The sequence below is a fragment of the Trachypithecus francoisi genome, unplaced genomic scaffold (genome assembly GCF_009764315.1).
Source record: "Trachypithecus francoisi isolate TF-2019V2 unplaced genomic scaffold, Tfra_2.0 Lachesis_group11, whole genome shotgun sequence".
NCBI classification, from domain to species: Eukaryota; Metazoa; Chordata; class Mammalia; order Primates; family Cercopithecidae; genus Trachypithecus; species Trachypithecus francoisi.
Window position 1 is genome coordinate 85883963 of NW_022681456.1, and position 72089 is coordinate 85956051.

At 40.4% G+C, this 72089-nt stretch overlaps 3 protein-coding genes and 2 pseudogenes across 3 annotated transcripts; all 5 read right to left on the minus strand.

Moving 5' to 3' along the window:
• Positions 1–25451: 25451 nt before the first annotated feature.
• LOC117090877 lies at positions 25452–25902 on the minus strand (annotated as a pseudogene).
• Positions 25903–26076: 174 nt separating this feature from the next.
• LOC117090878 (olfactory receptor 8S1) lies at positions 26077–29181 on the minus strand. Its single transcript, XM_033223486.1, has 2 exons — positions 28022–29181; positions 26077–26268 (listed from the first exon to the last, which is right to left on the minus strand). Exons 1-2 carry the CDS (start codon positions 28904–28906, stop codon positions 26077–26079), a joined length of 1077 nt encoding a protein of 358 aa, XP_033079377.1. The 5' UTR covers positions 28907–29181.
• Positions 29182–54710: 25529 nt separating this feature from the next.
• On the minus strand, positions 54711–66794 carry CUNH12orf54 (chromosome unknown C12orf54 homolog). The gene is made up of 7 exons (XM_033223487.1): positions 66708–66794; positions 64098–64148; positions 63581–63619; positions 61383–61415; positions 59473–59497; positions 57314–57362; positions 54711–55465 (listed from the first exon to the last, which is right to left on the minus strand). Exons 1-7 carry the CDS (start codon positions 66792–66794, stop codon positions 55324–55326), a joined length of 426 nt encoding a protein of 141 aa, XP_033079378.1. The 3' UTR covers positions 54711–55323.
• LOC117090761 lies at positions 61855–62371 on the minus strand (annotated as a pseudogene).
• Positions 66795–68973: 2179 nt separating the features above from the next.
• ANP32D (acidic nuclear phosphoprotein 32 family member D) lies at positions 68974–69936 on the minus strand. Its single transcript, XM_033222254.1, is given in 3 exon segments — positions 68974–69249; positions 69252–69453; positions 69455–69936. Coding segments are annotated over 3 exon segments (801 nt in total). The 5' UTR covers positions 69928–69936; the 3' UTR covers positions 68974–69123.
• Positions 69937–72089: the final 2153 nt, after the last annotated feature.

Genomic DNA, 72089 nt, shown 5'->3' on the forward strand with positions numbered 1-72089 from the left:
CTTGCACATGCTGTGGCTGTGGCTGCTGCTGCAGACAGGACTCCCATGGGACCTGGGGCTTTACCACTCCTACTTCCCGATTGCTCCAGCTGCCGCTTAGCTCAGGAAAGCCTTGGACCTGGGATAAGAGAGTATGGTGGGACATGTTCATGTTAGATATAGATAATATTAGATATATTAACTGTCAGTCATGCTGCATCTTCAGTTGATTTTGCATATCATTAGCCTAATCCATTAAATACTAATTATATTATTTAATAGAAAAACCTATTATTTTCACTTCCAAGTTTTATGAGACTTCATTCAAGTCCTTGAGTACTTACAATTTATTCTCCCTCCAGATAAAATTTCCTCAAACCCAGATATCTGCTAATGTCCCCCTTTCTCGAAATCCCCAGTAAGTGCTTTGGTTATGGGCTTAGGGCAAAATAACCCTAGCTCATTTAGACTTCATTGCAGTCTGAATGACCAACCTACCATTTCTCCCCTTGGCTCATGACAAACTCTCCCTGCCAACCCTCTAGGCCTCCTTGCTGACCCCACACTTGCTATTCAGCTCCCACTAAACTGCAGACTTCCTGAAGGTGAGAGGATTTTTTGTACTAATGATGACAGTTAGACAGGACTCCATTGATAAGACTACACGGACCCAAAATGACATTGCTTACAAATCTGTGATTTGCAGGAAAAATGATGCAAATATAGAAACAGCATTAAAGTAAGGCTATGCATCACAGCCAAAAGCTGCCTCCCAGCAAGGCGACCTGCAGAGAGCCCTGGAGGGAGCTCCAATATTCTTCCCCCTACAGGGTCATACTAGCATGCACTCACTCTCTTGATTAGAAACCACCAATGTGTATGTGAAACACATCAGAACCAGGAGCTCAGACATATCTGGGTATGTATGACATGTCCTTCCCTTGATCCAGTCTAGTGAACTAGCAGCTGCCCCATGAACTGTCCTTGCAAAGGCAGCAGACAACTGAAGACCCAGGGTAAGCCCAAATATTCCCTTAGGAGCTGGCAAACATTCTTCTCTACTCAGCAGTGTTCAAGGACAGGAACACTGCACCTTGATCTAAAACTCTCAAGAGCCATTTCAACAAGAGCTCAAAGGGAAGCTGCTTTTAACACTACAAAATGTCTCAGTTATTTTACTTAACCCCTTACTTTCATGTTTCTTTTTGCCCTCCTTCCATTATCAGTCAGCTTGTCCCACTTGAAATGTCTTTTTTTTTTTTTTTTTGAGACGGAGTCTTGCTCTGTTACCAGGCTGACATGCAGTGGCACAATCTCAGCTCACTGCAACCTCTGCCTCCATGTTCAGGTGATTCTCCTGCCTCAGCCTCCCGAGTAGCTGGGACTACAGGCGCGCACCACCATGTCTGGCTATTTTTTTTTTTTTTTGTATTTTTAGTAGAGACAGGGTTTCACCATGTTGGCCAGGTTGGTCTCCATCTCTTGACCTCGTGATCTGCTCCCCTCAGCCTCCCAAAATGCTGGTATCACAGGCATGAGCCACCGCGCCTGGCCAATAACAACTCTTTATTAGCAAAGAACACAGAATAAACATCTTTACAACCAAAAAGTAATTTTTGCCATAAAAAGGTGGCATATATATATAATGGCTGAGGAATAACCAAAACTTGCCACGTAAGGGCAGTAAGAAAATTCCAACAATTAACGAGAACATAATTTTCAATGGCCCATTAATTACAGAAAAATTAAACAAATACATCAAAATTAAAATTGTATTTCTAATCTTCAACTTACCTAAATATCTTTTTTATTTTTTTAAGACGGAGTCTCTGGAGTCTTGCTCTGTCACCCAGGCTGGAGTGCAGTGGAGCAATCTTGGCTCACTGCAAGCTCCGCCTACCCGGTTCAAGCCATTCTCCTGCCTCAGTCTCCCGATTAGCTGGGACTACAGGCGCCCACCACCACGCCCGGCAAATTTTTTATATTTTTAGTAGAGACAGGGTTTCACTGTGTTAGCCAGGATGGTCTCGATCTACTGACCTCGTGATCCGCCCCTCTCGGCCTCCCAAAGTGCTGGGATTACAGGAGTGAGCCACCGCGCCCGGCCCTAAATATCTTTTTAGTAGTAATTAGTCTCATAGGTATGGCCCGGTGTCACGCTGTGGTTGCCTAGGTTCCTTTGGTTGGAGCGCCGTCTCCTGGACAGAGAGGGTGAAGCTCAGCCAAAGGAGATCTTTGAGCTTCCTTTTATATTTGCTAAAGTTGAATGCAGCAACCGTGGAACTGAATTTTAGTGGACCTGCCACCGGATTGAAATTTCCTGCCAGCTCATTTTACTAGCTCCTGAGGTTTCAGTTTTATAATTTTCAGATCTCACTGGGAAGTTTTATTATCAGCAAGTTATTTCAAAGCATGGGCTACTTCAAACTAAGGGCAAGTAGGCAACCACATGGCGTCAATGATTCATTTTCATCCTCTTTATCAGAACCACCCCTTTCCTATCTAAATAATGCCTTAGTTATAGTTTTAGCTACAAATGAGTTGGGGAGACAGATTTCTAATCCCACATATGATGCCGGCTGGCTGAACTAATGGCAGCAGTTAGGCAGAGTGTAATGGCTAAATCCAAAACACTTAATTTAATTTTTCTTTAATTGCAAATTCCAGAAACACTTCTGGTCCCTCACAGGACCCCAAATAATGATGCTTACTGACCTATGGTTACTTAGGGAAAAGGATACAACACAGCAGTAACTTCAAGTAAGGATAAATGTCACAGCCAAAGGCTGTCTCACACAACGTGTCCAGAGAGATCTGGCATGGGTTCGAGTTGTCCTCTCTCCGTTAGGCCATGCCAGGACCTGCTTCACCCTCAGAGTAGGAATCAGCGATGGGTAATGAGCTCAGCTAATTGTAAGAGCAAGGCCTTCTCCATCTTATCCCCACAATATCTGGTGAATTCTATTATACAAGACAGCGTTAGTCAGCTGCCTTAGCACCTTGATGGTTTTTGTGTGTGACCAGGCTATAGTTCTCAAGGGACTTGCAGTCTTTGCAGGACTGCATTGTAACACTTTTAAAATTCAAAATCTATAGCTTGATGATTGTGGAAGTCAAGCAACAAAATGATAAAATTTGAACTCTGAAAATCTGTAAAGACACTAGGTAGTTCATCATTTTTGTCTCCTGTCCAAAGACACAGATGGCTCAGGGAGTAAAGGTAATGTCAAAACAAACTTGCATTTTCTTTTTTCTTTTTTTGTTTTTGAGATGCAGTTTTGCTCTTGTCACCCAAGCTGGAGTGCAATGGTGTGATCTCAGCTTACTGCAACCTCCACTTCCCGGGTTCAAGTGATTCTCGTGCTTCAACCTCCCAAGTAGCTGGGATTACAGGTGCCTGCCACCACACCTGGCTAGTTTTTTGTATTTTTAGTAAAGACGGGGTTTCACCACATTGGCCAAGTTGGTCTCGAACTTCTGACCTAAGCTGATCCACCCTTCTCGGCCTCCCAAAGTGCTAGGATTACAGGTGTGAGCCACTCTGCCTGGTCTAACTTGCATTTTCTTATCAGTGGTGTATTGTAATTTTTTAGCCCACAGACTCAGGTATGTAAAATGTAATTTTATTTTAAACAACTGCTACAGGTTGAATATCTCTCATCCAAAATGCTTGGGAGCAGAAATGTTTTGGAATTTCAGATTTTCAGTTTTTCAGATTTTGGAATATTTTCATCATTCTTGCCAGTTGAGCATCCCTAATCTTAAATTCCGAAATTCAGATGCTCCAAAGAGCATTTCCTTGGAGCTTCATGCTGGTGCTCAAAAAGTGTTGAATTTTGGAGAATTTTGGATTAGGAATCCTCAACCTGTATTAATTTATTTTTCAAGCTTCTGTTTATGTCTGAAGCAAAAATTTAATTCAGTCATGTTAAGTACGAACTCTGAAAAATTCTGTGATTTCTCAGTCATTTAAGGTTTCATAACTATACATTAAGATTTCCCCCTTCCTTTCTCTTACTGGGGGTTGATGTTATGCTGACCCTAGAGTAACTGTGGTGTTGGTGACCACAGGCGTCTACTCACTGGTGGCCTGCCTTGGTTCTATGCTGATTTCCTGCTCCACATGTGACTCATCCCCTCTGGTCCTCAGGTGTGGCCCTCTCTCTCCTGGTAATCTAGCATGGCGTAGATGATCCTCATCCAGTTGCTGGCAAGACTGTCCATGGCATATCTGCTAAGTCAATTTCCTTTTGTTCTGGTCATAAGACCCTTTGTGGGTATAGTATACTATTAGAGACATACGGTGGCTACAAGGTTAGCAATAACCATAAGGCCCTCTCAAACTCACACAGAGCCTACACTAAGTGTCACTTAGCAGTATGTTGCAAGGTGGCTTGGGGATTTCCAACTCTGGCCACAGTATTACCAGGACAAGTTGCATCAGTGATATATAGTATAGGTCCTGTGAGATGTTTGAGTGGGCCTTATGGTTATCATTAATCTTACAGCTGCAATATGTCTCTTACAGTATACTACAGTGGGCTGCTAACTCTCCCACTGTAAGCTGACATTCTTTTTTTTCTGAGACGGAATCTCCCACTGTTGCCTAGGCTGGAGTGCAGCGGTGCAATCTTGGCTCACTGCAACCTCTGCCTCCCGGGTTCAAGCGATTCTTCCGCCTCAGCCTCCTGAGTTGCTGGGACTATAGATGGGCATCACCATGCCCGGCTAATTTTTGTATTCTCAGTAGAGGCGGGGTTTCACCATACTTGCCAGGCTGATTTTGAACTCCTGACCTTGTGATCTGCCCTCCTTGGCCTCCCAAAGTGCTGGGATTACAGGTGTGAACCACTGTGCCTGGCCTGTAAGCTGACATTCTTGCCCTACTAGTAGAGTCACTGCCTTCCCCTGTCATTCTAAGGCTAAGGGGAACTCAGGAAAGGGTCTCTTACCTCATATACCTGTAAAATTCATTCTTCCATTTCTTGTTCATAGTGGTTGCACCATATTTCGTAGGGAAGTTCTCAAGGGACTTGCCATTTTTCTGGGTCCCAACTAACCTTATGATGATAAGAAAGACAGAGGACATGTTTTGGAGTATGAAAACATGATGCTTATCATTTAGCTCATTTAGCTATGCTCATTTTTCTGCCCAAGTCCACTTCTCATTTCTCTTTTCATGTACTCTTTAGGGACCAATCTGAGTGGGAACAGAGGTCAAGCCAAGGCTTAAGAATGGTGGCAGCAAGAGAACTCCCACTATTGCTAGTCATGCTAATTTAGCCTTTCCACCATTTTCCTTTCCAAAGTATCCTTTGATGGATACTTTCTGTGTAAAGGGAAAGGATACTTAATTTAAACTATGGATTATTCCACCACTTGAGCTCTAGGGCTAACCTAATAAATCAGAGTTAAGTAGAGAAGCCTGACCCTTCTGAAATGTCTACTGAATTCTATTCCCAAACCACTTGTATCACATGTAGTATGGTATCACTGGATCAGAAGGCAGTCAGTGATTGCCTGCCTTATTTCCTCTCCCTTCTGACACTTATCCCCACCCCAAACACTTATAATTCTTTTCAAATGAGACTCAGTGTTTTTGTGGGGTCATTCCCGTGGGTCTGAGATGTAAATGCAGATACCTAGGCACAATGACAGTCTGAGGGGTCACCTGAAGGCATGAAGCCTCCTTGTCGTTCAATATCCTCATTCTTAAATAGAAAGAATAAATGTCTTTTCAATATTTCATGAAATACACCAATACGTCCTTTCCCCCAGCTTTTATGAGGTATAATTGACCAATAAAAATTGTATATATTTAAGACATGCAAACTGATGTTTTTATATATGTGTACATTATGAAATAATCACCATAATGGAGCTAATTAACATATCCATCACTTCACATAGTTGCCATTTTCTTTATCTTATTTGTGGTGAGGATACCTAAGATTTGGCCTCTTAACAAATTTCAAGTATACAACACAATATTGTTAACTATAGTAGTACAGTATGTTAAATCTCCATACTGCTTTTCATAGAGGTTATACTAATTTACATTCCCACCAACAGTGTATAAGCATTCCCTTTTCTCTGCATCCTCACCAACATCAGTTATTTTTTGTCCTTTGAATTCTAGCCATTCTAACCGGTGTAAGATGATATCTTATTGCAGTTTTAATTTGCATTTCTCTGATGATTAGTGATGTTCAGCATCTTTTCCTTTACTTGTTGTCCATTTGTATGTCTTCTTTTGCAAAATATCTACTTACATCCTCCTTTCACTTTTTTTTTTGAGATGGAGTCTTGCTCTGTTACCCAGACTGGAGTGCAGTAGTGCAATCGTAGCTCACTGCACCCTCAACCTCCTGGGCTCAATTGATCCTCCCACCTCAGCCTCCCCAGTAGCTGGAACCACAGGCTCACACTACCATGCCCAGCTAACTTTTTGATTTTAATAGAGATGGGATCTTGCTGTGTTGCCCAGGCTGGTCTTGAACTCCTGACTCAAGAGATCCTCCTGCTTCGATCTCCAGATGTGTTGGGATTGCAGGCATGAGCCACCGTACCTGGCCATTTGCCCACTTTTAAATAGGATTATTTGTTTTTGTTGTTGTTGAGTTGTTTGCATTCCTTGTACATTCTGAATATTAATGCCCTGTTGAATGCATACTTTGCAAATACTTTCTCTCATTCTGGAAGTTGTCTGTTTGTGTGTTGGTTATTTCTTTTGCTTTGAAGAGCCTTTTTAGTTTAATTAAATTTCATTTATCTTTTTTTTTTATTGTTGCTTGTGCTTTTGAGGTCTTAGTCATGAATTCTTTGCCTAGACCAATGTCCAGAAGAATTTTTCCTAGGTTTTCTTCTAGTATTTTTATAGTTTCAGTCTTTTTTTTTTGGGGATAGGATTTTGCTCTGTCACCCAGGGTGAGTGCAGTGGCACCATTGCAGCTCACTACAGCTTTGAAGACCTGGGCTTAAGTGATCCTTCTGCCTCAGCCCCCTGAGTAGCTGGGATTACAGGCATACACCATCATGCTTGGCTAATTTTTATACTTTTCATAGAGATGACATTTTCCTATGTTGCCCAGTCTGGTCTCGAACTCCTGAGCTCAAGTGATCTTCCTGCCTCGGCCTCCCAAAGTGCTGGGATTACAGGAAACAGCCACTGTGCCTGGCCTAGTTTTAGTCTTTTAATTTAAGCCTTTAATCTATTTTGAGTTGATTTTTCTATATGGTGAGAGATATAGGTCCAGTTTCATTCTTCTGCATGTGGCTAATTTTTCCAGTACTTTTTATTGAAAATGGTGTCCATTCCCCAATGTAAGTAATAGTTGGCTTTGTCAAAAATCAGTTGGCTATAAATTTGTGGCTTTATTTCTGGGTTCTCTATTCTGTTCCATTGGTCTGTGTGTCTGTTTTTATACCAATACCATGCTGTTTGGTTACTCTAGTGTTGTAATATATTTTGAAGTCAGGTAATGTGATGTGGGCTGCTTTGTTCTTTTTGCTCAGGATTCTTTGGCTGTTTGGGTTCTATTTTGGTTCCATATGAATTTCAGAATTGCTGTTTCTAATTCTGTAAAGAATGATGTTGGTATTTAAATAGGGATTGCATTGCATCTGTAGATTGCTTTGGGCAGTATGGTCATTTTGATGATATTAATTATTCTGATCTGTGATCATGGGATGTTTTTCCATTTGCTTGTGTCATCTACAATTTCTTTCATTAGTGTTTTGTTGTTTCCCTTGTAGAGATCTTTCACTTCCTCAGTTAAATTAGTCACTATAGGTATTTTATTTTATTTTTGTAGCTATTGTAAATGGAATTGCTTTCTTGATTTCTCTCCTAGTTAAATTACTATCACCGTATAGAAATGCTATTAATTTTTGTACATTGATTTTGTATCCTGCAACTTTACCATATTCATTTATCAAATCTAAGTGTTTTTTAGTGGAGTGTTTAGGTTTTTCTAGGTATAAGATTACATCATCAACTAAGAGAACCAATTTGACAATTTAACTTCCTCTTTTCCAATATGGATGCCTTTTACTTCTTTCTCTTGCCTGATTTCTATGGCCAGGAGTCTTACAGTTCTATGTCGAATAGGAGTGGTGAAAATGGGCATCATTGTCTTTTTCCAGTTCTTAGAGGAAAGTCTTTCAGTTTTTCCCCATTCACTTTGATGTTGGCTGTGGGTTTGTAACATATGGCCTTTGTTATTTTCAGGTATGTTTCTTCTATGTCTAGTTTATTGAGAGTTTTTATCATGAAATGATATTTAATTTTATAAAATTGTTTTTCTCCATCTATTGAAATGATCATATGGCTTTTGTCCTTCATTCTGTTGATATAATATTATCACATTTATTGATTTGGATATTTTGAACCATCCTTGCATTCCTAGTATAAATCCCACTTGATCATGGTGCATTATTTTTTTTGTTTGTTTTTTACTTTTATTTTAGGTTCAGGGGTACATGTGCAGGTTTGTTATATGGATAAATTGCATGTCCTGAGGGGTTTGGTGTATGATTATTTTGTTACCAAATAGTTTTTCAATATTATCCCTCCTCCTTCCCTCTGCTCTCAAGTAGACCCTGGTGTCTGTTGTTCACTTCTTTGAGTCCATGTGTTCTCATCATTCAGCTCCCACTTACAAGTGAGAACAAGCTGTATTTGGTTTTCTGTTCCTGCGTTAGTTCGCTTAGGATAATGGTCACCAGCTCTATCCATGCTGCTGCAAAAGATATGATCTCGTTTCTTTATGTGGCTGCATAGTATTCCAGGGTGTATATGTACCAGATTTTAAAGATACAGTCTACTGTTGATGGGCACCCAGGTTGATTCCATATCTTTGCTATTGTGAATAGTGCTGTGAGGAACATATGCGTGTATGTGTCTTTATGGTAGAATGATTTATATTCCTTTTGGGTATATATCCAATAATGGGATTGCTGGGTTGAATGATAATTCTGCTTTAAGTTCTTTGAGAAATTGCCACACCTTTTTCCACAATGGCTGAAGTAATTTACATTCCCATCAGCGGTGTATAAGCCTTCTCTTTTCTCTACAACCTCACAAGCATCTGTTATTTTTTGACTTTTTATTAATAGCCATTATGACTGGTGTGAGATGGTATCTCATTATAGTTTTGATTTGCATTTCTCTGATGATTAGTGGTGTTGAGCATTTTTTCTTTTTCTTTTTTTTTGTTTTTGTTTTTGTTTTTTTTTATTGAGACGGAGTCTTGCTCTGTCGCCCAGGCTGGAGTGCAGTGGCGTGATCTCGGCTCACTGCAAGCTCTGCCTCCCAGGTTTACGCCATTCTCCTGCCTCAGCCTCCCGAGTAGCTGGGACTACAGACGCCCGCCACATTTTTTGTATCTTTAGTAGAGACGGGGTTTCACCGTGTTGGCCAGGATGGTCTCGATCTCCTGACCTCGTGATCCGCCCGTCTTGGCCTCCCAAAGTGCTGGGATTACAGGCTTAAGCCACCACGCCCGGCCTGAGCATTTTTTCATGTGCTTGTTGACTGTGTGTTATTTTCTTTTGAAAACTGTCTATTCATGTGCTTTGACTTCTTTTTAATGGGGTTGTTTTTTGCTTGTTAATTTGTTTAACCCTTTTCCTGTTTGCCCGGAGAATACTCAGCAGCAGTGCTTGTGGCTGCAGTGTTTACCCCAAGATAACTTTGCCACGAAATATCTTGCTTTTATTATTATTTTTGCATTGCTTTAGTATATCAACTTTGGAAACAAAGGCATTGTTCTTTTAAAGCATTCTGTTTTTACTAGTGGTATTTCCATTTATGAAACATAGTAGTTCTCAATTGCTGCAAATGTCAAATCCTAGAAAACATAGCATTCCTGTGTGTGATGTTAATACTGTTCTCAAACAGTTGTTGACCAAAGATTCATTTGATGAAACAGATTTTTCCAAAATAGGCGATTCTGATAATTCAGACAATTCTGTTAGTTCTGTTTATAAATAACTCTAAGAACAGTTTTTATATTTTATTTCCACATTAAAAGTCAGTCAGATTTGCTTCAGTCTCAAAAAACATGTTTATGTAAAATTAAATGAGTGTCAGCAGCGAGTTGCATGTTTTGTTTCTAAGTGGGAAAAGGGTTAAATTCCTTATAGATTCTGGATATTAGACCTTTGTTGTATGCATAGTTTGCAAAAATATTCTCCCATTCAAAGGTTGTCTCTTTACTCTGTTGATGGTTTCTTTTGCTGTGCAGCAGTTCTTTCACTTAATTAGGTCCCATTTATCAATTTTTGGTTTTGTTGCAATTGCTTTTGGCATCTTTGTAATGTAATCTTTGCCAAGACCTATGTCCAGAATGGTATTTCCTAGGTTATCTTCCAGAGGGTTTATAATTTTGGATTCTACATTTAACTCTTTAATCCATCTTTAATTGATTTTTGTATATGGTGTAAGCAAGCAGTTCAGTTTCAGTCTTCCACATATAGCTAGCCAGTTATCCCAGCACCATTTATTGAGTAGGGAGTTCTTTCCTCATTGCTTCTTTTTGTCAACTTTGTTGAAGATTACATGGTTGTGGGTGTGTGGCATTATTTCTGGGCTCTCTATTATGGTCCGTTGAACTATGCATCTGTTTTTGTATCTGCACCATGCTGTTTTGGTTACTGTAGCTCTGTAATATAGTTTGCAGTTGGGTAACGTGATGCTTCCAGCTTTGCTCTTTTGCTTAGGATTGCCTTGCCTATTCAAACTCTTTTTTGGCTTCACACGAATTTTAAAATAGTTTTTTCAATTTCTGTGAAGAATGTCATTGGTAGTTTGATAGGAATGGCACTGAATCTGTAAATTGTTTTGGGCAGTATAGCTATTTTAACATTGATCCTTCTTACCCATGAGCATTGAATGTTTATCCATTTGTCTATATCATCTCTGATTTCTCTAAGCAGTGTTTTGTAATTCTTATAAATATCTTTTTTCTCCCTGGTTAGCTGTATTCCGAGGAATTTTTTTTGTGTGTGTGGCTATTGTGAATGAGATTGCATTCTCGATTAGGCTCTCAGCTTGGATACTGTTGATGTACAGGAATGCTACTGGTTTTTGTACATTGATTTCGTGTTCTGAAATTTGTTAAATTTGTTTATCATATTAAGGAGCTTTTGGGCAGAGACTATGGGGTTTTCTAGGTGTAGAATCATATCATCTGCAAACAGGGAAAATTTGATTTCTTCTCTTTGTATTTGGATGCCTTTTGTTGTTGTCCGATTGCTCTGGCTCAGACTTCCAGAACTATGTTGAATAGAAGTGATGAGAGAAGACATCCTTGTCTTGTTCTGGTTTTGCTTCCAACTTGTGCCTATTTAGTATGATGTTCATTATGGGTTCATAAATGACTCTTATTATTTTGAAGTATGTTCCTTCAAAGCCTAGTTTGTTGAGGGTTTTTAACATGAAAGGGTGTTGAATTTTATTAAAAGCCTTTTCTGAATCCATTGAGATGATCATGTGGTTTTTGTTTCTAGTTTTGTTTATGTGATGAATCACATTTATTGATTTGCATACATTGACCCAATCTTGCATCACAGTGATAAAACTTATCTGATCATGGTGGATTAACTTTTTGATGTGCTGCTGGATTTGGTTTGATAGTATTTTGTTGAGGGTTTTTGCATCTATGTTCATCAAGAATAGTGGCCTGAAGTTTTGTCGTTGTTGTGTCTTCACCAGGTTTTGACATCAGAATAATGTTGGCCTCATAGAATGAGGAGTCCCTGTTCCTCATTTTTTTTGCATTAGCTTCAGTAGGAAACATACCAGCTCTTCTTTATACATCTGATGGAATTCAGCTTTGAATCTGCCTGGTCCTGGGATTTTTCTGGTTCATAGGCTTTTTATTACTGATTCAATTTTGCAATTTACTATTCATCTGTTCAGGGATTTAATTTCTTCCTGGTTCAGTCTTGGGAGGGTATATGCATCCAGGAACATATCTGTTTTTTCTAGGTTTTTTGCTTGTATGCATAGAAGTGTTCATAGTAGTCTGAGCATTTTAAAATATTTTTGGGGTGTTGGTGGTAACATGCCCTTTGTCATTTCTGATTGTGTTTAATTGGATCTTGTCTTTTTTCTTTATTATTCTATCTAGTAGTCTATCTATTTTATTTATTCTTTCAAAAAACAATCTCCTGGATTTATGAATCTTTTGTATGCTTTTTTCATCTCAATTTCCTTCAGTTCAGCTCTGATCTGTTTTTTTGTTTGTTTGTTTGCTCTTGTTCCTCTAGTTCCTCTAGGTGTGATGTTAGGTTTTAATTTGAGATCTTTCTACTTTTTGATGTGGGTGTTTAGCAGCATGAACTTCCCTTTTAACATTGCTTTAACTGTGCCCCAGAGATTCTGGTATGTGCTATCTTTGTTCTCATGAGTTTCAAAAAATTTCTTGATTTCTGTCTTACTATTATTATTTACCTAAATGTCATTCAGGAGCAGTTTGTTTAATTTCCACATAATTGTATGGTTTTGGAGCAATCTTCTTAGTACTGATTTCTATTTTGTAGGGTTTCTGCTGAAAGGTCAGCTGTTTCCTGATGGGGTTCCCTTTGTAGGTGACCTGCCCCTTCTTTTAGCTGCCTTTAACATTTTTTGTTTCATTTCAACCTTAGACAATCTGATGACTTTGTGTGTTGGGGGTGGTTTTCTTGCACATTATCTCACAGGAGTTCTCTGCATTTCCTGAATTTGAGTGTGGGCCTCTCTAGTGAGGCTGGGGACATTTTCACAGACAATATCCTCAAATATGTTTTCCAAGTTGCTTGCTTTCTCCCCTCTCTTTCATCAATGAGGTATAGATTTGGTCTCTCTTTACATAATCCCCTATTTCTCAGAGGTTTAGTTCATTTTTAAAATTCTCTTTTCTTTATTTTTGTTTGACTGATTGAACTTAGAGAATTATCTTCAGGCTCTGAGATTCTTTCTTTAGCTTGGTCTATTTTGCTGTTAATACTTGCAATTGTATTATGAAATTCTTTTTTTTTTTTTTTTTTGAGACAGCGTCTTGCTCTGTCACTCAGGCTGGAGTGCAGTGGCACAATCTCGGCTCACTGCAAGCTCTGCCTCCCGGGTTCATGCCGTTCTCCTGCCTCAGCCTCCACAGTAGCTGGGACTATAGGCCCCGGCGACCACGCCTGGCTAATTTCTTTTTGTATTTTTAGTAGAGATGGGGCTTCACCATGTTAGCCAGGATGGTCTTGATCTCCTGATCTCATGATCTGCCTGCCTCGGCCTCCCAACGTGCTGGGATTACAGGCGTGAGCCACTGCGCCCGGCATGAAATTCTTGAAGAGAGTTTTTCAGCTCTATCAGATTGGTTTGGTTCTTTATTAAAATGGCCATTTTGTCTTTCAGCCCCTGTATCACTTTATTGTATTTTTTAGATTCCTTGGATTGGGTTTTGACTTCCTTCTGAATCTTGATAATCTTCATTCCTGTTTATATTCTGAATTCTACGTCTGTCATTTCAGCCATTTCAGCCTGGTTAAGAACTATTGCTGGGAAACTAGTGCAATCATTTGGAGGTAAGAAGGCACTCTGGCTTTTTGAGTTACCAGAGTTCTTGTGCTGCTTCTTTCTCACATATGTGGGCTGATGTTCCTTCAATCTTTGAAGTTGCTGTCCTGTTGATGGGTTTTTTGGCTTTTATCTCCTTTGATGTCCTTGGGGGTTTGATTGTGTCATAAGGTGGATTCAGTTGGTTGGCTTCATTTCTGGAAGGTTTTAAGGGGCCAAGGCTCAGCTCAGCATTCCTGGGCTGCATGCTATAATTCTAGGGGGCTGGTACTGCATCCCCAGATTTGTTCTCTGGCCCCTTCAGGGACCTGCTGTGTTGGAAGGGCCGAGGTGTTCTTGGTCTGCTGGCCACAACACTCTGACGTGTGGTGCTGGCTAAAGTATTTTGTCAGGGCAGTGGCAGCAGGAATAGTGCTTGCTAACGCAAGCCGGCAGTTGTGGTAGCATGGCAGGGTGCACACACAATGTCTCTTGTTTACATTTAAAGCAAATGTTGATAGGTAAGGACTTATTATTGTCATTTTGTTAATTGTTTCAGTCTGTTTTATAGTTCATTTGTTTCTCTCTTCCTCTCTTGCTGTCGCCTTTTGTGTTTTAATTTTTTTCTAGTGATATACTTTGATTATTTTCTCTTTATCTCTTTTGTATCTATTATAAGTTTCTCCTTTGTGGTTACCATGAAGCTTGCACAAGACTTCTTACAGTTATAACAGTCTATTTTCAGCTGATAACCACTTCAATTGCATATGAAAACTTTATGTTTTTATTTTATCTTCCATACTTTCATTGATGTCAGAATTTATTTATTTTTATTAACAAATTTTTGTGGTTATTATTATTCTTAATACTGTTATGTTTTAATCTCTATGCTAGGGTTAAAAGTGGTTTATACACAATTATTATTACATAATGATATCTGTATATTACCTTTACCAGTGAGTCTTATTTATTCATTTATTTAATTTTTTTATTTATTTAACTTTAAGTTCTGGGATACATATGCAGAACGTGCAGGTTTGTTACATAGGTATACATGTGCCATGGTGGTTTGCTGCACCTATCAGCCCATCATCTAGGTTTTAAGCTCTGCATGCATTAGATATTTGTCTTAATGCTCTCCCTCTCCTTGTGCCTCACCCCTAAAAAGGGCCTGGTGTGTGATGTTTCCCTCCCTGTGTCCATGTTTTCTCATTGTTCAACTCCCACTTAAGAATGAGAACGTGCAGTGTTTTGTTTTCTGTTCCTGTGTTGGGATGCTGAGAATGATGGTTTCCAGCTTCGTCCATGGAGTCTTATCTTTTTATAGTCTTATGTTTCATACTGCTGTTCAGTATCCTTTCGTTTCAACTTGAAGGACTTCTGTTAACACTTCCTTTAAGGCAGGTCTAGAGGTGATGAATTTCCTGTTTATGTTTGGGAAAGTTATTTTTTCCTTTCTGTTTTCTTCCTCCTTTCTTTTCTTTTCTTTTCTTTTCCTTTCTCTTTCTCCTTCTCCTTCTCTTTCTCTCCCTCTTTCTTTCTCCCTTTGTTTCTTTCTCTTTCTTTCTTTTCTCCTTCCTTCCTTCCTTCCTTCCTTCCTTCCTTCCTTCCCTCCCTCCCTCCCTCCCTCCCTCCTTCCTTCCTTCCTTCCTTCTTCCTTCCTTCCTTCCTCCCTCCCTCCCTCCCTCCCTCCCTTCCTTCCTTCTTTTTTTCTTTCTTTCTTTTTTTATGTATTCTCACTTTGTCATCCAGGCTGGAGTGCAGCGGCATGATCTCGGCTCACTGCAACCTCTGCCTCCTAGGTTCAAGCAATTCTCCTGTCTAAGCCTCCTGAGTAGTTGGGACTACAGGTGTGTGCCACCATGCCTGGCTAATTTTTGTATTTTTAGTAGAGTCAGGGTTTCACTATATTGGTCAGGCTGGTCTTGAACTCCCAACCTCAGGTGATCCACCTGCCTTGGCCTCCCAAAGTGCTGGAGTTACAGGCATGAGCCATAGTGCCTAGCCTGTGCCTTTCATTTTTAAAGGATAGCTTTGCTAGACATAGTATGGGCATACCATAATGTATGGCATCCCAATGGTACTATAGGCTTTTTTTTTTTTTTTTTTTTTTTTTTTTGAGACAGGGCCTTACTCTGTCACCCAGGTTGGACTGTAGTGGTGTGATCTCAGCTTATTGCAGCCTCCACTTCCCAGGTTCAAGTGATCCTCCCACCTCAGCCTCCCAAGTATCTGATGCTATGGGCATGTGCCACCAGGCCCAGCTAATTAATTTTTTTCTAGAGACAGGGTTTCGCCATGTTCCCCAGGCTAGTCTCAAACTCCTGAGTTCGAGTAATGCTCCTGCCTTGGCCTCCCAAAGTGCTGGGATTACAGGCATGAGCCACCATATCTGGCCAATAGTATTATAGGCTTTTAAAAGAAGTTTTATTTTTTTCCAATAGGCTTTCTTTACTTATTTATATTCTTTCTTTCCTTCATCTGACTGGGTAATTTTAAATGACTTGTATTTGACTTGGCTGATTCTTTCTTCTGCTTGATGGAGGTTGCTGTTGAAGCTCTTTATTAAATTTTTAGCACAGTCATTATATTCTTTAGCTTCAAAATTTACTTTCTTTTTTTGTTTTTTAATAGTTTCTATCTCTTGGTTGAACTCATTTTGTTTATGCATTGTTTTCCTGATCTTATTTAGTTGCCTGTGTTGTCTTACAGCTCATTAAGCTTCTTTAAGATGACTATTTTTAATTATTTGTCAGGCAGTTCCTAGATTTCTATGTCTTTAGGGCCAGTTACTGGGCCTTCATTTTGTTCCTTTAATGGTGTCATAGTTTTCTGGTTTTTTGTTTTTGTGATCTTTGTAGCCTTGTGTTGGTGTTTGTGCATATAAAGAAGTCATTTTTTCAGTTTTTTACAGACTGACTTTGGGAAAGAAAGCCCTTCACCAGTCAGCCCAGCCAGAGATTCTGGGTAGGCTGGCTGGTGGGAACTATGGTTGGACCAGCTGGTGGGGTCTGCTGGTTGGCTGGTTGGCAGGGTCCTTTGGAAATCCTGGGTCCATGGACAGATGGGCCTGGTGCTATGATCTTGCCATACTAGGTAGTTTTTTTTCTATATTTTTCTTCTTGCAATGAATAATTTACATGGTAGAGTATGTATATTTTTGACAGTGTGTTGCTTTGAACTTAATTTCATAAGAAATTTACTGTATGCATTACTAAATAGTAATTGGTAAGCAGATTATGAGTTCATCCTCCTTTCTTAACCATCTTCTTCTACCTCAGGATTCTTGTATTTTACCAGACTGGCTTTCCTCTTCCATGAAGGTATTTCTTCCTCAATTCATCATCATTTCCAAACCTATGATGAATCAGGCTTATTCTCTGCTATTGTACTAGTAGTTTAGCACCAGATGGTTTTATTCCATGTTACTCAGTAAGCTTTGGATATATTAGTTGAAAAAGCTACAGTGTCATCAAGAAATTACCTAGGCCAATTGTCATATATCTTTTCCCTCCTTCCTCCTTCCCTTATCTAACTATCCAACCATTCTTTTAGTAATTATTTCAACAGATGTTTATTGAGTTCTTGATGTGCAAGTGTATTAGTTCGTTCTCATGCTGCTATGAAGAAATACCCAAGACTGGGTAATTTATAAAGGAAAGAGGTTTAATTGACTCACAGTTCTGCATGGCTAGGGAGGCCTCAGAAGGCACCTCTTCACAGGGTGGCAGGAGAGAGAATGAGAACCAAGTGAAGGGGGAAGCCCCTTATAAAACCACCAGATCTCATGAGAACTTACTATCATGAAAATAGCATGGGAGAAACTGCTTCCAGGATTCAACTACCTCCACTGGGTCCCTCCCAAACACGTGGGGATTATGGGAACTAAAATTCAAGATGAGATTTGGGTGGGGACACAGCCAGACCATATCATTCTGCCCCTGCCCCTCCCAAATCTCATGTCCTCACATTTCAAAACACAATCATGCCTTTCCGACAGTTCCCCAAAGTCTCAACTCATCCCAGCATTAACCAAAAAGCCCAACTCCAAAGTCTCACCTGAGACAAAGGAAGTCCCTTCTGCCTATGAGCCTGTAAAATCAAAGGCAAGTTAGTTACTTTCTAGATACAGTGGGAGTACAGGCATTGGGTAAATTCACCTTCCAATGGGAGAAATTGGCCAAAACAAAGGGGCTATAGGCCCCATGCAAGTCTGAAATCCAATGGGGCAGTCATTAAACTTTAAAGTTCCAAAACGATCTCTTTTGACTCCACGTCTCACATCCAGGGCATGCTGATGCAAGAGGTAGGCTCCCATGGCCTTGGGCAGTTCCACCCCTGTGGCTTTGCAGGGTACAGTCCCCCTCCTGGCTGTTTTCGTGGGCCAGCGTTGAGGGTCTGTGGCTTTTCCAGGCACATGGTGCAAGCTGTCATTGGATCTACCATTCTGGGGTCTGGAGGATGGTGACTGTCTTCTCATAGCTCCACTAGGCAGTGTCCCAGTGGGCACTCTGTGTGGGGCCTCCATTCTGCCCTGCCCTAGCAGAGGTTCTCCATGAGGGCTTTGCCCCTGCAGCAACCTTCTGCCTGGCCATCCAGGCATTTCCATACATCATCTGAAATCTAGGCAGAGGTTCCCCAACCTTAATTCTTGACTTCTGTGTACCTACAGGCCCCACACCCTGTGGAAGCTACCAAGGCTTGGGTCTTGCACCTTCCGAAGCAACCACTTGAGCTGTATATTGTCCCCTTTTAGCCACGGTTGGAGTGGCTGCGACATAGGGCGCCAAGTACCGAGGCTGCACACAGCAGGGGGGCCCTGGAGCCTGCCCTGGAAATCATTTTTCCTTCTTAGGCTTCTGGGCCTGTGACGTGAGGGGCTGCCATGAAGGTCTCTGACATGCCCTGGAGACATTTTCCGCATTGTCTTGCTGATTAACATTTGGCTCCTTGTTACTTATGCAAATTTCTGCAGCCAGCTTGAATTTCTCCCTAGAAAACGGGGTTTTCTTTTCTACTGCATCACCAGGCTGCAAATTTTCCAAATTTTTGGAAAATTCATTTTGCTTCCTCTTCAAAGCTTTGCCACTTAGAAATTTCTTCTGCCAGATACCCTAAATCACCTCTCTCAAGTTCCAAGTTTTGCAGATCTCTGGGGCAGGAGCAAAATGCCACCAGTCTCTTTGCATAGTAAGAGTGACATTTACTCCAGTTCCCAACAAGTTCCCCATCTCCATCTGAGACCACCTCAGCCTGGACTTCATTGTCCGTATCACTCTCAGCATTTTGGTCAAAGCCATTCAACAAGTCTATAGGAAGTTCCAAAATTTCCCACATTTTCTTGCCCTCTTCTGAGCCCTCCAAACTGTTCCAGCTTCTGCCTGTTACCCAGTTCTAAAGTTGCTTCCATATTTTTGGGTATCTTTACAGCAGTGCCTCACTCTCTGCAGTACCAATTTACTGTGTTAGTCCACTATCACCCTGCTATGAAGAAATACCTGAGACTGAGTAAATTATAAAGGAAAGAGGTTTAATTGACTCACAGTTCCACATGCTAGGGAGGCCTCAGGAAGCTTAATTGACTCATAGTTCCACATGGCTGGGGAGGCCTCAGGAAACTTAAAATCATGGTGAAAGGAATTTCTTCACTGGGCAGGAGGAGAGAGAAGGAGAGCCAAGTGAAGGGAGGAAGCCCCTTACAAAACCATCAGATCTTGTGAATACTTACTATCATGAGATTAGCATGGGGGAAACGCCCTCCATGATTCAACTCAATTACCTTGGCCAAGTCCCTCCCACAACGTGGGGATTATGGGAAGTAAAATACGAGATGGGATTTGGGAGGGGACATGGCCAAACCATATCAGCAAGATACCATGTAATATTGTTTGGATATTTGTTCCTTCCAAATCTCATGTTGATATGTAATTCCCAGTGTTGGAGGTGGGGCCTGGTTGGTGGTCGTCAGGGCGGATCCCTCATGAATGGCTTGGGGCCCTTCCTATAGTAATGAGTGAGTCCTTCCTCTTCGTTCATGCAAGAGCTGGTCATTTAAAAGAGCCTGGCACCACCTCCGCTCTCTCTTGCTCCCTCTCTTGTCATGTGACATACCTGTTCCCCTTTGCCTTCTGCCATGAGTAAAAGCTTCCTTACCAGAAAGAGAACAGATACTGGTGCCATGCTTGTACAGTCTACAGAACCATGAACTAAATAAACGTCTATTTTTTAAATTAAATTACCGAATCTCAGGTATTCCTTTATAGCAATGCAAAATTGACAAATACACCATGCAAGAAACACATAGGTCAGAAAGGCTTGATGTACATTTGTTGAACTGATGAGTAATTTAAAAATGTAAAACAAATATCTATATTTAGCATGTATCAGTTACTGTTCTAAGTAGTTTCCAAGTATTAACACATTTAGTACTCACAGAAATACCATGTGCTTTTTTTATTTTATAAAAATACAGAAGGTTTAAAAACCTGTTCAAGGTCACATGGTACTAAGTGACAGAGCCATAGCCAAAGCTCCAGTGCCTAGCTCTTACTAGCACTCTATGTTGCATCTGTGCCCAGCTCTGTTCACCCAAATCTTCGTGCTAAGATTTAATTCTGTCTCATGGCTACAATTCAAATTGGACCCATCTTGGTGCCCTCACAGTAGCAGGGAGTCTCTAAAAAATAAGTTGACCCAGCCAGGTGTGGTGGCTTATGCCTATAATCCAAGCACTTTGGGAGGCCAAGGCAGGTGGATCACGAGGTCAGGAGTTCAAGACCGGCCTGGCCAGCATGGTGAAACCCTGTCTCTACTAAAAATACAAAAATTAGCTGGGCATGATGGCATGTGCCTGTAATCCCAGCTACTCAGGAGGCCGAGGTAAGAGAATCGCTTGACCCTGGGAGGTGGAGGTTGCAGTGAGCCAAGATTTCACCACTGCATTCCCGCCTGGGAACACAGTGAGACTCCGTCTCAAAAAAAAAAAAAAAAAAAAAAAAGAAATGTTGACCCACCTATTGGAACTCTGAGGCCTGTGTGTAATCCCAGCTTTGGCTGACAACACAAACTCTGTATTTGGTGTTATCTTTGGACTCAAAATCACAAGTTTCAATCTTGTTGGGCCAGGCAGTTTCTCAGTCTTTCATTCCTTTTCTCACATAATTCCTGTCAAATACTTGTTGAATGTTCCATGCTTTTTTTTTTTTTTTTGGAGACAGGATCTCACTCTGTCATCTAGTCTGGAGTGCAGTGGCCCAATCATTGCTCATTGTAACCTTGAACTCCTGAGCTCAAATGATCTTCTTGGCTCAGCATCTTGAGTAGCTAGGATTACAGGTGTGTGCCACCAGGCCCAGCTAATTTTTAAAATTTTTCTGTAGAGACGAGCTCTCACTCTGTCATCTAGGCTGGAGCACAGTGGTGGAATCATAGCTCATTGTAACTTTGAACTCCTGGGCTCAAGTGATCTTCTCACCTCAGCCTCCTGAGTAGCTGGGACTGTAGGTGAACGCTACCATGTCCAGCTAATTTTTAACTGTTTTTTTGTAGGGATAGGGTCTTGCTATGTTGCCCAGGCTGGTATTGAACACTTGGCCTCAAGCAATGCTCCCAAATCAGTCTTCCAAAGTGCTGGCATTACAGGCATGAACTATTGCATTTGCTCCATCCTCTTATTCCTACATATATCCAGTAACATCTGTAACTGAAATAACAATCTTCAGCCTCAGATGTTAAACCCAATTAAATTGTAAGCAGAAACAGAGAAGAACAATGAACCAGTCAATATTAAAATATTTTAATCTCTGGGTTTATCAAATTCTGTTGAATTTGGATGCTATAATATCAAAATAAAATAATGAAGTAAGTTAATTCTTATAAGACTCCAAAAATGTCCAAGCTTTCAGAATTTACTGTCTGAATTAACCATCATTTCAGTTCTTCTACTATACCCCAGTGTTGACTTTGTTAGAAGGTGCATTAAGGCTGTAAGCTTCTAACCTGAGAAAAGTGTGAAGCTGTTGGTTAGGGACTAAAACGACAACTTTCACGTTAGGCCAAAGGCTTTGTGATTTGTCAGCGAGACAAGCAGCTTCTGTCAAGGGCATTGCTCCTCCAATGGGGAGAACACTTCTGAGCCTCTAGATGTGTCTGTTAGTAATTTTAGACACGTCAAAGCCAAGTGCCAAAACCAGAGCCCCTGTCTGGTGATAATTTCCTGTGAATGAAAAGAAACAAGTCACAATAATATATAAAATACAATTTTATTTATCTAAAGTTCAGAACCAGATAAAACTAAATTATTTAAAGAAAACTGTAGGGGAGAAAAAGTAATATCCTTTTCTCATCTATCACAAGGTTCCTGGCTGATACCCCTATAACAAAAGACAGATTAACAAGGTAACAGCATACAAATTCATTTAATGTAACTTTTATGTGACATGGGAGTCTTCAGAAATGAAGACCCAAAAACCCAGGGAAAAGTTTATGGACAGTCAGGCGGAAGAATGATTGGAGGACAAAGGGGTGTGATCTAATGGTAGTTAATGGCTTCAGATTCTTCTTGGCAACTCATCTGGAGTGAGGGTCTTATGACCTACTTTCAGGGGACATAGTCAGAGAATTTTTCTAATTACCTTCTTCAAAGAAGAAAGGTGGGAGATGGTCAGAGAGTGATCTTCCCAATTCTGGGGTTTTCTCAGTTTCCTTCTGCTTAAAATACTCAGTTATGCTAAGGTGCCATATTTCGGGGTATCATGTTCTGAGCCCCGACGAAACAAGGGGAATGATGAACATATCCGGGGTAGTGATAAGTTTTGGGTAGTGGAAGAGAGGTGGTGAAATGAATAATTCTTTTTTTTTTTTGAGATGGAGTCTCGCTTTGTCACCCAGGCGAGAGTGCAGTGGCTTGGTCTCTGCTCACTGCAAGCTCCACCTCCCGGGTTCACGCCATCCTCCTGCCTCAGCCTCCTGAGTAGCTGGGACTACAGGCGCCCCCCCACAACACCCAGCTAATTTTTTGTACTTTTGGTAGAGATGGAGTTTCACCGTGTTAGTCAGGATGGTCTCGATCTCCTGACTTCGTGATCTGCCCACCTTGACCTCCCAAAGTGCTGGGATTACAGGCGTGAGCCACCACGCCTGGCCTAAAATGAATAATTCTTAAGGCTGGGTAGTGGCTACATGTACATTCATTTGTAATCATTCTTTAACTGGAATGTACATGTTTAGTACATACTTATATAAGTGTGATATGTTTTATAAGGATAAAAGAACAGAAGAAATTTTACAGTTTGCCAAGGCTTTAATAGCAAAACAGCAAATAACATAATGAAACTAGAATAATATTGAAAAACCTCAGCATGAACTATTACTTCGTGTGGTTTTGTCTCTAGTGTATTTGTGCCCTTTTTGTCATCTGTCTTATAGGAGGAGCCTTCAGGCCTCCTAAGGTGGTGGTGTACCAGGGAAATTGATGCTCAGAAATTCCCTGTAAATTCAATTTCTCATTAATAAGCACTCAGGTATTTGCTAGGAGTGTCAACAGTTATTTATACTTCTTGGGAAGGTCAATATACAGCCAGAGTCTCCTCGTATTTCTGGAGGCCACAACATAAAAACCCTTGAGAGAATGACAAGAAGAGTTTCCTTAAGGACTAGATGGGGTCTTTTTACTGAAGGGTGGTATAGTAAGCAGTGGGGTTATGTTAACATTGAAGTTCAAGGGCATTGCCCCTTCAATGGGGAGACCATTGCTGAGCCTCTAGAATTGTAGAGATGTCTTCATGCAGTTATGATCTAATGTCTTTTACTTATGCTAAAGGGAATTTGAGTGAGTCTGTTGGTATCTTTCTCTCAATCACTATCCTTCTGTGACATCTGTGTGCTGACTATAACCAACTTCAAGTCCAGGATTCAGTTATTTCTACTCTCCTACACCATAGGAAGCTTGACCTTGGGGTTTTAACTGATGCCTCATCTTAGGTCAAAGAAAGCAAATCAGGCCTTGAATTGTTGTGTTTGGAAGGTATACCGCATTTAGGGTATTCTGGAGTATCAGTTGAGAGGAGAACCATTTGTGAAATATCAATGGCCAGATGAGGATATTTCTTTCTATTTTGTACATTATTAAGAAATGAATGGCCGGGCGCGGTGGCTCAAGCCTGTAATCCCAGCACTTTGGGAGGCTGAGACGGGTGGATCACGAGGTCAGGAGATCGAGACCATCCTGGCTAACACAGTGAAACCCCGTCTCTACTAAAAATACAAAAAAACTAGCTGGGCGAGGTGGCGGGCGCCTGTAGTCCCAGCTACTCGGGAGGCTGAGGCAGGAGAATGGCATAAACCCGGGAGGCAGAGCTTGCAGTGAGCTGAGATCCGGCCACTGCACTCCAGTCCGGGCTACAGAGTGAGACTCCGCCTCAAAAAAAAAAAAAAAAAAAAAAAGAAATAAATATTTGGAGGTGTCTATTTTTTTCTGTGGCAATCACAATAATGACAGATATATATATGGATAGGTAGATAGATACATTTACAATGACATAGTTATATAGGCAGAAATAGATATAGTTATATAAACACAAATGGGATTGTACTTTACATGTTGAGTTGTGATATCCTTTTTTAAAAACCTAACAGTGTATATCATGAATGTTTCCATGTAGTGAAGTATTTCTCTGGATGTAGTAGAATATATGTAACAAAAACCACATTGTTGGACATCTAGATAGCTATAACTTTTTTTTTCTTTTTTTTGAGATGGAGTTTCACTCTTGTTGCCCAGGGTGGAGTGCAATGGTGTGATCTCGGCTCACCACAACCTCCACCTCCCGGGTTCAAGCGATTCTCCTGCCTCAGTCTCCCGAATAGCTAGGACTACAGGCATGCGCCACCACGCCTGGCTAATCTTGTATTTTTAGTAGAGACAGAGTTTCTCCATGTTGGTCAGGCTGGTCTCGAACTCCTGACCTCAGGTGATCTGCCTACTTCGGTCTCCCAAAGTGCTGGGATTACAGGTGTGAGCCACCGTGCCTGGCAATTGCTACAAAATTTTAACCACTATAAATAGTATTGAAATAAACATCTTTGTAAAAATACATTTGTGCATATTCATGATTATTTACTTAGGACAAATTCCAAGTGAAATTTCTTTTTTAGTATCAAATGATTTTATTATAAATCTGAAGCCATTTATTGACCACTCACTTTTCTAAATAATACAAACACGAGAATAAACTAAACACACCCAAGACCCACTAGCCCTTGCAGGACAGGAAGAGGCCCTGGACAGACAGCCTGCAAATGTTTTTGCTTACACCTGATGTCCAAGCTTCCTCACACATTCTAGGGTTCCATGTTTTGTCATCTCTTACAAGGGAAAGGGAAGTAGGTAGAAGAATTCATGCGGAAGAAGGTCATAACAACCTTCAACCATCAAGCTATCTGATGCTAATGGTTTGTACATTCTAGTTTGCAACCCTGAGAAATAATGTCAAATAAGCACTGTCAAATCCCTACTCCCAGTTACCCCTTAAATTCCCATTATTCTTTGAAATTATCTTTGGGACTGGTTATGTTCTTTCATTGTAGGTTTTGTGTATTCTAGAGCACAAACCCAAAATCCATGTGCAGTCTCCATGTTCAAGTATAAAAGTTTGTCTCAGGACAACCTCAGGTTGCTGCAGTGTCTCTTTATCTCTCTGTAGTGTCTACTGAGCGTTGTGCCTTTGGACAGGCTGGTCAAATGGCAGCACAACGAAGGGGACAACACAGTCAACTTCCCCAAAGTCAAACTTTCTCCCAGTTCAAACTGGACACTGCCCACAGTCAAGGCTGAAATACTGAAATCAGGGAGACCTTGGCCTATCTTCATTCTGAAGTTGCAGTCTTATGTAACCATGTAACCGAAGCTACTTCTTCACCATTCATTTAAATGGAGCTTTCAAAAGGGGTGGGACATATTCTTGGGAAGCGCCCTGATATGGAGGGCTGGAGGGTCCTGGTCTTTGGGCTCTGGAGGGGGCACTGGCACCATTGCTATCTTCTGGGCCCCCAGGATCTCGTGAGTTGCTCGTTCCACTGGTGGCCTGGGGATGTGGTTTAGTTCTGGATCCACCACCTGAGAAAGAACCCTGTCAAATCCAGCTTTCAACGTCCCTGCCTGAAAAGCGCTCTGCCTCAGGCCACTTCGCAATCAGTTTTTGCGCATCTAGGATTCCATTCCTGCTTGTCCAGGTGTACGGACACCGAATGCTCGGCCTTCTGCCTTGATTTTGGTAAGCTGGCTTGGGGTCTATGGGGGCCACGCAGCACTGGCGGAAGCTGCCAAACGGGCCCCGGCTCCTGAGCTGCTCCAGGATGAGCGGCAGGTCCCCGGGAGGCAGGCGCCGGGATCATGGTGCCTGCATGGTCTGGGTCTCGCCCATCGAGGGAGACCAAATACGACTTCTCCGGGACAGAGGGCTTGGTGCGTGTAGAGGTGGCGGCGCGGGCAGCAGAGGAGGAGGCCAACATCTCACCAGGCTTGTGTTTTCATGTGGGTTTCTCTATCCCGGGGCTCCTGCGGATCACTGCAGGGCCTTGGGCGCCGCGTACAGCGCGGAGCATGCGCAGGCCCCTCGGGGTTGAGGCGTGACCTGAACGCTTGACTCCGGGGCTCCGGGCTGCCTGCGGCCTTCGGTGAAGGCTGGTCTGTTCCATCTGGCCTGGCCTTTGTGCAGCTGAGGCAAATCACCGCTGTCCCGGAGGCTTCTTTCCCCGTTGTAACAGATACATTTTTTTTTCATGAAAAGCTTTTAAAACCGACAATTAGAACGAAGAGAGTTTGTGAAAGAAGCTTGAGAAAAGTGCAAGTTAATATTCAATAAATTCAATAATTTGTACATAGTTTTTGCACCTTTTCAGTTAACTATAGTAAATTAGACAATCGTAAAATATAGCTTAAACAAATCAGAAGCAGTGTGACAACAGATTTGCGTTTTATAGGAAAAAATGTTTTTTACGTGAGAGTTATTCAGTGGCCTTAGAACCGGCAAACCACCTGCCACTAAACAATGAAAGATGAGACAAAGATAGTTTCGGGATTCACTTGAGATGAGGTCAAAACAAGATTATTTGTCTAGGGTACATAGCCTGCACTCTACAAGGAAAAGACACACTGATAAGATCAGCTAATTGGAAAAAACATAAATCCCCTATACAGTGAATGAAGACCATGTGAGAAATGAAGTTTCCAGAGCCGCAGAGCCTCCTTGCAACCTTTTGCACTGGAGATCTGGCCACCAAGCGGCACACACAGTGAAGTTCTTGGGAATGTTATCTGAGTCCGAATTCCACCTCAATATGTTAATTCCCTCTCTGAAGTTCTCTTAGGTGTTTATGTCTCCTATGGCCACACGGTTGGAAATCTTTCTCTTTCTTTCTTTCTTTCTTTCTTTCTTTTTTTTTTTTTTTTGAGACGGAGTCTCGCTCTGTCGCCCAGGCTGGAGTGCAGTGGCCGGATCTCAGCTCACTGCAAGCTCCGCCTCCTGGGTTCACGCCATTCTCCTGCCTCAGCCTCCCGAGTAGTTGGGACTACAGGCGCCCGCCAACTCGCCCGGCTAGTTTTTTTTTTTTGTATTTTTTTAGTAGAGACGGGGTTTCACCGTGTTAGCCAGGATGGTCTCCATCTCCTGACCTCGTGATCCGCCCGCCTCGGCCTCCCAAAGTGCTGGGATTACAGGCTTGAGCCACCGCGCCCGGCCGGAAATCTTTCTCTTTCTTCCCATCAAGTCTTATCTATGACTTTTCTCTCCCACAGATCCATGACACTGTGTTCTTATTAAATGCATAACTTTTAGTGTATTTACCAAAGTAAATTAAAAATAATGATAGATTCATGACACTAATGATTTTACTAAATGCAAAGCCCAAGATGAATGTTTTAGAATGAGAAAAATGAATCAATATGTTCATAATAAAACTTTATTGAGGTAATAATTTAATAATTTGCTTTGTCACTAGGAGGGATTAAAGTTAACTGTCCTCCTGGTAATAACTTTGTACCATTCTCTCATGCACTTCTAATTTATAGCTTGCAGTATCAGACACTGAGGGTAGCCAGGAATACTTACTACTGTAAACTTATCCAGTGTCATGTTGTATGCAGCTTGATCCAAATTTTCCACAGTCTTTTTTTTTTTTTTAGACAGGATCTTGCTCTGTTGCCCAGGCTGGAGTGCAGTGGTGCAATCGCAGCTCACTGCAGCTTCGACCTCCCATGCTCAAGCAATCCTCCTGCCTCAGCCTTCCAAGTAACTAAAATTACAGGTACACACCACCATGCCCGGCTAATTTTTTTTTTTTTTTTGGAGACAGGGTTTCGCCATGTGGGCCAAGCTAATCTCAAACTCCTGAGCTCCAGCAATCCTCCTGCTGCAGGCATGAGCCACAGTGCTAAACCAACAATGTTTGCTTTTTAATTCAATGTCTGGTATATTGCAAATATTTTTCCAAAGTTCTTTTCAGAGCTACCTTCACTTCCTTATTTTTCAGGCTATAGATGAGGGGATTCAGCATGGGAGTGAGTATAGTATACTGCACAGAGAAGATCAACTCTATGGGGGAACCTGAGTTTGGCATGAGATGGCGGAACAAAGCTGAGCCATAGTAAAGTATCACTGCAGTGAGGTGGGCAGAGCAGGTGAAGGCCTCGCTTCTGCCCGAGGTAGAGCTGATGCTTAGGATGGTAGAGATTATAAGGGTGTAGGATAAGAAGACCAAAAGGAAGGTTCCCAGCCCATGCAGGAGAGTGGAGCAGAGCAAAGCGATGAGGTTTCTGGAGATATCAGAGCAGGACAGAGGGAGGAGAGATGGCATCTCACAGCTGTAGTGGTGAATGATTTTGGCTTCACAAAAGACCATGTTTACAGCTAGGAGGACATTGATGAGTGCGTCCAGAAAGCCCAGTCCCCATGAGCCCCACACAAGGTGCTTATACAGTTGTTTACCCATGATCTGTCCATAAAGCAGTGGGCGGCAGATGGCAGCATAGTGGTCATAGGCCATTCCTGAGAGAAGGCAGGTTTCAGTCCTTGCAGTGACAAACACAAAGAAGACCTGAGCCAGGCAGCCCTCTACTGAAATGGTTTTCCTTTGTGACAGGAAGTTCTCCAGCATCTTGGGCACAATGACCGAAGAGAAGCAGAAATCAACAAAAAAGAGGTGACTCAGGAAGAAATACATGGGCGTGTGGAGACGAGAATCAGCCCTAATCACCAGCAGCAGCATCAGGTTCCCCATTATGGTCAGGAGGCAAATCCCCAGGAACAGCACAAAGAGCAGAGCCTGGATGTAGGGGTTGGCAGACAGCCCAAGGAGGAGGAACTTGGTGATGGTGCTGTGGTTCCCCAAGGCCATTTACAAAGGCCTAGAAATAATATGAAAAATCATAGCCCCCAAGTAAAGACTACTCCAGACAGTTTTCTCATGGTACTGATTCTCTTTTCATATCAGTCATGTGGAACATAAAGATGATTGAGGTGTAGTCTTTGCTCTTTAAATGATCCACTGAAGAACAGGAATGTGAAAACAAGAAATTGTAACAGTGTAATTAATATGAAGAGAGCTCAAATTTTGATTTACATAGGGGTCAGTAATAATACATTGAGGAAATTTGAACAAATTTTTAAAGAAAGCATATGATTGACCAGGAGTGGTGGCTCATGCCTGTAATCCCAGCACTTTGGGAGACTGAGGCAGGTGGATCACCTGAGGTCGGGAGTTCAAGACCAGCCTGACCAACATGGAGAAACCCCATCTCTCCTAAAAATACAAAATTATCCTGGTGTGGTGGTGCATGCCTGTAATCTCAGCTACTTGGGAGGCTGAGGCAGGAGAATCATTTGAACCCGGGAGGTGGAGGTTGTGGTGAGCCAAGATCGTGCCATTGCACACTCCAACCTCGGCAACAAGAGCAAAACTCGTTCTCAAAAAAAAAAAAAAAAAAGAAAGAAAGCAAGAAAGCATATAATTGACCTAGGAAAATAAATATCAAAGAAACAATTAATTGGCATGAAGAATGTGTTCAAACACTCAGGACTGAGAAAAAATCAAGTCATGTTCAGTAAAACATGGGTAGTTCCGAAAAGCTGATGCTTAGAGTATAATTGAGCCACACAGATCAATGGCTAAGTGGACTCCTGTGTCACACTACGTTCACATTCCAGCTGTACTATATGACTTGTACAAGATACACAAAGCTCTGTACCTCAATTTCTTAGTATACAAAATGCATATAATAGTACTATGTAATGTTTTGAGGATTAAATATGAGATTATATATAAAGCACTTCAAACTACCTACTCCTAACTGTTCATTGACATTTGTAACTATTAAAATTATTTATTAAGATTGTGAGTCTAGACGAAACTCAGATAAATTCTCCTATAGGGTAAAACACTATCAAAAATCAAAGTTGTTTCTGCTAATGTTGCTGCTGTTATTCTTACTTTGTGCCTTTATTAAGAAAATCACATTGAAATCATTACTGGTAGAAGCCCACTCCTGCTCACTAACTCAATTAGAAGAAAAACAGGAAGTGAGGAATCATTTTGGAGTGGAGGCTGTTTTTTTTTTTTTTTTTTGGCGGGGGGTTGGGGGTGGTAAGCCACTTCGCAGTTACTATGGATGCTGTCATTCAGAAAGGAGGGCAGGTAATTCCTCCTAATAGGTATTGCTACCAGACTCCAGACATGACAAGTGGGAGAGAAGTTGTTTGGGACTCATGTAGACACCTAGAGGAATCTTTGATATAATTACTAGGGAAGATGTGTATCCCAGGAGTGCCTGGAATCTCTGGAAAAGTAAGTGAGAGGAAGACTTGAAAGGATTTCATGATACGGGAATACATGAGTGGGTATATAGGCTGTAGCAACAGCCGGGATTCTGTGTAGTACTGCAGATTCTGGACCACTCTCTCAGAAAATAGGAAAAAAATTGGGAATTCATCTTGTAGGACTGCAAAGTTGGACTCTGAGCATCTAGTTTCTGCTGGAAATGCCTGCTGCTGGTAATCCCTACCTTACAGGGGGAAGTCCTGTCCCACTGTTCTCTGATCATACTCCAAAGACTGTTTAAAACCAGAGTAGAACATTCATTCCTCTATGTTTCTCTTGTACAGATATTTAGAGTAGCTTTCTGACTTTCATCCTGAGACATTGTTCTCAGTCTTCATATTCCAGATTTCTCCCTTATCGCCAGAATGTGTTCTCCCTCATGACCCTCAAGTATGTATTTCATGAGTCTTCAGGTCTGGATTACAATGCTCTATTTCCTTGAACACTGAATGTTTACTCATAACTCCCAGCTTTGGCCTTACATCCTAAGTCTGACCTTGGGTCACCCATAAGACTCATTATGATGTCCCTATCAGTTTCCTGGTCCTGACTATTCCTGATGAGTTCAAAGCCTAGCCAAGGGGGACATCTGAATCTTTACTAATTAAATCTTTACCTAGAAACTCAGCCTCAAAATCCTTCCAATACCCCAAATACAGATTACCTGTACATCCTGTCCAGTAAGGCAATCTTCTCTCCAACTTGGCTGCAGGATTTTTATTTAGATGCATCTGCTAAAAGTAGCAATGAACTGGAGAAGGTTACCTTTTAAATCTGGTATCATGGTTGAGTTTATAAAATCCTATTGATGATAAAATGCTTTAGTGGATTCTACACTAATAAGTTAAATAGCCATAGGGCAGGTCCTTTTTTCAAAGGTTCTAAAATATCCTTTAGTTTTCCTGTTTCTGGAACCAATGTCTCATTTATATGCAGTATAGTTTGGTTTAACCAATCTGCAGAGCAGCTATGTTAAGGTTGCTGGTTCAGGTGATTGCCTTTGTTGGACAGGAAAACAGCTTTTATGTTCTATAGTCACAATGTGAAGTCAGGTTTAGTAGGAAAGAACTTTAATAATATTAACTGTTATAAGGACCAACGGGAATCTCCTAGGTGTGGCCTTTGGAACATATAGATTGATGCAATGACCTATAATCATTAAATCTAAATCCTTAGGATCTAGTGGGAGTTGAAAGTAGTGTTTGGTTCCCCAAGCAGTGAAGAAATCATTTTCCACTGACATTCTAAAGCCTAGTCTCTCTGGGACTTCTCAGGTGAAGTCACCTCCAGGCAAATTTGTTGTGAAAAATGATTTTTTTTGATCAAATAGTTAAAAAGAAAAAAGTTCACAAGCTCACAAACATTCATTTGCATAAAGTCTGTTCAAATATATTTTCTTTGATGGATCCATTTTGATGGCTACACAGGAACCTGTTACAGTTTGATTGGTCAGACTAGGGATATTTAGAGAAGCATTGGTTTAATAGTTTACTAGAGTCATAAGTAGTAACAGACTGTAGTATAAATGAAAATTTGTATTTATTTATTTATTTATAATGAGGTATAATATTTTCATTCAAACTAGACTATCTTGACAAAAAATTATTTCCTACTGTCCCTTGCCAATTTATTTATTTATTTTTGAGAGAGGCTTTCACTCCCATTTCCCGGGTTGGAGTGCAATGGTGCAAACATGGCTCACTGCAACCTTGACTTCCTGGGCTCAGGTGATTCTCCCACCTCAGCCTCCTTAGTAGTTGGAACTGCAGGCATGAGCCATCACACCCAACTAATTTTTTGTGTTTTTAGTAGAGACAGGGTTTTGCCACGTTGCTCAGGCTGGTCTCAAACTCCTGGACGCAAGATATCCACCCATCTTGGCCTCTCAAAGTGCTGGGATTACAGGCGTGAGCCACTGCACCCAGTTCAACTTATTAACTAAGCAAAACAAATACAACTTAAGGATATTTAGAAAAATCAATCGATTTTTTAAAACATTACTTTTCCTGTTGGTAAGGAATTTAAAGCTTTTAATTTTTATTTATCTTTTCATTAGAGCATTTATTCATAGATGTATCTAAGAATTTATATATGTATGTGTGTGTATATTTAAGAGTTCCTTTAAATTTGGTATGATTTATATATATAAGTATATATAAAGTGTATACTTATATATAAAATGTATATCCCATATATAAAGTGTATGCATACCTCTTTGATTATGTGTATATGTGTGTTGAATAATATATATTGGAAGTGTTATGGTGGTTTTTGCTTTAACAAACCATGATGAGCAATTGTTATTATCTACTCTTTTGTGGGTTATTTTTTAAAACAGGAGATTAATTAATTGGACTGAATAAAATAAAAAAATAAGTTATTTCTGTTCATTGACAGACAACATTAAGACAGTGAAAAAGCAAACCAAAGACTGAGTGAAGATGAATATAGTATAGATGTATGATATGGGGGTATGTGTAGAATATGAAAAGTACTACAAATCAATAAAATTTCAAATACAAATTTAAATAGGAAAAACAGTTAAACGGTCCTTTTACAAAAGAAGATTTCCAAATAGCCAATAAGCAAATTAATAAATGATGAACATTATTAGAAGGTGTAATTTAAACCATAATGAGAGACTGTTATACACATGTCAGAGTCTGAGGTTGCTCACTTTAAATGATTATTAAACTGCACATATATATTTTATACTCTTTATAACAACAATATCTTAGAAAAATAAAAGAAAAAAGCAATATATTATTATTACTGCAATAATAAAAACATAAAAATGTATAGAAAAGTAGGTTAAATTAAAAATAGATCAACTGGTAGATTTGAAGATCTCTCTCAATCATTTATGTTGCCTCTTTGGTCCCCTCTCTTGCAGAATTTCCTACAAAATTTTTTAAAAATGGTGTGATGGCAGTTTGGTACTGGGATTGTTAACAGTTATTAACTAATGGGTCAGCTTACAAGTAACCAGATTCTCTAGCCTTCTGAGGACCAGATGGAATCCTCAGTGTGGTCAGAAAATATGGTCAACTGAGTGAAAACATTGAAGTTGCAGGGAGTAGCCCCGTGGAGTATCCCTGTGATGTGAGGAGCTCTGCTGAACCTTGGAGGCATAGGGCTGCCTTTGTGCAGTTATGCTGCCTTACCCTTTTCTTTTTCCATTAAAGGGAATTTGCGTGTACCTTCTGGTATCTTTCTCTCAATCACAGTGATCCATATGATATCAGTACACTGACTATAACCAGCACCCAAGTAGAATGATTACAACAGGCCACCCCATGTGCCCAGACTTTCATTTTAAGGAAGCCCAGCCCCTGGAGTTGTAGCCTGTGTCTCACCTTAAGTCCAGGAATGCAAGACAGAAACATTCTATTATTCATGGAGGGCACCTTCTGTTGTTTACAGTTACAATGCTCACTGAATGTTTTGTTTGGTGGTTTGATTTTTAGTAGCAGTTGAGAAGAGGAATTACATGGGGAACATCAAGGACAAGAAGAGTAAGAAAAGTTGTGATTATGGTCTGTTGGAATGAGGTGAGTTTGTAAAAAGAGGCCTGAGAAAGGTTTGAATTAGCATTAAATACATCCTGGGGGCTAGGCACAGTGACTAATGCCTGTAATCTCTGTGCTTTGGGAGGCTGAGGCAGGAGGATCTCTTGAAGGCAGGAGTTCAAGACCAGCCTGGGCAACATAGCAAGACCCTGTCTCTACAAAAAATAAGAAAAAATAGTTGGGTGTGGTGGCACATGCCGGTGGTACTATCTACTCTGCAGGCTGAGGTGGGAGGATCACTTGAGCCCAGGAATTCAAGGCTGCAGTGAGCCACAGTTGCACCACTGTACTCCAGCCTGGGCAACATAGCAAGACCCTGACTCTAAATAAATTTCCTTTTCGCTGATAGAAAATTTCTCTTATGATACATTCATGCAGTATAACACAAATTCTGCATAGAAACATACTGTTCCTTATAATACCTTGGTATATAGTTCTCCTTTGTGTAATTCGATAATTTCAAGGATTATTTACCACTTGTTCCAGAGGCATTTTCTCCTAGACATCATATTCTAAAAAGTGCTTATCAACAAGCAGACATTGATATATCATATATTAAGCATGATTTTTTGAATAATTTTTTCCTTTTAAGCTGTTTTTATTCATATTTGGCTATATTTTGTATTATAGGGCCTTATCAGTTTTAGCATCTACCATATATTTGTTTCTGTATAATGAGGTATTACTCTATTGCCAGTGGACTTAGTATGTATATATCAAAATTTTGTACAATTGGCCATTGAACAACAAAGGGGTTGGGGTGCCAGCCCCTGACATGGTTGAAAATCTGTGAATAACTTTTTTTTTTTTTGAGACAGGGTCTTGCTCTTGTCCCCCAGGCTGGAGTGCAATGGCGCCATCTCAGCTCACTGCAACCTCCACCTCCTGGGTTCAAGCGACTCTCCTGACTCAGCCTCCTGAGTAGCAGGGATTATATTCTGCATTTTGACTGTAACAGTCATCCACTCTGCACAATTGTATCTAGCTTTGCCTGCTTAATTTTATAAGAATTTTTCCATAATAATTTAAATACAGAGTGAAAGACGGTTTTGGTTATTTTAATGTTCTATTAAGCATCTTCTCCAAAGTTTACTGAGCAATTTCCTAAAGCATGTCATTAGGCATTTTTCACTGTTACATTTTATAATTTACCTCCTTACATTGTTTAGAACAGTAAAGTTGGACTTTCATGCTTATAAATAACATTATATTAAACTCCTTTGTACTGATCATTTCTTTGGTATTTAAAATCATTCCTGAAATGGAACTAGTGGGTTAATGGGTAAAAATGTTGATAAGACTCCTGTCACACACTGACAGATTGCTTTCCAAAAGGGTTGGCCAGTTTACTCTGATACCAGAACTGACGTAAATGACTGTTTCTCCCCTGCGTTAAATACCACTGGATTAAAAAAATATGGTACTAGTTTGAAAAGTATGAAATGATATTAATTATTGTGAATTTATATTTCTTTTGTTATTAGTGATAATAATGCATTTACTATGTTTGTTTACTAATTATATTTATTCTTTTGTAGATATTTTCTTCCTTCTCGTATCATCCCTAATATATTGTAGTCAATGATTATCTTAACCATTTGATGAACAACATAGATACGTTAAACCTAGTCTGTGTTTGTTGTTGCCAGTTTATCCACTATCTTAGAATGAATTTTTATTTCAGAAAACTCAGAAATAAAGCCATACATCGACAGTGAACTCATTTTTCATGAAGGTGCCAAGAACATACATTAGGGAAACATACATTTTCTTCAATAAATGATGCTGGGAAAACTGGATATCTTTATGCAGAAGAATGAAACTAGACCTCCATCTCTCACCATATACAAAAAATTAAAAATGGATCAAAGACTTAAATCTAAGACCTCAAACTGTGAAACTACTAAAAGATAACATTGAGGAAATTCTCCAGGACATTTGAGTGGGCAAAGATTTCTTGAGTGATACCCCACAAGCACAGGCAACCAGAGCAAAAAAGGAAAAATGGGATCACATCAATTTAAAAAACTCCTGGCCGGGCGCGGTGGCTCAAGCCTGTAATCCCAGCACTTTGGGAGGCCGAGACGGGCGGATCACGAGGTCAGGAGATCGAGACCATCCTGGCGAACACTGTGAAACCCCGTCTCTACTAAAAAATACAAAAAACTAGCCGGGCGAGGTGGCGGACGTCTGTAGTCCCAGCTACTCGGGAGGCTGAGGCAGGAGAATGGCGTGAACCCGGGAGGCGGAGCTTGCAGTGAGCTGAGATCCGGCCACTGCACTCCAGCCCCGGCGACAGAGCAAGACTCCGTCTCAAAAAAAAAAAATAAATAAAAATAAAAAAAAAAATAAAAAACTCCTGCACAGCAAAGGAAAAATAAAAAAGTGAAGAGATAACCCACAGAATGGGAGAAAATATTTGCAAGCTATCCATCTGACAGGGAATTAATAACCAGAATGTATAAGGAACTCAAACAATTCCATAGGAAAAAATCCAATACTCCGACTAAAAAATGGGCAAAAGAGCTGAATAGATATTTCTCAAAAGAAGACATAAATGGCAAACAGATATAAGGTGCTCAACATTATTGATCATCAGAGAAATGCAAAAACTACAATGAGATGTTACCTTACCCCAGTTAAAATGGTTTTTATCCAAAAGACAGGTAATAATAAGTGCTGGTGAGGATGTGGAGAAAAGGGAACCTTTGTACTTTGTTGGTGGGAAGGTAAGTTAGCACAACCACTATGGAGAACAGTTTGGAAGTTTCTGAAACTAAAAATAGAGCTACCATATGATCCAGCAATCCCACTGCTAGGTATATACTGAAAAGAAAGAAAATTAGTATATCAAAGACATATCTGCACTCCCATGATTATTGCAGCACTATTCACAACAGCCAAGATTTGGAAGCAACCTAAGTGTCCATTAACAGATGAATGGATAAAGAAAATGTGATACATATACACAATGGAGTACTATTCAGCCACAAAAAAGAATAAGATCCTGTCATTTGCAGCAACATGGATAGAATTGAAGGTCATTATATTAAGTGAAATAAATGAGGCATAGAAAGACAAACTTCTTATGTTTATACTTATTTGTGGGAACTAAGAAATTAAAACAATTGAACTCATGGAGACAGAGAGTAGAAGGATGGTTATTAGAGGCTGTGAGAGGTAGTTGGGGGGTAGGGAGGAATTGGGGATGGTTACTGGGTACAAAAAATAGTAAGAAATAAGACCTAATATTTGTTAGCACAACAGGGTGGCTATGGTAAAAAAATAAAAATTTTTTTGAGACAGAGTGTTGTTCTGTTATCATCATGGCTCACTGCAGCCTCAATCTCCCAGGCCCAATGGATCCACCTGCCTCAGCCTCCTGAGTGGCTGGGACCACAGGTGCATACTACCACACCCAGCTAATTTATTTTATTTATTTTATTTTTTTGTGTGGAGATAGAGTCTTATGATGTTGCCCAGGCTCGTCTTGAAGTCCTGGGCTCAAGCGATCCACTCACTTTGGCTTCCCAAAGTGCTGGGATTATAGGTGTGAGTCACTGCACTTGGCCTGCAAAAAATTATTTAATTGTAAATTTAAAAATTACTAAGAGTATAATTGGATTGTTTGTAACACAAAGAATAAATGCTTAAGGTGACAGATAACCCATTTACCCTGATGTGGTTATTACACATTGCAAGCATGTATCAAAATATCTCATGTAACACATAAATATGTACACCTACTATGTACTAATAAAAATGACAAATTACAAATTACAAAAAGGAAAAGTGAAAAAAACCCCAAGATTTCGGTGCTAGATGTGATTGTTACTAGGATGTCATTGCTCCGGGCCCTCCCAGTTGAGAGCAGGAAACACATGTGTGCATATGTACTTGTGTATATACACATACCTATAAATATTCCTTTATGTAATAATCTCTAGTTATATTAAGTTAAACATGAGTTCATTCTGATGTTTCCGACTCTAACTTATTATTATGTAGATACTTCCAGCCTTCTCCCTTGCTTATTTGTAAATTCTCATTTCAGCAGTGAGAGAAATCTATCTTCCACTATCTGCCATTTATTTACTTAATTGTTCACGTATCCATGAATGGCAGTATCAGAACTGTTAATCTATTCCCTCTCTGGGAAACAAGTTTGTTAACTAGACTACAGTTCTTATGTACAGGTGCTTTTGCCTTTAGTCTTATAGACTCTACTCATTTCCAAAGGTATTTATGTCTATACCTTTTCCCCCTAACCGCTTCAGTGATGTGAATTCAGCATTCAAACCTGGGATTCCCCCAGTCTCCTAAAAGATATATTTAAAATTTGCATACATTTAGGTTCATCCTTTTTTGCTACATGGGCCTTAGCAGGTGCATAGTGTCATGTAACCACAATGATAGTATCATACAGAACAGTTTCACTGCCCTAAAAAAATCCCTGTGATTCACCTATTCAATCTTCTTGTCCTTCCCCTTGAACTCTTAGCAACCAGTGATATTTTGACCTTCTGTATAGTTTTGCCTTTTCCAAAAGGTCATATAATTAAAACCATACAGGTTGTAGCCTTTTCATACTGGTTTCTTTCACTTACCAATATGTATTTAAGATTCATCCATGTCTCTTTTCATGGCCTGATAGCTCATTTCTTTTTATTGCTGAATGACATTCCATTGTATGAATGTACCACAGTTTGTTACCATTAACTTACTGAAGAACATCTTGCTTACTTCCAGTTTTGAACAATTATAAATACAGTTAGTTATAATTATTTATGGTAGTTATGTTCTATAAAGTTGTTGTGAACATTAAGTTAGTGAATATAGAACCATTGCTCCTTGGGAAATACAAGGTTAGGTTCCTGCAAATCTCTGGTTACAGTTTCATCAAATGATTAATAGACAACCTTGTTTTATGTGTGCTTCTATTTAAAGACACCTTATTTAACACATATTTCTTACAAAGAATGAATTGCACAGTCTTTGCATGATTTTAAAACAGGGACTTTGAAGGTCATTTGCATTATAAAGGTTCATTTGCCAATGTCCTTGTAAAACAAACCAGTCTCATCAGTGTAGAAAACTTACTATTTTATATAACTCTTTTCCCATATAACGCTTAGCAGGTATTCTAAAAGTTTCTCCATAGCTTCCTTACCCTCTAAACCTGTATTACTTGCACATGTAATACTTTTTTCTCTCTCTTTTTTTTTGAGACAGAAGACAGTCTTGCTCTGTAGCCAAGGCTGGAGTGCAGTGGTGTGATCTTGACTCACTGCAACCTCTGCCTTCCAGTTCAAGTGATTGTAGTGCCTCAGCCTCCCGAGTAGCTGGTATTACAGGCAAGTGCCACCAGGCCCAGCTAATTTTTTTTTTCTGTATTTTTAGTAGAGATGGGGTTTCACCATGTTGGCAAGGCTGGTCTCGAACTCCTGACTACAGGTGATTTGCTCACCTTGGCCTCCCAAAGTGCTGGGATTACAGGCATGAGCCACGGCACCTGGCTTAACACTTGTCATACTGTATCACCTTTCAAAACATGTGACCTAGCCAGCACTAACCAAAAAGATTTAGCATTTTCCTCACCCTGAATAATGTGACTATAAATTTATTTGGCTTTCAGGCTCACAGCAATTTGGTCCACTATCTATTTTTTTAAAATAACTTTTATATTTTAGAAAAGTTTTAGGCTCATAGCTGTTGGGGTGATCAGACCCAACACCAGGCCATGGGGGCAACAGAGTTGGCAGAGTCTCAGATGAATGAGAAAAGACAGGTTAAGGCATAAAGTGGGACCAGTGAGGTTAGTATGTGCTCTTAGATGTGTAATATAGAAAGGGGAATGTCCTTGTTGTACTGATTGCTGCAAAGAATGAAATAAAAGATTAAGTTGGTCATCAGTTACATTCTGAATTAAGGCACATTCAATATTTTGTGTGGCTTGCCCCACATAAGCTATATCAGAAACAATGTTTACTGGCTGTTTAAAAGCTTTTAACAGTGTTATCACAGCCATAAGTTCAGCCCTTTGAGCAGAAGCAAAGTCAGTTTGAAAAACTTGTTGTTGAGATCCTACAAATGAGGCTTTTCCATTACTAGACCCATCAGTAAAAACAGTAATGGCCCCTTTGGTGGGGGCTTTTTGAGTAATGGAAGGCAATATCCATGATGTCAATTTTAGAAACTGAAAGATTTTAGATTTAGGATAATGATCATCAAGAATGCCAATAAAACCGGCCAAATTACTTGCTATTCCTGGGAATTAATATAAGCTTGTTGAATTTGTGGTTTAGTTAATGGAACTATAATTTGATTTGGATCATATCCCATTAATTTTGTTGTGTGCAGCCTTGCTTGGTCTATTAGCACAGCAATTTGATCTAGGTATAAAGTGAGCATTTTAGTTGTATTGTGAGGTAGAAAAAGCCGCTCAACTAGACCGTTTTGTTGAACAGTAACTCCTGTAGGGAAATGCTTAGTAGGAAAAACTAAAAACTGTAATGGCTGCATTGGATCAATTCTTTCCACTTGAGTGTGTTGAATTTTTTCTTCAATTAATTGAAGTTCCTCCAATGCTTCTTTGGACAGGGAACATTTACTGTCAAGGTTAGAATCACCTCATAAAGTAGAAAAGAGGTGAGACATAGCATAGGTAGGAATACCTAAAGGGGGATGAACCCAATTAATTTCTCCTAGTAATTTTTGAAAATCATTCAGCGTTTTTAAATTATCTCTTCGAATTTGAATCTTTTGAGGCTTAATAATACTTTGTTCTACTTTCATTGCTAAATATTGAAAGGGAGTAGAAGTTTGAATTTGATCAAGGGCTATAACTAACCCCGCTGCAGTTTCAGCCTTTTCTAACTGTTTGTAGCATAACATTAATTCTTCCCTAGTTTCAGCTACACATAGAATATCATCCATGTAATGAATAATATAACATTTTTTAAACTGTTCTCTAACTGCTTCATAACTTTCCCGAAATAGGTTTGACAAATAGTCAGGCTATTTAACATGCCCTGTGGTAGTACTTTCCAGTGGTATCTGTCTGCTGGTCCTTTGTTATTTATGGTGGGAAGAGTAAAAGCAAAATTTTCATAATCTTGGGTAGCTAAAGGAATGGTAAAAAAAGCAATCCTTTAGATCTATTACTATAAGAGGCCAGTATTTTGGAATCATGGTTGGGGAGGGCAGCCCTGGTTGCAGTGCTCCTATGGGTTGAATTACAGCATTAACAGGTTGTAAATCTGTTAACATTATCTGTTTCCCTGATTTTTTCTTACTGACAAACACAGGAAAATTCCAAGGAGAGAAAGTAGGCTCTATGTGTCCCTTTTGCAATTGTTCCTGCACCAATTCTTTTAAAGCCTCCAGTTTTTCCTATTTCAGCAGCCATTGCGCCACCCAAACTGGTTTGGCAGTTAGCCAAACAAGAGGAATGGGAGCAGGAGGCTCAACAATGGCCACTCCTAAAAATGATACCCCAATCCGGTTTGATATGTTTGCCCTTTTAATTCTAAAGGTTCTAATTGGCCACTTTCATTTTTTCCTAATCGTTTTCCCAGGAGATATCCCATATTTTTCATAATTTGTTTACTGCTATTACTATATTGGTCCATAGGAATAGATATTTCAGCACCCCATTGTTGCAATAAGTCTCTATCCCATAAATTGACAGGAATAGGTGTAATAATAGGTTGGATTGTCCCTTCCTGGCCATCTGGCCCTGAACATGGCAAAATCAAGGAACTCTGAAAAACTTCTGAAGCAACTCCTACTCCAACAATACCAGTGGATGCCTTTTGTTTGGGCTAGCGTCAGGGCCATTGATTTAAAGCAATAATAGAAGCATGAGCTCCGGTATCTACTAGCCCCTCAAAATCCTTTCCCTGAATAGTTACTGTACAAATAGGTCTTCTGTCAGACACTCGATTGACCCAATATACAGCCTTGCCTGCTGGATTAGTACTACCAAAGCCTCCTATTCTTTTCACTGTGCTGCTCCCTAGTTTTGTGTAAGGCAGTAGCAGCAGCTGAGCAATTCTTTCTCCTGGGGAAGCAGATCATTGAGTTGAGGAACTAACTAGTTGAATCTCTCCAGTATATTCAGAATAAATAATTACAGTATGCACAGTGACACCTCTTAAATTTAAACTAGATCTTCCAAGCAATAAACCAACTGTTACTGAAAGGGCCCCTAACCCTTGTGGGTACCTTTTTTGATGGCTCTCCAGGAAGTAGGGAGATGGGAATTGTGCTGCAGAGGTCTACAGCAGCACTGCCTGTGTGGTGGGGGACAATTGTTGTACATTTGTAAGGGCACTGGCTGTGCCAGATATGCCTCAGTTTGTTGAGGGCCCTGAGGTGGGCCTCTTTTCCCATTTCCCAAAAGAGGTTGTCCATCTTTACTAAATTTAGAGTGACACTGATTTGCCCAGTGATTGCCTTTTTTACAATGGAGGCATACCTGGGGCTTTTCTGTTGTTTGATGGTAGTAGTTCCTGCCTTTTGATTTCCTTTTTTACTTTCCTTTTTTGTATGTCCAAATTGCCCACAATTAAAACAAGAAACTGAAAAATGGGCATATTTTTTCTGACTTTTAATCCAGCCATAACCTGAGCTAAAAGAGTAGTCTTATGTAAGTTACCTCCAATGCCATCACAAGCCTTAATATATTCAGCCAAATGAGCCTTCCCTCTCATAGGTCTAATAGCATTTTGACATGTTGCATTAGCATTATCATATGCAAGAAGTTGTATTACAACATCTTGAGCTGTTTTATCAGTAATGGCTTTATACACAGCCTCTTGGAGCTGAGCAATAAAATCAATATATGGTTCTTTAGGTCCTTGTTGGACAGAACCGAAAGAAGAATATTTTTCTCCTGTAACATTTATCCTTTCCCATGCCCATAAGCACACAAAGTGCAGGTAAACAATGGCAACATCCTCCATTACTGCTTGATTTTCTAATCAACCCCAATTAGGGCCGGCCCCCATCAACTGTTCAAAGGAAACAGGCTTGTGTGTTTTCCCTTGCCTGAGTTTGAGCTTCATCAGCCCACCAGGTTTTAAACTGTAAGTATTGAGATGGTGTGAGAGCAGATTTTGTTAAAGTATCCCAATTATATGGTATTAACCTATTATCAAGAGCCACATTTTTTTAGCAAAGTTTGCACAAAAGGAGAGTTTGGCCCATATTGACTAATGGCCTCCTTGAATTCCTTTAACAACTTAAAGGAAAAGGTGGTCCAATTAGCTATATTCTGTCCTCTTTCCTGAGTTATAGTAACTGGAAATTGCCATGCTTCAAGGTCTCCTTTAGCTCTAGCCTTTTGAATAGAATTTTGTATAGCACCACCAATTGCTCCAGATTTTAATGTTGCCACTACAGGAGTGATAAGTTTTTCAGCTAATTCATCTTCTTGCCCATTAGGGGGACGGGGAGGAGGTGGCCATTCACTTAATTCAGTAGACGGAGCCAACAGGCTAGTAAAACATACCCTTTTCATTTCCCCTTCTTTTCTTTAAATTCCTCCAGTTTTTGCTCCTTGCATTCAGAATCTGAAGTTAGTTTTTTACAGTCATCTTCCTCTTCCTCTTCTGAATCTGCCTCATCATCTGTTTGAAATGGCTCAAGAGCTGCCTTTATTAATGCCCATACTGACCAGACAGAAACTGGAATTTTTGCTTCATTTTTATACGCCTTTTTAAACTCTCCTCCAATTCTGTCCCATTCATCCAACTCCATAGTCCCTTGTTCCAGGAATCATGAACAAAACTGCTCTACTGTACTGAATAGTGTTAACAAATTCTGAGTACTAACCTTAACTCCCCCTCTCTGTAATAAATGCCATAAGAAATTTAAATAAGCAGTACATTTGCTTTCACTTTGCCCCATAGTTACCCTGGTTCTTGCGAGTGCCCAGCTTACCCACCAAGCTTCCTTCAGTCATCCTCAGGTGTCCTCTGCTGATACATCCTCCACTTCCACATGCTCTAGCATTCCTTTGCTGGGGTCTTTGTCACCCCACACTGGGCACCAGCAATGTTGGTGTGATCAGACCCAACACCATGCCATGGGGGCTATGAAGTCCAGTGGAGTCAAAGGAATGAGACAAGAGTACCTAGGGTGGGTCCAGGGGGCTAATGCTAGTATGGAGGCTGTGAAGGCCCTGAGCTCTGGGACCCCACACTACTTATTGGTGATCAAACAAAGAAACAGGTGGTGAGGATGTGGGAGTTGAAAGGTAGCGATGCATTAAGCGCATGATCGACAGCTGTGATGGTTTAGCATTTTCTTTGATGCATATGCAACATGTTCTGCTACTTGAGATAATGGGAAACATGTTCTTTTAGTTTAAGATACAATAGATCTATGTGCCTGGAATTGCTAGAAGCAAGGAGCCAGCAAGTCTAGACACATTCCAGAGGCCACAAGGGCTTTTATGCCCTGAGCCCTGGATTCCATCCAAGTCACAAGGGGTTTTATGCCCTGGGCTTAGGTTGCAGTGCGGCGGGGCAGCCTTCCACCCTTCAGCACAGAGCTTGGTGTTCCATAGGCCACAAGAGGTTTTAAACTCTGGACCCAGGACATGTTCCAAGACTCTTTTTATGTCAGACTAGCAAGTCTTGCCTCAGCTTTTCTCCCAACACATAGCAAAATTGAGCTGAAATTGTGTGAAGTTCCCACATACCTCTGTCCCTAAACATGTACAGCCTCCCCAACTATCAATATCCCACGCTAGAGTGGTCCATTTGTTATAATTAATGAACATAAATTGATACATCATTATCACCCAAAGTCTATAGTTTACATTAAGTTTCATTCTTGGTGTACATTCTATGGGTTTTGACAAATGTATAATGACATGTATCTGCCATTATAACATCGTACAAAGTGTTGTCACTGTCCTAAAAGTCCTCTGTGCTCTGCCTACTCATCCCTCCCTCCCCACAACCCCTGGCAAACCATTGATCTTTTCACTGTCTCCATAGTTTTGTCTTTTCTAGAGTGCCATATAGTTGGAACCATCTTGTATAAATCCTTTTCAGAGAAGCTTCTTTTGCTTGGTAATATGTATTTAAGTTTTCTTCATATTTTTTATGTCTTGATTGCTCATTTCTTTTTAGTGTTAGGGTTGAATAATATTCTGTTGTCTGGATGTATGACAGTTTACTCCTCTACTGAAGGTCATCTTGTTTGATTCCAATTTTTGGCAAGTATGAATAAAGCTGCTATGAACATCCATGTACCAGGTTTTGTGTGAATATATATTTTTTGCCCATTTGAGTAAATACCCAAATGATTATAGGATAAGATTATGTTTAGTTTTGTCTCAAAAAAAAAAAAAAAAAAAAAGAAACTAACAAACTATTTTCCAAAGTGACCATACCATTTTGCATACCCACCAGCAATGAATGAGAATTTCTGTTGCTCCACATCCTCACAAGAATTTGGTGTTGTCAGTATTTTGAACTTTGGCTAATAGGTGTGTAGTGGTATCTCATTGTTGTTTTAATTTGCAATTACCTAATGACATTTACATGGAGATCTTTTTAGATGATTATTTTCCACCTATATTTATTTTTTAGTGAGGTGTCTGTCAATTTGCCCATTTTTAAATTGCGTTGTTCATTTTCTTATTGTTCTTTGTATATTTTGGATAATAGTCCTTTACGGAATGTGTCTTTTGGAAATATTTTCTCCCAGTCGTCATTTGTCTTCTCATTCCCTTGACAGCATCTTTCTGAAGGGAGAAATTCTGAATTTTAATGAAGTCTAGCTGATCAATGATTACTTCCATGGATCATGCCTTTCATGTTGCATCTAAAAAGTTATCTCCATACCCAAAATCATTTAGATTTTCTCCTGTGTAGGAGTTTTGGAATTTTGTGTTTAACATTTAGCATTTGATTCATTTTTAGGTTAATTTTTGTGAAGGGTGTAAAGCGTGTGTCTAGATTCATTTTCTTGCATGTAGATGTCCAGTTGTTCCAAAATCATTTGTTGAAAAGACTATGTTTTCTCCATTGCATTGCCTTTGCTCCTTTGTCAAAGATCAGTTGACCATATTTGTGTTGATCTATGTGTGGGCTGTATATATATATTCTATTCCATTAATCTATTTGTCTATTTGTCCAATACCACACTATCTGGATATTTATAGCTTTATAGTAAGTCTTGAAGTTGGGTAGTGTCAGTCCTCTGATTTATTTTTCTACCTCAATATTGTTGGTTATCCTGGTTATCTTTGGTATTTTGCCTCTCCATATAAACCAGACAGTTAGTTTGTTGATAGCCACAAAATAACTTTCTGGGATTTGGTTGGGATTGTATTGAATCTATAGATTGAATCTATATATCAATCAATAGATTGACATAGGTTGAATCTATAGACCAATTTGAAAAGATTGACTTCTTGACAATATTGAGACTTTCTATTCACAAACATGGTATATCTCTCTATTTAGTAACAGTTTGATTTATTTAACCAGTTTTTTTTTTTTTTTTTTTGAGATGGAGTCTCGCTCTGTCGCCCGGGCTGGAGTGCAGTGGCTGGTTCTCAGCTCACTGCAAGTTCTGCCTCCCGGGTTTACGCCATTCTCCTGCCTCAGCCTCCCAGTAGCTGGGACTACAGGTGCCCGCCACCTCGCCCGGCTAGTTTTTTGTATTTTTTAGTAGAGACGGGGTTTCACCGTGTTAGCCAGGATGGTCTCGATCTCCTGACCTCGTGATCTGCCCGTCTCGGACTCCCAAAGTGCTGGGATTACAGGCTTGAGCCACTGCGCCCAGCCTATTTAACCAGTTTTGTAGTTTTCTTTGTATAGATCTTGTACATAGTTTACTAGATTTATATCTAAATATTTCTTAGTTGAGGGTGCTAATGTAAATGGTATTGTGTTTTTAACTTCAAATTCAATTTTTACATTGATGATATATAGGAAAGTGATTGACTTTTGTATACTAATCTTGCATCCTGCAACCTTGCAATAATTGCTTGTTAGTTCCAGGAGTCTTTATATCAATCTTTTGGATTTTTTTACATAGATGATTGTATCATCTGTGAACAAAGACAGTTTTATTTCCTCCTCTCATATATTTATATATATATATACACATATATATTATATATATGTACACACACATATAAATACTTTAATTTTACTTTTGTCTTACTGCATTAGGATTCCAGAATGATGTTGAAAAGGAGTGGTGAGAGGGCACTATGCATTTTAAATATTGCTAATCACTTCATAAATGTACAAATTTAGCTGCTTTTCTATCTTTCCCATAGCTTTGTCCTGTTATTTTAACACTTTCCATAGGGCCTCACATACAGATCAGTGAATTTCCTATTCCTTTGTCTGCATGTACCATATGCTTATTCACTAACATTGAATTCATGGCCAACCACACTGTAACTTTTGCCTGATTCAGACCTATCTAGCATAAGTATTTTCTTTGTAAAGCTCATCACAGGCTTCTTGCGCTTAGAAATACTAGGCAGCACTTCCGTACTATGTTTGGGGACCATTTTAAACAGTGAAATCACCAATAAAAAACATAAAAGCATAAAAAATGTGGCACTAAATAGACTGCAAAAGAGATACTTGTCTACAATATGATAATCGAAACAAGAAGGCAGAGCTTTGTCTTGTTCAAGCTCAGCTGGGAACGTCCACTTCGGGTGACTCAAATTTTTCACTACTCTCTGCACGTCTTTGAATGACCACAAAAGTATCATAAGCATTGATTTTGGGGTTACAAGTTAATTTTAGGAAATAGGTGAATCACAAATATAAAACCTGCAGGTAAGGAGGACTGACTGTAAACCTGCCATAAATATTCATGTGGAGATTTTATGTGAACATACATTTTTCAACTCAGTTGGAAAAATATCTAGAAGCATGAATGCTGGATGGTATGGTAAGATTATGTTTAATTTTATAAGAGACTGTCAAACTATCAAAGTGCCTGTACCATTTTGCATTCCCACCAGCAATGAATGAGTGTTCCTGCTGCTCCACATCCTTCCCAAGCATTTGATAGTGTCAGATTTTCAGATTTCAGTCATTCTAATAGGTGTGTAGTGGTATCTCTTTGTTGTTTTTATTAGCAATTCCCTAATAACTTATAATGTTGAGCACCTTTTCATCTGCTTATTCGCCATCTGTATGTCTTTTTTTTTTTTTTTTTTTGAGACGGAGTCTCGCTCTGTCGCCCAGGCTGGAGTGCAGTGGCCGGATCTCAGCTCACTGCAAGCTCCGCCTCCCGGGTTCACGCCATTCTCCTGCCTCAGCCTCCCGAGTAGCTGGGACTACAGGCGCCCGCCACCTCGCCCGGCTAGTTTTTTGTATTTTTTAGTAGAAACGGGGTTTCACTGTGTTAGCCAGGATGGTCTCGATCTCCTGACCTCGTGATCCGCCCGTCTCGGCCTCCCAAAGTGCTGGGATTACAGGCTTGAGCCACCGCGCCCGGCCGCCATCTGTATGTCTTGACATCAGGTGGTATGAGTCACCCTACTCTGTTATTCTTCAATATTGTATTGGCTACTCCATGGCCTTTGCCTTTCCAAATAAAATTTAGGGCTAGTTCATTAATAGCTACAAAATAGCATCTGGGATTTTGACTGATACTGCATTGAATCTATAGATAAAATTGGGAAAAATGGGCATCCTAATGATATTGAGTCTTCCAATCCATGAACACAGAATCTTTCTATTTATTTGTGTCTTCTCCAATTTATATCTTCTTTGGTTTTTAAAATCAGGATTTTGTAGTTTTCTGTATGTCGGTCCTGTGCATATCGATTACATGGCTTAGAGTAGGTCCTGAAATAAGTAATATGTCCTTTAACTTTGTTCTCATAGTTTTGGCTGTTATAGAGTCTTTGCTTTGCCCATTTTAGAATCAGCTTGCAAATTTCTATGAAAAACCTCCCAGACTTTTAATATTATATTGCTACGTATTAAAGGATATGTAGCTTGAATATATAAAGAAGTCTAATAACTCAGTAAAATAAGACAACCCAAAGTAAAATAAGCAAAATATTTGAACAGGCACTTCATTAAAGAAGATATAGCAATGTAAGTAAGCATTTGAAATAACGCTTACCGTCATTAGTCATTAGAAAAATATACTACATACTCCAGAGTGGTTAAAAATTAAAAAGACTGACAATACCAAGTATTGATGAAGATGTGTAGTAACTGGATATCTCATATATTGGTAGGAATCTAAAAGTGGTATATCCAATTTGGAAAATAATTGGACAGTTTCTTTTTCTTTCTTTCTTTTTCCTTTTTATTTTTTTGAGACAGAGTCTTGCTCTTGTTGCCTAGGCTGGAGTGCAATGAAACGATCTCGGCTCACTGCAGCTTCTGCCTCCCGAGTTCAAGTGATTCTCCTACCGCAACCTCCTGAGTAGCTGGGATTATAGGCATGCGCCACCACATCTGGCTAATTTTGTATTTTTAGTAGAGACGGGGTTTTACCACGTTGGCCAGGCTGATCTTGAACTCCTAATCTCAGGTGATCCACCCACCTCAGCCTCCCAAAGTGCTGGGATTATAGGCATGAGCCATTGTGCCTGGCCTGTCAGTTTCTAATAAAGTTACCCTTATCATATTATCCACTACACCCATGCATAAAGTTCATGTGGTCCTTATTTGTAATACTCAAAACCTGTGGGGAAAACACCAAATATCTATTAACTGTTGAATAGAAATCTGTTGGTATATGTATATAAGGTAACATATTCAGCATTAAAAAGAAATAAACTAATCAGACATGGAAGAATAAGGTGACTCTCCAAAGCATTATGTTAAATGAAGGAAAAAAGATAAAAATACTACATACAGTATGATTTAACTTATATGAACTTCTGGAAAAGGCAAAACTACAGTGGTCTAAATCAGATCCATGATTGTCAAGAAGGATGGGAGGCCTGGCAGGCTGGGGGCAGGGACTGATGGCAAAGGCACTTGAGGGAACTTATTTTAATGGAAACCATTCTGTGTCTTGATTTTGGTGGTGATTACATGGCTGCCTAGATTTGCCAAAGCTCATCAAACTGTATAGTTAAAATGGGTTGATTCTATTTAATGTAAATTATTAAAGATGATAAAAAGATAATAAACTTTAACTTATACAGATGTAAAATGTATGACATGAATAGAAAAAACAATAGCAATGGAAAAATAGAAGTTTATTGTTTTAAGGTTTTCACATTTTACCTTAGGAGAAGGTATATATCATTTGAAAGTAGAATTCAAAAAGTAGATACGTTAAAGTTATAAGTAGGTAAGTTAAAACTTCATATTATAAACTGAGAAAACACTAAAAAAAAATTAGAATTTGTAGTTAATAATCCAGTAGTGGAAATAAAGTGAAAGGCTAAAATATATTCAGTTAACCCAAAAGAAGGTAGGAAAACAGGCAAAAAGGAATAAATTACAGAATGAAAAAACAGAAAATAGTATGATGGTCATTTTGTATCCAACTACTTACATGTGCATTATACATAAGTGGTCTAAAAACTCCAGTTGAAAGGTAGACATTTTAGAATGAATAAAAAAGCAAGACTCAAATATAAGTTTGAAATGTAAATATGATTTAAATATAAATATAAAACACATAGATTAAAAGTAAGAGGATAGAAAAAGATATCACACAAAGCTCTAATCATAAGCTAGAGGAGTTCTGTTAACAGAAAAGAGTGGAAGTGGTGAGAAATGGGAGAAATTATAGCATATATAAATGATATTGAAATAATTGCAGCAACAACAAAAAAGAAAAAATGATTCAGGAAAAAAGGGGAGAATTGTGGGAGCAATACTCTTGAGAAGGCTTGATCCATTATGGACCTAGTGCACAAGTAGAGGACGTGCCTATAGGTAGGCACGTGGATAGGGCATCCAAGTAGACAAGTGGGCCACCTTCATGCTTTCCTACATATCATCTTGCCCTATTCAATGTTTAGACCTCCACTTATTTTTTCTTTTCCTTGATATTATATTGTCTAGAACATTCAGAACTATGTTGAAATATGGCAACAGTGTTAGAAAGCAGTCTTTTCTCTTAATTTAATGACATTTTTAATGTGTTACTTCTGATATACTGATTCCCTTGTCCTCATGTCATTAATACTTAAGCAAACAGGTAGGAAGCTACTTTTTTCAGGCTTATTCTAGGCTAATCAACTTGGGATCGCAGACAGGTGAGCTAGGCAATAAGGATGTGTGCCAAGGGCACACTCGCATATACACTGTAATGCAGGAAACCTCCCATGCCACTTCGATCTTATCCTTAGGATTGATTTGTAAAACCTGCTCTCCTCCATTGTCCTGGCTCCTTCAAAGTCCTACTTGCCCCATGGGTCTCCTCCCCAAAAGTCCTTAATACTCTCTAGGGGCTACATTATTTTCCCTTAAAATTTAGGAAGTAAAACTTGTGAAGATCCTCCCCACCTCTTAGCCCAGGAATGAAGGCATGGTAACAAAAGCAAGTAAGTGTAATTGACTAGGTGATTGAAAAAGCTCTAAATCTTTCCTTTGCAGAGCAGATTCATCTATCTAACAATATGTTTGAAGTCTCTGCTTTGATGTCTCATAGACTCTCAAACATATTTCCAAAAGTAAACTTTTGTTTTCACCTCCAAAGTCTCTTCCTCTCAGTCGTCTCAATTTCTAGTAATGTGTTGCTTCCTTTCACCCAGTTGCTCCAGTTTGAGTCCTGGATCATCCTTGATGATCCTCAGTGACATTAGTGCTCCCTCACTTAATGCCATTTATACAGGAGATATTTTACCAGTTGCAATTTCTTTACTCTGTGTTCTTTAAGCTCAGTATCTGACTCACGATAGACCATATTTTCTGTGTAAATGAAGTTCTTTCCTCAATATTATTTATTTATTTATTTATTTGAGACATAGTCTCGCTCTGTTGTCCGGGCTGGAGTGCAATGGCACCACCTTGGCTCATTGCAACCTCCACCTCCTGGGTTCAAGCAATTCTCCTGCCTCAGCTTCCCGAGTAGCTGGGATTACAGGCACTGGCCACCATGCCTGACTAATTTTTGTATTTTTAGTAGAGACAGGGTTTCAGTATGTTGGCCAGGCTGGTCTCGAACTCCTTACCTCAGGTGATCCACCTGCCTTGGCCTCCCAAAGTGCTGGGATCCACTGCGCCTGGCCTCAATATCATTTATTAATGAGTGCTTCTTATCCTTCTTGATTAGGAATTTTTGGCTATCACAGGCTGAAACTTTTCTGGATCATGAATTGCATTTCTATTCCACTAATTATTTCTGCCTTTTAATGTGATACAATATAATTTCAGTGGCTGTAACTTTGAGAAGTAAAAATTTGAAGGTAACTCCATTAATACCTTCATTTGTTTTTGGACCTTTTTTTTTTTTTTTGAGACGGAGTTTCACTCTTATTGCCCAGGCTGGAGTACAATGGTGCGATCTCGGTTCACCACAACCTCTGCCTCCCGGGTTCAAGCAATTCTCCTGCCTCAGGCTTCCTGAGTAGCCGAGATTACAGGCATGTGCCACCACACCTGGCTAATTTTATAGTTTTAGTAGAGATGGGGTTTCTCCATGTTGGTCAGGCTGGTCTCGAACTCCCGACCTCAGGTGATCTGTCTGCCTCAGCCTCCCAAAGTGCTGGGATTACATGCATGAGCCCGGCCTGTTTTTGAACATTTTGTCTTATGCTTCTGGATGAATTTTGCTACCTATTTGTATAAAATGTCTTGCTGAGGTTTTATATTTAAGTGTTTTTAGAAATGGAAAACACTGGGCGGAGTGCAGTGGCTCACACCTGTAATCCCAGCACTTTGGGAGGCCAAGACTGGTGGATCGCCTGAGGTCAGGAGTTCGAGACAAGCCTGGCCAACACGGTGAAACCCCATCTCTACTAAAAATACAAAAATTAGTTGGGTGTGGTGGCAGGTGCCTGTAATCCCAGTTACTTGGGAGGCTGAGGCAGGAGAATCACTTGAACCTGGGAGGTGGATGTTGCAGTGAGCTGAGACTGCACCATTGCACTCCAGCCTGGGCGACAAGAGCGAAACTCTGTCTCAAAAACAAATAAAATAAAATAAAATAAAGAAATGGAAAACACTGACAACATTTTTAATATTGTTGAGCTAGCATGAAAATAGAAGGCACCCTTGTCTGGTTTTGTTTTCAGTACAATCCAATAATTACAGTGTCTCCTTACCAGGTAATTTAATTTTTAAAGTGTTAATTAAAAAAATAAAATTTTTATGTTAACAAATGCTGAGTCAACATCTATGAGGTGAAGATTTTTATAAAGGTACCTTATTGCCATAATGTGTTCTGATTATTATTTTGTTGGTGGTGTGACAAATTCTCACTCTGGGGGTTAAATCTTACATGATATAATATTTAATATATGACGTTCATTTGTTCAGATTTTGTTTAAAAGGAAAGAAATAAAAATTCTACTTTACCAGTTACGTAATATGTTTTATTTTATATATGCAAAGATTACCATCTTTTTTATAATTTATATATGCAAAGATTACCATCTTTGACAAATATCCTAAATAGTCTTTTCCTGTAGGAAATGCTTTTGGACTAGGTGGTCTTTTCACAGGCTGGGAATAACTATCTTTAAATGGTAGACTGTGAGACCATCCAGATCACAGGATATTGGAAATGAAAGGCACCTTCAGCATTTTCTAGTAACAGCTACTTACTTTATGGGAGAGGAAACTGAGGCCCACAAAGAAGAAAAACTTAGACAAAGTCAGATTGAGTTTATGACATAATAGTGCAGGTTCTCCCATGCTACGGTGCTGTTCTTTGAACGAAATGCACTATCATACTTGGAAATTCTATCACTACCCATTCCACAGCCCAGGAAGAACCAGGAGGGCAAGTCTTTGATGTCACATTTATTTCATCAGCTGCTTATTTGCTGGTTTCCTTGCTTTGGCAGTTGGAATGTGCTTGGGTCTCACTTGATTTCCAAATTCCCAGTTTCAGCCATAGGCCCTGGCATCTCCACTCATGGGCACCACCCTCTCTTTTAGGTTCAGTGATGATATCTGCTAATATCTCCCCCTTTTCAGGCAACTGAAGCTGTGCTGTAGATGTCATAGTCATATGGATGGGAATAAAAAGAAATTTATTCTCCTCCCTGCTGGACAATTTACTAGGCAGGTGACCCTGAGAGTAAAAGCAGTCCTCGTGGTGATCCTTCTACTCTCACGACCCCATCCCGAGACATCCAACGGAAACTAAGGAGGAGATTCACTGGTTGTCGACCATATTCTCTCTGTGTAGTTTCCACTTCAGGATTATTGCTGTCCTACACTTGCTATCCATGTTGTACTAGAGGAAGGAAGCTTCCTGCTTTACAATCTGAACCCAAACTGGGTTTTGACAGAGGTTTTGTGAGTGTATGTATTACATTCCGCAAAATATAATCTTAATGCTAAAATATTGAAATACTTTATGTATTTTGATGATTTGTGGGGGAAACAGGATAAAATATTCGAAAGGAGGCTATTCAAGAAAGTACATAGTCACTGTACTGAGACACAGGCAGATGAAACCAATCTTCTCCATCACCTATAACTCAGATTCTTTCTTTAAAGGAATTCCTAATGAGCCCTAGAGAAGGTCATATAGAGGGTGTGGCTGGTATAGTCTCTGCCACAGTGTGAGTACCTGAGACAGTCTTCTTCTCCAGGTGGCTTAGGTGTCAGATGAGCAGATGGAGCAGGAGAGTGAAAAGGGTTGAGGAAATGGCCTGTCACTTAAACAGTGCCTTTGGGGAAGCATATTCAAATACTTTAGGAAAGAAATCCCGGACAAGGGAGTCTATAAAGGACAGACTGTGTTTGACTCTTGACACTGAATTAAGCCCCCAAAGTAGTGTAAGTTTCTAGAGGGAATTATAGGCCTCGCATTTGTTAATGTGTTTTAAAACTTTACACCTTTCCATCTCTTTATCCCACAATTTTCTGTCCTTGGTTCCTGAACACTATCCACACCTGATGCACTCTGTTTGGATCTTTGTCTTGATCCTTGTATAAAACTGTCCATACCTGATGCACTCTGTTTGGCCCTTTGTCTTGATCACAGAGCCCAAAAGAACCTGGCCTAGCCCTGCCTTCACTTGTCCACCCTCTCACCCTATTCCCCCTTGTATGACTGCACCTGCTTCGTGGGGTGCTGCCCTGCCATGTTGGGATGAAGACCTATGAGGCCTGGATTCCTGACTACCACAGATGGGCAGGGTGGAGCTGAGGGGAAAGACTGCCCGGGTAAAACAACTGGCTGAAACAGAGATGTCCTTCTTCCTTGGTTATAGAGTTAGGGTCCAGGGTAGGAAGGTGATTGACTGAAGAGCTGTGGCTTCAGGTTGTGGACACAGCCTCCTGATGGTTTCTCTCCAGAGTTGAACTGCAATCTTCTCAACTTTGGGGTCATAGAGGAATCTGGAGGCCTTACGCTTCTGTGCCAAATAAGAGAAAGTTGTAGACATATGAAGGAAAGAGATCTTACCCTTTCAGTCCCCTTCCTGGCCTCCATTACCCTTAGGGATTCTATTATTACACTCCACCAAGAATGAGCATCTTAGGCTCTGGGAGTTGCAATTTCCTGATGGATGCATGGCTCATAGGAAAAAGCTCTTTTTGGGTGGGCTTTAGGAGATGAAGCATCATAACCTATTGCAGCCTATGTTTTCATCAGGAATATTCCTACTGCTTGACTCAGAGGAATAATAAAATTAAAATTAAATAATATCATATATCTGAAAGATTTTGACCAATCAAAAGTGCTCCTCATATGCAAAGGTTTACAATAGTTACATTTAGAATTTTGTTAATATGAAATCACTTTTCATTTATTCCTTCCATGGTTTCAGCACTGAGAAAGTTAAAGCATAACAATCCATCTCTTTAAAACAAATGGCTTTATTTTATGAGAGTCAATTTTCTGAGATAGGGACAAATTCTGTTTAAACAGGGATCTAGGGAGTTCATCTTTTCCATTTCCTGGTTCGGGAAAAACCATAACATGTCAAAATTAGTTTTTTTTTTTTTGAGACAGAGTTTCACTCTTATTGCCTAGGCTGGAGTGCAATGGCACAATCTTGGTTCACTGCAATCTCTACCTCCTGGGTTCAAGCGATTCTCCTGCCTCAGCCTCCCGAGTAGCTGGGATTACAGGCATGCACCACCATGCCTGGCTAATTTTGTATTTTTAGTAGAGACGGAGTTTCTCCATGTTGGTCAGGCTGGTCTTGAATTCCTGACCTCAGGTGATCCACCTGCCTCGGCCTCCCAAAGTACTGGAATTACAGGCATGAGCCACCGCACCCGGCCTAATTTTTTTTTTTAAACATTATTTATCTTTAAGGCCCTCTGAAGTACATGGTGCTACTGTCTTTCTTGACTATCTAGTCCTATTTCTCAGTCGCACTGTTGGAAAGTCTTTCCTTCCAACGTCTAATTTAAATTTATGTTGCAGTAGCCTGATCTTTTTTGTCCTCATCTTGTTATGGAAGAGAAAGCAACATCTCTCAATATTAGGGCATTTTAACTTTTGTTAATTTTCTTTTGAAAATTAACTTTTGCTAATTTTCTTATGACTTTCTTCTAAGTCCTGGATCCCTTTTTTTTTTTTTTTTTTTTTTTTTAAATGAGACAGGGTCTTGCTCTGTCTCCAGCCCAGGCTGGAGGGAAGTGGCATGATCATGGCTTACTGCAGTCTTCACCTCCCCAGGCTCAGGTTATCTTCTCACCTCAGCCTCCGGAGTAGCTGGGACTACAGGTGTGCACCACCATACCTGGCTAATTTTGTATATTTTGTGGAGACAGATTTCACTGTGTCGAACTCCTGGGCTCAAGCAATCCAACCGCCTTGGCCTCCAGAAGTACTGGGATTACAGGCATGAACCACCCCACGCCCAGCCTACGTCCTTGATTCTTTATTCCTTCTTTGTGGTCTTCCTTTCCTAGCTGTCATTCTTTCTATGTTCCCTTACTCCCTCAGTTGAATTAAGATACTTTCTTACAATAAGATACTTTCTTATGGTGAGGTTCAGGGCTGATCCTGAGGGTTCAGGGCTGATCCTGAGATTTCAGGGATTTCTGATGGGGCTGAGGATGGAGGAGGAAGCCCAGGCTCTGTAGTTCACCATTTGTAAAGCTAGTCAGGTGGGGAGGCATTTCTTGCCCCTTTGGAAGCACAGGCTTCTGAAGGCTCAAGGCTCAGAGCTAGCTATATTTGTGGCCAGCACCCCCATATCCAGGTGGGTGCCATCTCCCTTGAACATTGTCAGAATCGGGACACTTACCCAGTCCTGGGTGCTGATGTCATGGGTGTCACGGAGCAGTTGCTCATCCCTGAAGTGGACACAGAGGAGTCATTCTGTTACAAGGGCCTGGACATGTCTCCCCAGCTGCTCAGCTCGCATCCCTGGTTTGAAGTATAGCCAAAGTGGGAGGGGCCAGACTTGAAGGGACACTAACGACCTAACGAACCCGTCAGAGAGGCAGTTGCAGAATGTGGCACCAGACATCTGGCCCCCTGTGAAGCAGAGCGGGTCATGGCCACGGAAGCTCTGTCATCCAGGGCTGGGAACTGAGTTAGCCAAATGTTTGCATCCCAGGGTGCTGCCGCTGGAACAAGTCCCTGGTAGTTCACTTCTTATCTCCATTTTTTTGTGTGGGAAAGGGATACAATGAGACTTGAATTCTCATCATCTCACCCTGGATTTCACCCTGCCTTGCTCCATTTTCAGGAAGCAGAAAAGCAGCAGCAACAGTTAGATCCTAAATCCACATTTTTACAGCCCAGGTAATCAGGTGGGTGTCCCCAGGGTCCTGCAGGGATCTCTTTGGAAATCAGGCTTCTGAGGATGAAGGAGAGCATTCTCCAAGCAGAGGTGAGCTTGGCCCTTTTGACCGTTTGAACCTTAGGGATCAGCATCCAGGGAAAGTATCTCACGAGCCTCTGGATCTCACAGTGGAGGCCATAGTTCCTTGTTCTGGAGTGGAGGTGATGGACCAGGTTTGGAGAAAGATCAGAGGGGTCTTCTCTGGGACTGTCTGTATTTAAAGATCCCCAAGAAGATTTCTACTCTTAACAAACTCCATTTTGCCGCGGGGCTGAAAAAGCATAGAGTGGTTCCAATACCAGAGAGACCCCAAGAGTAGTCAGAATCTCCAGATTTCCTCCTCTCCCTGCCTCTTGTATCCACAGCTGAAGGCGCCTCACCCCTTCCATGGGATATAAAAATCCTTGAATTCAATCTCATTTAATTTGACTTTGGAGGCTCTCTCTTTGGGCTCAGTCATGTATATCCTTGATAATCAATGGGATGCAAGAGCCAGGAGCTTTGGCACCATACAGGAGTCTCTTAGAGGTAGAGAATCGCGGATCTCAGAATTCAAGCCTAGCTTAGACCTACTGAATAAGAATCTGTTTTTTAACAAGGGACCCAGGTGATCTGTATATATGCAAAAGTTTGAAAAGCCCCAATTTGTAAGTTCGTTCTTGGATAAGTAAAGAAAAGAGTTCCACATATGGCTTTTGTGCTATAATTCTAGACTCCTGGGTATTTTGAATATTTTCTTGAAATGCTAGAATTAGCAACTGGGCGTTTGAAAACTGTAACTTGACCACCCTGAATAATCATTCCACTCTAGCCTGCCTGCCATTCTATCCCTGTGCCAGCCTTGGGAAGCTGTTCCCCTTTTCCGTACTTGCTGTCTTTACAGACAAGAACCATATCTAGCTGAGGCATGAGAGTGTTCTCAGGCCCTCAACAGCCATTCCAAGGGAGAAAAAGATTCTTCCATCCCTGTCCACGTGCTGTAGACTGAATGTCTATGTCCCCTCCAAATTGATATATTGAAACCTAATCCCCAAAGCAATGATAGTAAGGCGTGGGGCCTTCGGGAGGTAATTCACTTATGAGGGCAGAGCCCTCATGAATGAGATTAGTGTCTGTATGAAAGAGAACCTAGAGAATTCCTTTACTACTTCCTCCATGTGAGGACACAGTGAGAAAGTTGGCTGTCTATGAACTGGGAGGCAGGGCCTCACCAGACACCAAATCTGCTGGCACCTTGATCTTGGACATCCCAGCCTCCAGAACTGTGGGAAATAAATTTCTGTTGATTATAAACTAACGAATATGGTATTCTGTTCTAGCAGCCTGAACAGACTCAGACATGAGGCGATTGAGCTGGACAGAGGAGAGACTTGCAGTACTTATGAATGCTTTAAGGAAAGCCAATTCCCAACTTGGTTGAAGTGGGGAAAGAAAAGAACCTGGACTCCAGCCGTAAGCTAAATGGAAGATCCTAGGGTGAGACTTTGGGATGAACTCCATATCTCTCTTTGTATCTCCATTTTTTTTTTTTGTATGGAAAATGGATACAATGAGACTTGAATTCCAGATCCCCTCCCTTGTTTCCTTATCCAAACCTTGGAATGGTGCTCTTTTACCTCGAATCTGAGCATCTTCCTGCAGCTGAAAAATAATGAGAATCCAGAGTCAGAGATGATAGGGCTGGTCTCCTGTGGACCTGCAGTGTACTAGCTATAGACTTGGTCAAATGCAGGGATGTCTGTTTGGGAAAACATGGGCTTCTTGGACATGGAACTCCCAAGATTTCTTTCTTTATTTTTTTGAGATAGAGTCTCACTCCGCTGTTCAGAATGGAGTGCAGTGGTGTGATCTCGGCTCACTGCAACTTCCACCTCCCAAGTTCAAGCGATTCTCCTGCCTCAGCCTCCCCAGGAGCTGGGATCACAGGTGTGCACCACCAAGTCTGACTAATTTTTGCATTTTTAGTAGAGATGGGGTTTCACCATGTTGGTCAGGCTGGTTGAACTCCTGACCTCAGGTGATCTGGCCACCTCAGCCTCCCAAAGTGCTGCGATTACCATCCAGCCACTTTGGCCACTGTGCCCGGCCAAAATCCCAAGACTTCCAAAAGCACAATTTGTATTGTTTTTGTATCTCTCACACCAAACCACTTAATATAATGCCCTGCATATAGCATATGCTCAGTAAATGTCTTTTGAATAATGAATGAATAAATAGGAGCAAGCTGTGCCTCTTTAGGGGTGGGAGACACACAATTCATCGCTTATAGTCATAACTATTCATACCAAGGTCTCACATCTTTTATTCTTTGTGGCCCTCTGACCTTCTGCTATGTCTTTTCTGGGCCCTTTTACACTCCTCATTGATTCTCCAGTGGTTCTCTGCAGAGAAGCTTTAACTACATATAAAGGATCTTTAAAAAATTCCTTCTTGGCTGGGCGGGGTGGCTCATGTTTGTAATCCCAGCACTTTGGGAGGCCGAAGTGGGCGGATCACCTGAGGTCAGGAGTTCAAGACCAGCCTGACCAACATGGTGAAACCCTGTTTCTACTAAAAATGCAGAGGTTAGCTGGGTATGGTGCCACATCTGTAATCTCAGTTACCCAGAAGGCTGAGGCAGGAGAATCACTGGGACTTGGGAGGCATAGGTTGTGGTGAGCCGAGATCATGCTACTACACTGTAGCCTTGGTGGCAGAACAAGACTGTCTCAAAAAAAAAAAAAAAAAAAAGAAAGAAAATCCTTCTTAGGCCGGGCACAGTGCCTCACACCTGTAATCCCAGCATTTTGGGAGGCCAAGGCTGGCAGATGGCTTGAGTCCAGGAATTCGAGACCAACCTGGGCAACATGGCGACACCCTATCTCTACAAAAAATAATTAAAAAAAAATTAGTTGGGTGTGGTACTCCCAGCTACTTGGGAGGCTGAGGGAGGAGATTCGCTTGAACCTGGGAGCCAGAGGTTGCAGTGAGCTGAGATCACGTCACTGCACTCCAGCCTGTGCACAGAGTGAGACCATGTCTCAAAGAGAGAGAGAGAAAGAGAGAGAGAGAGAGAGAGGGAGAGAGAGAGAGAGACTGAAATCTATAGAAGAAGAGCCAAGGAGAGCAGAGAAAGAGGTTTTATTTCTATTTATCCAAGAAGGGTAGCTCTTGTCTCTAATTCGTACTTCCACACAGACATACTCACCTAATAAGGCAGTTTACTACATCACTAGGGGATTCTCCCCAACTCAGTCACTTATCAGCATTTCATACAACCACATAGAGCATTCTTGCTGAGAGAAGTTCTAGCATATACAATTTTCTGTCTGTATTATCACATTTCCTCAAGGGAACTGTTAGGCATCTTCTTGCCTTAGCTGCCTGGACTGACAAGACAGTGGTACTCTTTAAGGGAGAAATCACTAGAAAAATAAATGAAGCTGAAACCTTGGTCAGAGGCAACATCTCAGTAGGGTAAGAAAAAAAATGGGATCAAGGCACATGATAGGGCTGGGGAATTCAGAGAATCAAAATCTAATCTCGCCTCCTTTTGCATATCCTTAAAAACTGTCAGCACCTGACAGAAGACAAAAATATAGAAAAAATAATATTGTAGTTGATTACTTTATTCCAGAGAGATTTCACACAAAAAATTAAGTTACCTAGTCTCCTAGCCACTAGGCTGTAGAATGTGAGTGCCAAGAGACTGTGGCTTTGTAGTTCTAGCAATAAATCCTCACTGACTTCCACTCTACAGAAACCTCTGGGCCACCATTTCTTTATGTGGTAAATGAGCAAAATACAGTAAGGTATTTAAAGAAGACTGGGCTGTGCCTTGAATGTATAACGAAACCTACCATCATATTTATTTTCAGTCTAATTCGTTCTTATTCTGAAGCTTAGCATAGGTATTCAACCGATATTTATTTACTTGTTGGAGGGAGTGTAAAATCATATGATCACTTTGGAAAAAGTTCTGGCACTTTCTTTTCTTTTCTTTTTGGCTGTGAGTTTATTCAATGCAAAATAATCCTCTCCAATTTTACTGAGGTAGATGTACATCCACAACCAAATCTGCCTCTAAACTGGAATTCAGCTGCTGACCCAGCCCCAGCCTCGACTTTCTTGTCGGCACCAGGGGGCACAGCATTCTGTCTGTAGGTATTTCTGTTGGCTCCCCCTCTTGTGAGTCTTGCAGATCACTAACCCTCCAGACCTTTTAGGCCGAGGCCTGCCAGTCTCTGGATGGCTGTGGCGTAGAGTGACAGGCACAGTCTCCGGGTGATGAAGGTAATCATGGAGATACTGGATACCCTCATTGACAAGGTACCAGTAGAAATGTCTCCAGGCAAACGATTGCTTCATGTAGCCTCGGGACTTGAGAGACTGTATGGCCTTCATGATGTGAAGGATGGGCACATTCTTGTCTGCCAGCTCCGGGTGCTTAGGCATGTGGACATCCTTCTTGGCCACCATGACTCTCTCCTTAAAAACGAGTTCATAAATGGCAATCCAGTGCTTTGGCATCAACATTTCAGTGGCTATAGGGTCCAGGGCCGGGGCTGGCAGTTTCTTATAAAACCAAATATCTGCCTACTGTATTACCCAGCCATGAATGGATCCAGTGACTGTTGGAACTGTGGGTTGTCTCCCTCGGGAGAAAGTGTGAGAACTTTTAGATAGTTGTTATCTTGTTTGGCGGAAATATAGTGTATGTCGATATTCAGGAGCTTCAATTTGTATATAAGGTACCTATGGAAGATGAATGGTCAAAGGGGGAGAGTGTGCCAAGGATGAATTCGTTGCCTCTCAATGGTGAATTCACTGCCCTTTGTTCACTCTTTGTTATATTATAAGTACCTGATTATTTTCTTGTTCTCAACAGGATGGTCTTTTGACTCTTACACAAGCAATTTACTCTTTAGCTAATATAATAATTGTAAGAACATGAAATAGTTATGCTACTGTACAGCATTATAATTAAGATTATTTCCTTATATAAAGAGTCATCGAATATCACAGAAAATAAAACATGTTGGACACATTATTCATTTTATATAATATTGTACAGTGGGGGCTGACACAAGAGGCTCTGGAGAATTTTACTCATTTTTAATCAGAAATGATTAAATGCTCAGTTTCCTGTACTGTAAGTTCAAAAGTGATCAATTATCTTTTAATTCTCATCTCTATCTGAGGTTTTACAAGCAACTAATATGGTAAGATTGGGATGTTGAAGTAGCTGGTATTTATGTGAAGGCCTCTTAGAAACTCCAAGTAAATGTCTGTATTCTATGAAAGTTCACTACAATTTGCTGTGGGTATCTTATGGGCATTACTGGCTTCTGCACATATATACCCTTCAACTATAAAGTGAAACCTGGCATTTTTACGTTTGTGAATTGAAATCAACATTTTCATGTTTGTGAAAGGCCATACCTGTGCTTTCAAGTCTGTAAAAATCACTGAGAATTGGGGATTAAACACCCTTAAAACAAACAGGACCTGTGACAGCTTCAAATAAGTGGGTGTCAGGAAGGGGCACTGACGTGCATAGACCCGAGAAGCTCTGAGAATATGAGACGGCACAAACGACAGAACAAGGTGGGAGGGAGCGTGTTGATCCTTCACCGTCAATCAACAAACCACTCAAGGAAAGAGAAATAAATGTGCTCCTTCCTGAAGCCTTCCCCCACTTCCCACCTCTTGCCATGCTGTCAAAAATGATTCCTCTGTCCTCACCTGGTCCCACAGGGTTTCAGTGATGGTTACCTGTCTTTCCTGTAGAAATAAGGAACAAATGTTGGAAACAATATCCCACCTCTCCCGGAAACTGAAGTGACACATTATGAAACATTATGAAGACAAGGTATTTCTTGGAATTGAGCTGGACACCCAAAATCATCCCATTTCTCAGGCAGCCAAAAGTCTCCTGCAGCCCTGCGGAATCATTTCATCCCATATATCCTGCTTCGCTCTGGATCTAGCTGGTGTGTGACAGGTCCAAACAGACCCATTTGTTTACCACCTTGTCAATGCCTGTACAGCCTGCCTGCCCCTGGAGTCAACTGGTGAAGCAGTGGCATTGGAGATATTACTGGTGTGGTAGACAATGACCCACTCTACCAGCCAGTCAAGAGCACCCCGTCCCTTCTCAGGCAGCTTTTTTTTTTTCCTCCTATCTACAACCTCTTCTCCTCCCCTCTCCCTAGGAATTAGAAGGCCCAGAGGATCCAGAGAGTTTGCATACCTTACCCACCTGTGATCTCATTGTCCCTTCTATGGATGTGCTACAGAGAATGATATAAACCTGATGAGGAGCAGAGAACGTGGGATAAAGGCTTCTCCTAACTCTCTTCTATCACTCCAAGCAGGAATTCTTGAAGTTTTTGTACTAAAAATCCAGGAAGGATAGCCAGGGTCCTGCCTCTCATATCCCTTATGGGAGGTATAGGGACAGGTGGGAACCTTGCCTCATCTTCCAAGTATCTTGGAAGCCCTTTGAGAACTCTAAAGCATGGAACATTGGAAGTGAAGGTGATGGTCACTGTCATTAAATCTTGTCATTTTCCTGCCTGCCTAATTTATGTCTACTCTTCACCCTTCACCCCACCTAACCTGTCAAACTTCCCAGGTCCTCTTTAGAAAGTATACTCAATTAGCAAACTGCTTCCTTTTTATCCCCCGAAAAAGTGTTCTTTTCCTTCGTGACTTCTGATGGGGTGGTAATGGCGATGGAAGGCTGAGGAAGTGGAAAGATTTTGCTTATTCTTGGCAGCACAACTGAAGCTCTTATTCCTAAATACCACCTCATTCCTAAATCAGTGCCAAAGTCACCTAGGAGAGGATGTATACAGATATACAGGTAACTGGAAGAAAGAAGAAGGGTGAAAGTGAGTGAAACCCGGGTAACCAGTCTGCTCTACCATGCTTGCCGATCCTGAGCAAACAGCCTCATCTCCTGGCCGTGTGGTTCCTGCTAATACAGTTCCTGCCATCAAAAAAAGCAATAATTTCCCTTTGTGTTTTATCTGATAGACAAGGCTGTAATCACTACAAGTCAGTGAAATATTTGACAGACTCCAGTCTAGCAGGTGTGAGCACAGCTTAGTTCATAAACCTCGTTTTTATTACGCATATCTCCAACCTGTAGCTATCTTGGGCCACTTTTAAAATTTATATTCTGATTTTCATTTTTTCCACAGACTGAAGCAGTTTGGGGCCCATAAACTCTCGGAACTAACTATCCCAAACTCCTTTCCCAAACAGAAGAGAAAATGCTGGGATTTGAATCCAAAGAGTATAGGTTAAAGAAATAGGAAAAAAAAAAAAAATCCAGAAGAGAGGGAGGAACCAGATCTCAGAAAGTAAGTCACCGCCTTTGGAAAATGACAGGAGGATAAGAGCAGAGGGAGCTCTAGAGTCTGAATTTAGAAATGTGTCCTAAACCACCCATTCGTCAGCTTCTGATCACATCTGTGATTCAACTGCCAGCTTGCAAGAAATACAGATGGCAAAGAAATACCTTAAACTATACTATGGGCCTGAGCTCAGCAAAATCCAGACTATAGGACAATGACCTGATTTATACAACAAGTACATTACACAGAAAAAGTGGGGCAGGGAATGAAAGGGGAATGTGGAGATTTTTTAAAGATACAGGCAAAACCAAATTACAATGTTTAAGAATGAATGCTTGGGTGATAAACCATAATAAAAACCAAAGAATTGATTACAAAAAAAAAAAAAAAGCAATAAGTTTTCCCAAACAGGAGTAGGGAGGCCAGTAATCACAGGGAGTCTGGGGACCCACAATAGAGTGAAAACTGGGCTCTAGATGACACTGAAGTTCAAGACCAGCTTGGGCAACATAGTGAGACTTCGTCTCTACAAACAAAACAAAACATAGCACAACAAAACAAAACCAACAACAAACAAACAAAAGAGCAGCAGCAGCAACAACAAAAAACCCCAGCCAGGCACGGTGGCAGACACTTGTGGTCCTAGCTTACTCAGGAGGCTGAGACAGGAGGACTGCTTGAGCCCAGGAGTTTGAGGCTGCAGTGAGCCGTGATTGCACTACTGCACTCTAGCCTTAGCAACAGAGCAAGCCCTTGTTGCTAAAAAAAAATAAATAAAATAAAGTAAAAATAAAAAGACATTGAGCCTACAGATTTCCAGTTAAGAGGAGACTGTTGATGAACACTGATAGCATTGACATCTTATCAGATGGCTCAGGCACACAGTTCTGCCAGCTGGAGTGCTATTTCTCCATAGAACCCGGCAGAGCTACTACTCACTGCAAATCCAAGCCATGCCCCTAATTCTGAAAACATCCTTTTAATTTATTTAATGATACATATTAATCGTACATATTTATGAGGCACATGCGATAGTTTGATAATGCATACAATATCTAATGATCAAATCAAGAGTATTTAGGATATCCATCACCTCAAACATTGATTAGTTCTTTGTGCTGGAAACATTTCCACTCTTTTCAGCTAACTATTTTTGAAATACATAATAAATTATTGTTAATTATAGTCACCCTACTATGCTATTGAACCTCAACCCTAAGCCTGTTTCCTCACCTATAAAACAAGAGGAGTAATCTTTCTCTCAAGGATTTGGGGGATGATTATATGAAAGCATTTGTAACTGTTAAGTGTTTTCAAACGTTATTGTTGTGTGTTATTTTTACAGTGTCCTGTCCACTTTCACCATCAAAAAGCATATGTTCATCAGCAGAAAGGCCAGGGCGCTGGTGTGGTTTATGTGCTTTCTCATATGGAAGTCTAGGAGACTCCAATATCTACTCATTATTTTTTCCTCAAGGTCCTGCAGCTGTCTGGAAGAGAATTCATACTCTTAGATAGAGCAGATTCCCAACTTCCTGCAGACTCAGGCTTCTCAATTCCTTGCTGGTTCTCAGGCTTGAGGTCCAGTTAACCATTCCGAGCACTTTCATAAGATAGGCAGCTTAGAAATTTATAAGTTATTTTTCACTTTCTCTTCCCAAATTTCTACAAACTTTTAGTTTCGCTAGTGTTGCCCAGGCTGGAGTGCAGTGGCGCAATCCCGGCTTACCGCAACCTCCGCCTGCAGGGTTCAAGCGAGTCTCCTGCCTCAGTTTCCCAAATAGATGGGATTACACGCATGCACCAGCACGCCCAGCTAATTGTTTGTATTTTTAGTAGAGATGGGGTTTCTCCATGTTGGTCAGGCTGATCTCGAACTCCCAACCTCAGGTGATCTGCCCGCCTTGGCCTCCCAAAGAGCTGGGATTACAGGCATGAATCACCACGCCCATTCCCAGATTTCTACCAACTCTTATCTCAAAACATCTGCTGCAAGTTCAAAGGCTCAAGCCAAGTTCTGATTCCTTTATGAAGCTTTCCTGATCCATAAGTTCACGGTAAACCCTCCTTCTTTTCTGACTTCATGAATACCATCACCTGGGTCTCATATTTAGCCTCAAGCAGCAGATTCTAGCCCTCTTTTCCACCCTAGACCAAGGGAAGCTTGATTTTAGGTGGTTGGCCTTGATTCACACTATAGAGGATACAAAGGACTAATATCCAGAATCCATAAGGAACTTAAACAAATAAATAAGAAAAAACCAAACAACTCAATTAAAAATTGGACAAAGGACATGAACAGACACTTCTTAAAAGCAATTTTTGTGTGTGTGAAATAATTCGTTTTATACATTCCTGAGTTTCAACCATACATTCTTTTTACAATACAACAAACAAAACAATGAAAGATATTCAAAACAAGGTTCCAAGGTTGGCCCAACTTGATTGATTGGGTATTTGTGTTTTTAGTAACTTTACAGCTTTTTAAAATGAAGCTTTTAATGAAGATATACCACTGAGTCTTGCTTTAAAACCAAAAGTATTCAAACTTAGTATCACATTATATATATATATAAAGTATACAACAAGTACATTATATATATATATATAATATTATATATATATATATTTTATATATATATATAAAATAAGAAAAGCTATTCTATCAGGTAACAAAAATGAAGCTTCCCCCTCACCTAGCAGTTCATCTGGAATGCATCTTGAAAAGATCAGTAGCCTGTTGGACTTAAAGAAGCCATCCCCCAAAAAATTGTGTGAAAAAATTTATTGAGATGTATCAATGACAGACATAAAACTCAAAGTTTGGCTCATCTGAGGGGCAGGAGAAAAACTGGTACAGATGTTCTTTTATACAGATGAAACACGGGTTCACAAATTACACATCACTTACAAAGCAACCAGAGAGGGACACGAAAGCAAACCTGTACATTCACTAGGAATTTGCAGTCATTTCAGATTTCCACTAGGTAAGAAAATAAAATTTTGCGTCAGTTTTTCCGTGCTCGGGTGTATGAAAAAAAAAAAAAAGCCCAGCTGACGTGTAGCAACATCTCCAGCACTTAGGTCTGTAAAAATGTTCTAAGTGCAGAAGTACATATGGAAGAATTCTCTCGCCATTTTTGTAAAACAAAACGTTCTAATATTTTACAGAACAAGATAGAACAGTTTTTTTTTTCTTTTAAAGAAGTTGAAGTTTGAGGGTTTGTTTCTTCTCTTTTAATTATTACCAAATCCATTTTCCTTGCAACTCACAAGCCTGCCGTTTTCAGCTGTCTGGCTCTTAAGCTCTCAAGAGTAACATCTGAGTCCTCTTTGTAGAGCGAGGCCCACCATCATCTGTGAAGGGGGAAAATGGATGAGAGATGGGGAATGTTGCCAAACCAGTGCCAAAATATGCCTTTAGGTCGCTATTTACAAACCAGGGTGTTGGATGCCTCTAGCAGGCCGGAGAAAAGCAGGTATCATGTGAATCAAAGCAAAAGATATGGCTGGTGCTCAGCCCCTCCTGGGCGTTGAGTAACCAGAGACCAGCCACAGCCTTCCACCCAACCCAAGAGACTTGGGAAATACCAGGAAACGTAAGAGAACTCCAAACCATCTTCTTTGAGAGCCAGGAACAAATGCTTAGTGTGTACTTAGCTATTGCATTTACAGGGACAAAAACCAGACACAAAGAAAAAGTAGGGGGAAAAAATAAAGAGTGGCAGTAAAAATGGTATTTTATTCCACCCCCTTCCACCCTTCCTCCCCCCACTACCCCCAGTAGCTTTTCCTCTCTAGTTTCCACAGCAACGTTACAATCAGAAAAAAATAAGTCTCAGGGGGCAGGATTGGAGCGGGGGAGGGGATATGGGTAAAAACAGTCAAATCACAATAGAAATTTTTCAAAATAGGTTATTCCACTTAGTCATCATCTTCTCCCTCATCTTCAGTTTCTCGTTTTCGCTTCTGACCCTCTTCTTCTTCACCAAGCTCTTCTTCATCTTCCTCGTCATCTACCTCTCCATTGTTATAACCTTCATCCTTCTCCCACTCACGTCCTCCTCTTCACCTTCCTCCTCCTCACCTTCCTCCTCCTCCTCCTTGTCCTCCTAGTCTTCCATTACCTGAGCATCTTCATCATACTCCTCCTCATCCTCATCCTCCTCCTCGTCATCCAGGCACTCCACGTTGCCCTCAGCATCCGAGTTAGAGGCCTCCTTGTCGTCCGGGTCATAGCCGTCTAGATATGAATTGCGGGAGGAGCTTGAACACCTTTTCTCAGTAGTCGTTCAGGTTGGTTACCTCGCAATTGAAAAGGTCTAAGCTCTTGAAGTTTTCTAACTTTTTCAGGGGCTCTATTGTGCTGAGGTCTTTAATTTTGTTGCCACTTAAATTTAGATGCGTGAGGTTTGAACACTTTTCTGCCAATACTTCTAGGCCCCCTGAGACTCTGTTACCGCTTAGTTCAAGCTTCTTAAGTTTGTTTAACTGTGGTAAGTTTGCGATTGAGGTGAGGCCTACGTTGATTGTACTTAAGAATTCCAGTTCTTCAGATTCATCTGTGAGGCCTTCCAATTTGCCTTCATTCGACCGACTGTTGTCCAGGACAAGTTCTTTCACATCAGAGGGCGTCCTGTTCCGCAGCTCTAAATGAATCCGTTTGCCCATCTCCAATTCTCGCGCTTGCTCTCTGCAGAGGCTCCCGCGCCGGCAGAACTCAATCATTAAACACCGAACCCATGACGGCACGTCTGAAAGCTCAACCAGCTCTGCTCGGTTCTCCAAAAGTAAACTCTTAATTCCACCCACCCCCAAAATCTATTATCTCCCATCACATTAAATTGTGCTATCATTCACCCAGTTGCTCCAAAACCTTAGAATAATGACTACTTCCTTTATTTTTCTATTTTACATCAGATAGATGTATTGGCTGTACCTTTACAGCGTTTCATAAATCTGATCACTTGTCATCATCTCTAGGCCATGCCATACTATATATCTCAAGGACTATTGCCAAAGCCTCCTAACTAGCTCATTCTTATCTTCCTGAAGCAGCCAGAATGCTCATTTTAAAATGCAGAAAACCCTAAAGACTCTGACAAAAGGTTACTAGAACTGATAAACAGTTTTAGTAAGGTTTCAGGATACAAAATCAATATACAAAACTAGTGGCATTTCTATACACCAATAGTATTCAAGCTGAGAGTTAAATTAAGAACACAACCCCATTCGCAATAGCCACAAAGAAAATGAAATACCTAGGAATATAGCTAACCAAGGAGAGGTGAAAGATTTCTACAAGGAGAACTACAGACCACTGCTCAAAGAAACCAGAGATGCACAAATAAGTGGAAAAACATCCCATGTTCATGAATTGTAAGATCAATATTATTAAAATGGCCATATTCCCCAAAGCGACTTACAGATTCAACACTATTTCTATCAAATTACTGATGTCATCCTTCACAGAATTACAAAAAAACTACTCTGAATTCATATGGAACCAAAAAATAGCCTGAATAGCAAAAGTAACCCAAGCAAAAAGAGCAAAACCAGAGACATCACACTACCTGACTTCAAACTACACTATAAAGCTATAGTAACCAAAACAGCATGGTATCAGCACAAAAACAGACACATAGACAAATGGAACAGAATAGAAAATTCTGAAATAAAGCCTTACACTTAAAACCATCTGATCTTTGACAAGACCAACAAAAACAAGCAATCGGGAAAGGACTCTCTACTCAATAAATGGTGCTGGCTAACCATACACAGAAGAATGAAACCAGACCCTTACCTTTCACCATATACAAAAACTAACTGAAGATGGATTAAAGTTTTAAATGCAAGACTTCAACCTATAAAAATTCTAGAAAATATACCCCCAAAAAAGGAATCAGTATATAGAAGAGATGTCTACATTCCTATGTTGGTTCCAGCACTGTTTACTAAGATTTGGAAGCAATCTAATTATACATCAACAGACGGATGGATAAAGAAAATGTGGTACATATACACAATGGAGTACCATTTAGCTATAAAAGTAATGAGATTCAGTCATTTGCAACAACATGAATTGAACTGGAGATTATTATGTTAGGTGAAATAAGCCAGGCACAGAAAGACAAACATTGCATTTTCTCACTTATTTGTGGTATCTAAAAATCAAAACAACAGAACTTATGGAGGAGAGGCTGGGAAATGTAGTGGGGGCTGTTGGGGGAGATGAGGATGATTAATGGGTACAAAAAATAAAAAGAATGAATAAGACCTACTATTTGATAACACAACAGGGTGACTATAATAAAAATAACTTAATTGTACATTTTAAAATAATTTAAAGAGTGTAATTGCATTATTTGTAATTTAAAAGATAAATGCTTGTGGGGATGGATACCCCATTATCCATGATGTGCTTATTTCACATTGCATACCTATATCAAAACATCTCATGTATGCCATAAGTATATATATCTAATATGCACCCACAACATTTTAAAAAATTAAAAAAGAATAAATACATATAAAAAATGAAAACAAATTCTAGAAGAAAACTTAGTAGATGCCTTTGTTGACATCAACCTTGGCAAAGAATTTTTGGCTAAGTCCCCAAAAGCAATTGCAACAAAAACAAAAGAAATGGACCAGTGGGACCTACTTAAATTAAAGAGATTCTGCACAGCCAAAGAAATAATCAGTAAACAGACTACCTACAGAAAAGGAGAAAATATTTGCAAACTAGGCATCTGACAAAGGTCTAATATCAGGACTCTATAAGGAACTTAAATGAACAAGCAAAAAGCTACCCCATGAAAAATGGGCAAAGGACATGAACAGACACTTCTTGAAAGAACACACACAAGTAAACACAGGAAAAAATGCTC

Excerpts from the sequence above, each read along its gene's own strand:
- LOC117090878 (XM_033223486.1), bottom strand. The coding sequence starts at position 28,906 with ATGGCCTTGGGGAACCACAGCACCATCACCAAGTTCCTCCTCCTTGGG. Across the intron at positions 26,269-28,021 it reads TGAAAAATAAGGAAGTGAAG|GGGGAAAGAAGCCTCCGGGA; the intron begins GTAGCTCTGAAA and ends ATCTGTTACAAC.
- CUNH12orf54 (XM_033223487.1), bottom strand. The coding sequence starts at position 66,794 with ATGGTTAACTGGACCTCAAGCCTGAGAACCAGCAAGGAATTGAGAAGC. Across the intron at positions 63,620-64,097 it reads AAGGGACAATGAGATCACAG|GAAAGACAGGTAACCATCAC; the intron begins GTGGGTAAGGTA and ends TTATTTCTACAG. Across the intron at positions 59,498-61,382 it reads TTAAGGATATGCAAAAGGAG|CTGCAGGAAGATGCTCAGAT; the intron begins GCGAGATTAGAT and ends ATTATTTTTCAG.